The following is a 72,089-nucleotide window of genomic DNA, read 5'->3' as shown; positions in this document are numbered from 1 at the left end:
CACGGGACTTCCACGCAACTAGGCTTGAGGGCTTTAGTCAACATGGGTGTAGGCCAGGGATTGGGAAGCACTAGACACCCTTCCTACAAGGTGTATTATTGTAGACATCCCATTTTTGCATCCGCCTGATTAATCAACTCGTCAACCCGATCGCAGCGATTCCCAATGATGGATGTGTATTCCATTGCTTTATTTTGTTACCAGATGTGTTTCAGAAATCCGGATAAGGTATCTCAAACTGACAAAACCTTAGAAACCACGCTACGTTAGGAAAATATGACTCGAGAAACATAGAAATCATCATCTTGCAGACCCAAAAAGAAGCTTCACGCTAAAAATCACTAAAAATTGACCAAATTACCAAAATACCCCTAACCTCAAAACAACCCTAGAGCCTACGTTACGCTTAGGAAAACTCTCTCAAACACATAAAACAACAAATCGAAACCAAATAAATCATTTCACCAATTTTAACAGAATTGACAAAATTACGAAAATGCCCCTCATAAAGTTCATGATCATTTCACACAAAAAATTTCATAAATGACACAAACCAATATTTCCATTGAATTCTTACGAAAAATCGATTCTTAAACATTCTAGAACATTAAAACTGACTTAAAACGTGAAAAGACATCTCCGGGGGCAAAACGATAATTTCACAATTTTCATAATTAAAATTTTTGAAATTAATAAATAAAATACTAAATAATTAAAGTGAAACATTGATAAAATTAATTTAAAATTTTGAATTAAAAAAATCGATCAATCGGGCTTTCAAGTAAAATTGTTGAGGGTTCGTGAGATATTTCTTTAAAGATCCCTCCATTTGGGGGTCCAAAGAATTAAAGATATAATAGAGAGGGGTTATCCAAAAAATCAAAGTCAACCAACCAAGACTAAAATTAGAATCTTAAAGTCAATCTAGTGAGACTAAAGTCAAAATTAAAGTCAATTAAGCAAGACTGAAGTCAAAGATATTAAAAGTCAATCAATTTAGACTAAAGTCAAAATATTAAAAGTCAATCAAATAAGACCAAAAGTCAAAATCATAATAGAATTCTAATTAAATAATAACTCTATATAATAGAGTTCTAACTAAAAAATAATTCTACCTAAAACAATTCTAATTAAAACACAATTCTACCTAAAACAAGTCTAATTAAAACACAACTCTAACTAAAAGAATTACAATCAAACACTAATTCTATCTAAATCAACCCTTAAAAAAAATCTATAAATAGAGGTCCTCACACCCTATTTTCGTATCAAATCATAAACCCTAAGAAAAGTAGGTCTAGAAGCCCCCCTAACCGCCCATAAACCCTAGTTTTGGATCCCCAACTCCTTACCTAACATCCCTCCTTCGATTTTAGCCTAAAGAACGCCTAAAAGCCTTCCAAAAATATCCCAAAATCCGCAACAAACTTGAAGAGTTCAGATCCAAAAATAAGGAGATACCTTGCCTTGGAGATCCGAAATCAAATCCGGAGACAGAACGAAGCAAGGGAGTACGGTACAAGGAGCTATTTTTGTCAGATCTGAGGGAACAAAATCCTTGTTATCGGAAAGGTATAAAATTTTTTATTTTTATTTTTATATAGGTTTTTAGCAATGTGATTTATTTGGGACGTTAGTAGAGACCGACTTTGGCCGGGCGGGGTTGGTGCCTAGCACCTTCCAACCCCGTAACGTGATCCCCGGACTCTTTTTCTCTTTCGTAGATTAGTTTGCCTTTTTTAGAATCAGTTTGGTTCCTAGACCTTAACAACTAGGTGGCGACTCCCAAACTTCAAGGGTCAAAAGCGGATCCGCGCATCCCACAAATCGAGGGCGTTTTCAGTGGCGACTCCACTGGGGACTATTGAGGATCAAACTTGAAAAACCCCAAGTATGGGAGCATTGCCAAGATGATCTAGTTTTTTTTATTATTTAGTACAATTTATTTTATTTATTTTTTTCTGTTTATTTATTTTTGTGACTTGATTGTGGATGATTTTGAGTATTGCATTTTTTTCCCAATTAAGTATCACTTTTGATGACCCCTAAATAATGAAAGATTCAAATTGACCTATGAAAATGATGGAATGATGAAGGTTGGACAGAAATATTAAAACGTTTTTACAGAATATTTTAGTAAGAATTAAGTCTGGGAACCTCTTAATAAAACTTAGATCTTCTCGAGTAGATTAATTTAGAAGCTGAGTTCACTCAATTTCTTTATCGGAAGCCTTAGATATCATCGATGCAAGTTCAATCTGTAAATCTGGAATTGTTTCTAAATGAAGGTTGGGACAGCAATGTTAAAACGTTTTTATAGAACATTCTAGTGAGAATTAAGTCTGGGAATCTGTTAATAAAATGTAGATCTCATCGAGTAGATTAATTTAGAATCTGAGTTCACTCCATTTCGTTATCAAAAGCCTTAGATATCATCGATGATAGTTCAATCTGTAAATCTGAAATTATTTCTGAATGAAGGTTGGGACAGCAATGTTAAAACGTTTTTACAGAATATTTTAGTAAGAATTAAGTCTGGGAACCTCTTAATAAAACTTAGATCTTCTCGAGTAGATTAATTTAGAAGCTGAGTTCACTCAATTTCTTTATCGGAAGCCTTAGATATCATCGATGCAAGTTCAATCTGTAAATCTGGAATTGTTTCTAAATGAAGGTTGGGACAGCAATGTTAAAACGTTTTTATAGAACATTCTAGTGAGAATTAAGTCTGGGAATCTGTTAATAAAATGTAGATCTCATCGAGTAGATTAATTTAGAATCTGAGTTCACTCCATTTCGTTATCAAAAGCCTTAGATATCATCGATGATAGTTCAATCTGTAAATCTGGAATTGTTTCTGAATGAAGGTTGGGACAGCAATGTTAAAACGTTTTTACAGAATATTTTAGTAAGAATTAAGTCTGGGAACCTCTTAATAAAACTTAGATCTTCTCGAGTAGATTAATTTAGAAGCTGAGTTCACTCAATTTCTTTATCGGAAGCCTTAGATATCATCGATGCAAGTTCAATCTGTAAATCTGGAATTGTTTCTGAATGAAGGTTGGGACAGCAATGTTAAAACGTTTTTACAGAATATTCTAGTGAGAACTAAGTCTGGGCACTTATTAATAAAATGTAGATCTCATCGAGTAGATTAATTTAGAACTTGAGTTCACTCGATTTCGTCATCGGGAGCCTTAGATATCATCGATACAAGTTCAGATTGTATTTTCCTAATTCACAGAAAATCCGAATTTATCTAATGTTGGCACAATTAATGTTCCTGAGAGTGAGCTCATCTCAACCATTGTCATTATATCATCAATGTAACATCTATTGGAATCTCGATTTATTTTGGATCACCCAAAAGTGATGATTGATTGGACCTTAAAAATTATAAAAATTATGCCTATTGCAATGTTTGTTTGATCAATTATTATATGCCATGCTCATTAATTGATTTGCCATGATCTTGACAGATATATTTGTGATGTGTTTGCTTTCATCTTAATTTCAATGTGATGGGTTTTGTATTATTTTCTTGATCAATATTCATTTGATATCCATATGTGATGACATAATCTAGCCCATGGGTCCATGTGTTTGAAAAAGGCCCCGGGCACACCCCACCCTGGTTTGCACACACCACATGCACGTTTACTGTTTTGCACACTTACACATCCTATATAGCCAACGTGGCACTAGTGCGTGGCCCGATCTTTCGGAGATGCGACATCATTCATGAAAACCACAACTTTAGTTATGTACCGTAGGGTATATCAAACTGGGGCATCAATACCGTCTGATCAGGTGATTCTGAGAGATGTATTGATGCACACAGTCACATGTCCCGATTGCCAACGTAGTACTAATACGTGGTCGGTCCCCTCGTGGGATGCCAAACCATTTATGAAAGCTACAACTCTTGACTCGTACCCATAGGTATGTAAAAGATAATCTAAGTATATCAATTGCACTTCTTGGTCAAAACCGGTGCCTAAGCAAGATCTTGCCCAGCTGTACCCTACTGTACGAGGGGGATAGACTACGTCTATTCTAGACGAGAGGTATTTAAGTGGGCCCTTGCTCAGCATTGTGCGCCACCTCTCAACTGGAGATCAAACTAGCTGTTTTTTACTTCAGAGAAGTGAGTTGAGATTTTAGATTATCACCTATACGGTATATCAAACCAAGTCACCACGTATCGAGAGGTATATAGGTGTGCTTGGGCAAGGGTGGCTAGATAAAAATGCATTGCACGTAGTAAACCTAGAGTCTAGAAGCCTTCCTATAGGTCACGACCCGAACTGACTATGGGTGTTCCCGGGTTGCTTTATTCAATCCAACCAACAGGTAGGTGGGCAGACCGATCCAGAATAATCAAACAAAACCCGTAATATCGGTCCGACCCAATCTGTGAAATGTACCGATTAATTTGAACCATTTAAACTGGTTGGCCCAATTGACAAATGGATCAAACTGATTAATATCAAATCAGTTGGACTAATTGGTTTCACTTTTAAAGATCCAGACCACTTTGTATAGAAAGATTCGATCTTAGGATCAAATTAGTTTGTCTGATAAAAGGTTCAATCCCAATTAGGGGTAGACCCGTGTTTAATCTTTCTCACTTTCTTGGTCACTATAAACTTATAGTGTATTTCGATTCAATATTTTCCACCGGACTTGGGCTATTCTATATCGAAACTTTAATCATGTGGTTAAGAGTCAAACTTTTAGAGTCAATGGTTAACCCTGATTTACTTCCAATCAGGTGATAATTGGTCCATAAACGTTCTAAACCCTCATCTGTGTCATTTTGGGTCCTTTAAAAGAGTCATTTAGTCAAAGTACCAATGTTAAGTTCAAGTAGTCCATCCACCCAGAAGAACCTTCTCTCTTTGTAGATAATTGTCCCTGAGTTTTCTTTGAGTTTCAATCCAATTTTTGTCAATCTTTAAATCCAGTTAGTTGTTTCAATTACGTTAGTCTTTATTCAACTTTCAAGTTTTAGTTGAGTTTGTCAGTCTATGTTTTTCAATTCCAATAAAATATATAAGCTTTTGATTATCATGTGTGTAATAATGATTTGAGCATAATATCTAACATGAGGATTGACTTAAAGCTCACTAATCAAGCTCGATAAATATTTGAATTAAAGAGTACACTCAAGAAGTGCAAATTGGCGATACATTATCCTCAGGAGAACATGAGAGAATAGTAAAATTACTTGAGAAATTCAACAACGTTCTTACATGGTCTCAGGATAGATTGTACCAAAATAGATCAAGGCATAAAGTCGAGAGTGATTTCAAAGTAAAAACTTATTGGTGAAAAATGATATAGCTGAAAGCATCGACAAAGACGCTAAGACCTACAAGTGGATCTACCATGTTTTTCACTCAAAAGAGGAGAGTTTTCATTCATAAGAGAATAAAAGATTATCTCGAAGTATTAGCAGAGTTGAATAGTTAGAAAACTCGATCATACTCGATTTCACAAAAGAAGACTGAAGAATATTCATTCTCAAAAGAAGACTTAAGAATATTCATTCTAAAAGAAGATCTTACTCGACAGAGCAATCCAGATATCGAATTCCTGAAACTTTGACCAAGTTAAGCTGCATTCATCAAAGGAGGCCTTCTTTGGTTGAACAATTATCCTATCTTACCAAAAAAGAAAAAAAAATAACCTTCTTTAACCCCTTGAAGCCTTTAAAAAAATAAAAGCAATAGCCTCTTCTTTCTAAACCATACCGACCAACCTTGGGAGGGAATCTTAGTATGAACTACGTTTTGACCTGATCCCAAAAGGAAAAAAAGAAATATTTGAGGTACGTAGGCAACCTGAGAAGTTACTTCAAGCCCGGTCATTAAAAGAAAAATATATTCTCTTAAGGAAAGTGTCATCCAAAAGAAAAATCTCCTATTGAAATGTTCAAAAGAAAAGAATGCCAAACTAGGGGCATTAAAAAAAATCAAAAGAATTGATAAAAAAAATGTCAAACTAGGGGCATTTAGAAAAAATCAAAATAATTGACAGAAAAGAAAGAATATCAAACTAGGGGCATTTTGGGAAGTTGAGCCTTATATATTTTCTTTCTAAACCATATCCTAAGCCCACCTATTAAGTCCTCCTGAATGCTAATTGACTCGATTAAGGTGCAGGGAACCAAGAAGTTGTCGAGTGGTTATTCAAGATCATCAAGAAAAAAAAGAGAAGCCCGCTAAGTCGAAAACCTAAAAAGGCGACTTAGGCAAAATTTAGGGCATAACCATAAAAAAGAAAGCCTACTAGGTTGAAAACCTGAAAAGGCGACCTATACAAAAATCAAGGCATCATCAAAAAAAGAAAAACAAAGTCCACTAGATTGAAAACCTGAAGAGACGATCTAGGCAAAAATTAGGAAATCATCAAATGGGAGGAAAGGTCCCATCAAGAAGAAAAATTCAAAAGGAAGCTTGTGCAGAAACTAGAATCATTCAAGCTACAATATTCGTTTTTCAATCAAGAGCTCATATCCGACGAAGACAATATTAAAGTCAAAAAAATCAGAAGTCATCTTTAACATTGTAGGATTTTCAAAAGTATGTTTACTTGTTCAAGTGTTCGTTAATGGAAGATGTAGAATCATCAACCGCTTTGAAGAGAAAGATCTTCTATTCTAATATTTATCAAGATTTTTTAAGTCCAGCTCAAGCATTTCTCAAAAATAATGATCAATCCCTTATTGCACATATGATAATCTTAAGAGTCTTAAATTTAAGAGAATGTCAGTTCTTCTATCTGTCATACATCAGAGTCCATATTTTTCAAGCGTAATCCATTCCATTAGTCTCGTAGTCAAGTCCTAGTTAAAGCCAACCTTGAAACTAGGGGCATTTTTTATGGTCATTTAATTCCAAAGTTTTTGTTCTTAATCACATGATAAAAAGAAAATCATACAAAAGCTTAAAAGTCCGGCGAAATCCAATGATAATTACGAATCCAGATGCATGATAAGCCAATAAAGGCCTGATCTTTCAAACTTTGAACTCGATTTTGAATCATAGAATGAATAGACTTTTTGAAGTGCCTACAAACCTAAGTTCGAGTCCAAGAAACGAGACTCCAACTTTTTGAATCATAGAATGAATAGGCTTTTTGAAGTGCCTATAAACCAAAATTCGAGTCCGAGAAACGAGACTCCAACTTTTTGAATCATAGAATGAGTGGGCCTTTTGAAGTGCCTACAAACCTAAGTTCGAGTCCGAGAAACGAGATTCCAACTTTTTGAATCATAGAATGAGTGGGCTTTTTGAAGTGCCTACAAATCTAAGTTCGAGTCCACGAAACGAGACTCCAACTTTTTGAATCATAGAATGAATAGGCTTTTTGAAGTGCCTATAAACCTAAGTTCGAATCCGAGAAACGAGACTCCAACTTTTTGAATCATATAATGAATAGGCTTTTTGAAGTGCCCATAAACCTAAGTTCGAGTCCGAGAAACGAGACTCCAACTTCTTGAATCATAGAATGAATAGGCTTTTTGAAGTGCCTACAAACTTAAGTTCGAGTCCGAGAAACGAGACTCCAACTTTTTGAATCATAGAAGGAGTAGGTTTTTTGAAGTGCCCTACAAACCTAGGTTCAGTCCGAGAAGGTAGACTCCAACTTTTTGAATCATAGAATGAATAGGCTTTTTGAAGTGCCTACAAACCTTAGCTCGAGCCCGAGAAACGAGATTCCATGTTTAATAGGATTGTTTAAGTTCCTGTAAACCTTAGTCAGAGTCCGAGAAACGAGACTCCAGCTTTGTTTGAATCATATTGAATTAACAGGGTTGTTTAAGTTCTTTAGCCCGAGAAGCTTGGCTACAATAGGCTCAAGTCTGATAAACAGACTCATACTTTTTCGAACTCTAAAAAAGAATTTCAAATAGGATTTAACGAAGTTCCTACATTGTTATGACTCCAATTACTTTATTGTTCAACCTTGCCATGATTGCTTTCGTTGCATAAGCACATTTCAATTTTGAATCATTATTGTCAGTGAGAGATGATCTCTGGGACCTGACACATTTTTACTCAGTTTCACATAGTACACACACTCACACTTACACTTTTTAGTCAAGGAGAATTCTTTAAAATTCAAGGATCTGACACTGTCAGTGAAAGCTCGCGCTTGAGGACCTGATAACATTTTTGTTCGGGGAGAGTTTTACGCTCAAGGATCCGAACACCCCGACGAATTGCTAAATCAGGCTGCAAAATGAACTGTCACTAGCTTTGGCATTCGGATATCGCACTATCTACCGAAATAGATTTGCTATCTAGTTTGCTTCAACCCTCTGCCAAAGAGAGGGATCTGTAGACACCCCATTTTTGCATCCGCCTGATTAATCAACTAGTCAACCCGATCGCAGCGATTCCCAATGATGGATATGTATTCCATTGCTTTATTTTGTTACCAGATGTGTTTTAGAAATCCGGATAAGGTATCTCAAACTGACAAAACCTTAGAAACCACGCTACGCTAGGAAAATACGACTCGAGAAACATAGAAATCATCATCTTGCAGACCCAAAAAAAAGCTTCACGATAAAAATCACTAAAATTTGACCAAATTACCAAAATACCCCTAACCTCAAAACAACCCTAGAGCCTACGTTACGCTTAGGAAAACTCTCTCAAACACATAAAACAACAAATCGAAACCAAATAAATCATTTCACCAATTTTAACAGAATTTGACAAAATTACGAAAATGCCCCTCATAAAGTTCATGATCATTTCACACAAAAAATTTCATAAATGACACAAACCAATATTTCCATTGAATTCTTTACGAAAAATCGATTCTAAAACATTCTAGAACATTAAAAACTGACTTAAAACGTGAAAAGTCCTCTCCGGGGGGCAAAACGGTAATTTCACAATTTTTATAATTAAAATTTTCGAAATTAATACATAAAATATTAAATAATTAAAGTGAAACATTGATAAAATTAATTTAAAATTTTGAATTAAAAAAATCGATCAATCGGGCTTTCAAGTAAAATTGTTGAGGGTTCGTGAGATATTTCTTCAAGAATCCTTCCATTTGGGGGTCCAAAGAATTAAAGATATAATAGAGAGGGGTTATCCAAAAAATCAAAGTCAACCAAGCAAGACTAAATTCAGAATCTTAAAGTCAATCTAGTGAGACTAAAGTCAAAATTAAAGTCAATTAAGCAAGACTGAAGTCAAAGATATTAAAAGTCAACAATTAAGACTAAAGTCAAAATATTAAAAGTCAATCAAATAAGACCAAAAGTCAAAATCATAATAGAATTTTAATTAAATAATAACTCTATATAATAGAGTTCTAACTAAAAAATAATTCTACCTGAAACAATTCTAATTAAAACACAATTCTACCTAAAACAAGTCTAACTAAAACACAACTCTAACTAAAAGAATTACAATCAAACACTAATTCTATCTAAATCAACCCTTAAAAAAAATCTATAAATAGAGGTCCTCACACCCTATTTTCGTATCAAATCATAAACCCTAAGAGAAGTAGGTCTAGAAGCCCCCTAGCCTCCCATAAACCCTAGTTTTGGAGCCCCAACTCCTTACCTAACATCCCTCCTTCGATTTTAACCTAAAGAACGCCTAAAAGCCTTCCAAAAACATCCCAAAATTCGCAACAAACTTGAAGAGTTCAGATCCAAAAATAAGGAGATACCTTGCCTTGGAGATCCGAAATCAAATCCGGAGACAGAACGAAGCAATGGAGTACGGTACAAGGAGCTATTTTTGTCAGATCTGAGGGAACAAAATCCTTGCTATCGGAAAGGTATAAAATTTTTTATTTTTATTTTTATCTAGGTTTTTAGCAATGTGATTTATTTGGGACGTCAGTAGAGACCGACTTTGACCGGGCGGGGTTGGTGTCTAACACCTTCCAACCCCGTAACGTGATCCCCGGACTCTTTTTCTCTTTCGTAGATTAGTTTGTTTTTTTTAGAGTCAGTTTGGTTCCTAGACCTTAACAACTAGGTGGCGACTCCCATACCTCAAGGTCAAAAGCGGATCCGCGCACCCCACGGATCAAGGGCGCTTTCAATAATATTCATTTCCTAGGTTTTCAGAAGGAAACATCAAAAGTGGAGGTCGGTCATACTTCTTTATTACAGAAATGCCACTAAGCTAATAGATATGCCCTGGCACGAAGCTGACATGGCTTCATATTGAGCCTTACATACTATTACATGGGTGCTCCCGGGTAGCTCTAGGGTGAGCTTACACTTAATTCTAGGTGACAGAAGTTATAACCGTCACAGACTCCTCCACCTATTCTGCAAACGTCATTGTAGCATTGACCTAGCAAACTCTTCAATCTTCTGCTTGAAAGGTTATAGGTACTCTACACTCTCCTGTGTAGCTTCAAATTCTGGCATGTTCTTCTGTGTGACGGAGTACTCCATGTGCTACTACTACTGTTGCTGGATTGAATTATTATTGAATTGATGTTTTCGAGAACTTTGTCGACAATACGTTCTGGCTGAATAGTTGAATGAGAAGATGTACGTGTTGGAATGCTGTGCGCGGGATTTTCTAGATCTGCATGGTATGGCTTGAGACTTCTTGCATGGATGACAGGGTAAATACTACATAACCTGTAAAGTAACCAAAATTTAACAAACATGTACGTCTTTGGACTGTGTCTCCTGTAGCCTGAAACAATAGTATGAGAAGTTAAACACTATCGGCCTATGATAAGTTCAAAAGGACTTTTGTTGAAGGAAGAGTTCTTCTAAAAATTGGAATTGAACAAATTCGCCCAATTCTCATGGTCGACATTACCAAGATGCCTAAAATATTCCAACACAGTTAGAAAGTCAAGTTGTAACCCAAGTAATCTGCATGGTTCGTCCCATAACTCCCCTGTGACTCTTAAATCTCTGATGTTGACAATACTCTTGGGCACATCCCAATTCTTGTTAACACTCTGGCGAAGTAACTGAAAGGCTTCATCTACAACTTGAATCTGACAGTAACATGATCTCAAATCCAACTTTAAAGAGTACTTGGCTGTCCCAAGTTTATCAAACAAGTCGGAAACCGATTGGATAGGATACCTGTTCTTAATGGTGATCTTCTTCGATGTTCGATAATCGACACAACGTCGCAAAGACCCATATTTTTGCTTGCTCAACTCAGCTAGTCTTGGAGGATTTAGAAAGGCCTCTCTATAAGAGGTGTGGTATCAGGTAGCAATTCATTCTGATGATCTATCGACCTATGTGGCTATAGTGTCTTCGGAAGCTCATTCGTTATCACGCCATCAACTTCTGCTAAAACCTACGTAATTGGTGAGGGAGTTGAACTATGGTCTTGTTCTTCGGATTCAACTCTTAAGGAAGCAACTTACGGTTGCTTTCATTTCTTCAACTGAATGGCTGAAATCAACTTTCCCTCTTCCTTACCTATGGAGATGGGAACGAGGCTTGGACATTTACCTAACATACCCAATGTGTTGGCGAATGGCATCGGTACAACCTTGTTCTGTCGCATGAAATCCATCCTAATGACAACTCTGAACTCATCGAGTGGAACTGCGAGTAAATCAAGTTTATCCTTCCATGTACCTATCTTGATGGACATTGACTTGGCCGAAACTTGGATAGGAGTGGCTTGGGAGTTTATAGCTTTTATGCAGCTTGAACCCTTATCTAGCTAGATATTGAGACGTTTCGCCTCTATAGGGGTAATGAAGCTATGCGTTGCTCCTGTATCAATCATTGCCTGGGTGGTCTTGCCACCAACTTCAATATCAACATACATAAGACCCTTCCGTTGCCAGCTATTCTAAATCTCAGATGTCTGCTTCATTGCATTCAATAGATGCAAGATTCCCATGTGAGGAGAATTTTCATCATCTCGCCCACTCGTACTCTCGTGACTAGGGTCACTCTGGGATGCTAGTAGTGCAGTCAGTTTGGCTCGTTGTGGGCACTTAAATGTCTTGTGAGGTCCATCACACAAAATGCATACATGTTTGTGACGACGCTTAACTGGCGAGGTATTTCTACTTTATGACAGGGAGGAATTCTGTGAGGATCCTTGACTAGAACTATATATGTGCCCTCCATTCTTATCATTCGAGAACTTCTTTGTATGCTCATGTTGCTGCGAGTAACCCTTCGATTGAAGGTGTACATCCTGTTGGCTCCCTCCCACGGGAGTATAATCAGCCAATCACTCGACTGCTGCAATTGTAGACACGAGATCTTGCACACGTTGCCGTTGGAACTCTGTCTGAACCCAAGGCTTAAGTCCTTCTTAAAATGAGAATAGCTTGTCTTTCTCTAACATGTCACGGATATCAAGTATTAAGGCGAAAAACTACTTGACGTAATCGTGAACTATACCTATTTGGTGAAGTTGCCTCAACTTTCTACGGGCAATGAACTCCACGTTCTCTGGTAAGAACTGGTGCTTCAACTCTCTTTTGAGGTCCTCCCATGTATCGATGGAACATTGGCCACATTCCATCTCGGTGTACTTTGTTCGCCACCATAGTTTAAAGTCACTTGCAAGATACATAGAAGTAGTTGTTACTTTTACCTCTTCTGAATCCAGATGAGCTGCACGAAAGTATTGCTCCATATCGAACAGAAAATTTTCAAGCTCTTTCGTATCGCAAATACCATCGAAGGTGCATGGCCCTGGGACTCGCAACCACGAGGGAAAAGCATCACAACTAGTAGGCCGATCATTAGCGACGGCTCAAACCAGGAGACCTACCTTCGTAGTGAGCTCCGTAATCTGTTCCTGTAAGGTGGCTAGGGATCCTCGGGTATCTTCCTCGAGGTCATTTACTATAGCTCTGAAAGTCATGGATTCTTCTTCCAAGGTGTTCTGGCGATCATCTAATTGCGCAATACCATCAACAAGACCAGATAGCATGGCCATCTTATCTTCTAATACCTCAATACATTCCTTGTTTGTACGTGGTGGTGGTGTGTTTGGAGCGGGTTGGTTTGCGGTACTTGTAGCTCCTCTTGCCATTGTTCGCATGAACTAAATGGAAATTAGAGGAAGAGCTTGGGGATAAAACAAACGTGGTTGAAATACCAATTGTGCTCAAACAATTGTAGCTCTGATACCAACTATCACGGCCGTGTTCTTTCGAAGCGAGGTCGTGCAACGTAAGGGTGTCAATCCACTTGCATACCTGTAAAAATGATCGTACACCACAAATGTAGCTAGCAAACAAGTAAACGAGCCAACACGAGGTAAATCCCGAAGGCAACTTTGTTGATATAATATTAATTACACGGGGTAACGCGTTACAAAAGCATAAAGATACGTTACAAAGCAATAGATGATCCTGTGATACGCGAGATTTCCATGTAGTTAGGCTTGAAGACTTTAGTCAACGTGGGTCTAGGCCGAGGATTGGGAAGCACTAGACACCCTTCCTACAAGGTGTATAATATTTTTTTCCTAGATTTCCAGAAGGAAACATTAAAAGTGGAGGCCAGTCATACTCCTTTATTACATAAATGTCACTAAGCTAATATATATGTCTTGGCACGAGGCTGACATGGCTTCATATTGAGCCTTACATACTGTTACTTGGGTGCTCACGGATAACTCCAGGGCGAGTTTACACCTAATTCTATGTGACAGGAGTTATGGCTGTCACACTAAAGCATCCAATAAAGTTGGCCGATTCAAATATATAAATAGATCCAGTGTTTCAAATAACGTATCAAGAGAACCATTGAGCTTTGTAAATCGTTCTAAATACACAATTTTAAATGTTGTATTTTCAAGATAATATTTTTTGGAAACAAACTTTTTAAACTGATTTAAAGGGTTTGACTTAAATGAGAAGATACAATTAAATTATGGAATTTGAATCCTTGTTAGCAATCTCCCGTTTAATTTTTGAAAAATTCACGAATTTTTCATTTTTTTTTTTAAATGAAAGTATTATTCTCCGGATTATTGAACTATTTTGAATAATTCATGGATTTTAAGTTTGAAAATAATAAGACCCATTTTTTTTTACGACTTTTACGAATTTTTATAAAATTCAGTGAAAAAAAAATGCTACTATGACTTGTTGTATGTTGCAAAGTGTAAACTTGTAAGTTGTGACGTGTAACACAAGTCGACTTTGAAGCGGCCATGCTTCAAAATTTTGGAGGAATCCACTTTTTTACATGAAAAATGTCCCTTTTATTTTTAAAAAAGTAATGACATAACTCTTTACATTTATTTGAGATTGCTGTTTAATTTTTCAAATTGATGATTTGTCCCTTGACTTTGTTCTTCTTTTAAAAATCAATGGAATAATAACTTCAATGTCCTCATTATCACCACCATCATTATTACCATCACCATCACTATCATATGTCCGAATTTTGGTTTTCAAATTTTTTAAATGAAATAGATAATACACATATGAAGCATATACCGCATATTTTTCATTTATTGAATTATTGGCCGAAATTTAGACCAAATTTTTGTAATCCAAAATCAAGTAGAACTCGAATTTTTCACGAATTGAATTTTTGTTCGAATTGCTAACCAAAGATCTTGGGTGAGGGACTACTGTCTATTGCACACAGGTACCCAACATTTCAGATTTTCAAACAAATTATTTCTAAACTAACCGTTTACTTGTGTTCAATTGTACATGGAACATTACATGAAAAATCACTTTTAGCCATGGTTTTAAATCTTGACCGAGACTAAGATGACTCACCCCAGTCATCTCGGTCTTGTTAAATGACAATATGGATTTGCACGGTGTCTCAACATTCACATCATCTCCTGAGATAAACGAGATATCTCGTACAATATTTTGAAAATCTCAACCGAGTCAACTGGAATTTCGTAGATTTTGATTTAGATAATTTTTTTTTAGATAATAAATATTTATTATGTAAATAAGCACATGATTTTATGACTAAGCATTTCATAATTTATGTTTTTTATTGCAAAATTATAATCATTTTATTTTAAATATATGTAAATCAATTAATGTAAACCACCCATAAAAAAAAATTAACATAAATTGAGTTTAATGGATTGTCTTGTCTGAGATGAGATGTCAAACCAAGTTTTGAAACCATTTTCTACTATTTTTTGTAAATTTAGTTGTTTAATCATCTTAAGAAAATCATTTTCTACTGTTTGATTTTTTTTTTTTTTTTTTTGTAAATTCATATCTCACACCGTAGGACCCAAAAATTCAAGTGAGCTATGAGTTCATTGAAAAGTATGGTATTTGTGGAGGGATAAAATCATCCTCATTCGTGCCATGTGGATTATTAGGATTGAATATATATATATATATATATATATATATATATATATATATAGTAAGGGAAATAATCAGGATTCCTTCTCAGGAAAATAGATTTGTTGTTTTGAAAATTACATGCTAAGCTGATGAACCAATGGCACGATGTCATGTGTATTAAAAAAATAAAGCACTTAAACTGCTCCCATATTGTCTTCCAAAATTTTCTCTCAACGACCAAATTATTCAATTCTTGTGCTTGTATATATAATATTGGTTGGTTCTAAAACTATTGTTTTTTTTGCATTTTCTTTGTTAAACAAGCACTCGCAAAACTTTATACGCATTTTCTGAAAATATTACCAAGCACCCGACTCACAAAAAGTTATAGAATATTTAATTGCAGAATAGCGTAAATACAAAATATTGCATTTTATGACTTACCAAACAGGGCCTTTGTTTTGTTCGGCACAAGAAAAACTTAGGTTTGGAGGTGTGAGCAGAGCTGAAAATTGTATCTTTTGAGGCTCCAAATAATCATGTATCTGAAAATTTTCCCAGTTAAATCCTAAGAATTACATCAATTAATGTATAAACATCATCTCGTGCGTATTTATTATAAATATTATTAAATTATTGATTTTATGATATATTTTGAATATGTTCATTAATGTTGTCAGAACTGTACTTGGAACAAGAAGAGATGGTACAAAAAGACAGAAGGAATTCATGGATTTTACTGATGAAAATCTATGGTCAAAGTGAGAAGACCGAAGTGAAAGTGCCTTCTACAACCCAAATTTAGACCTTTGGGCTTCTTCTACAAATCAATTTATAAATCCTTGGGCTTCATCTCAAATGGATCCTTAAACCCAACCCAATACTTAAGGCCAAGTCCATTTAACTCAAGTCTTACCTAACTTTCAAGTCTATTGACCCAAGTCATACCTAATTTTCCCCATAATTCTCCACTTTACCTAATTTTTAATCCATTACCTTCCACCTAATGAACCTGACAATCATGTACAAGTAAGCTTATATTGAATTTAAAGTATTTTAAACCAAGTATTCCCAATGTGACTAAATCACAAGATGGATTATAGATGAAATCTTACGTCTAATGAATACCAATCTTCGGCCGAAAAAGAAAAAGAAATCAAGACTACCATGACTAATCATTAAATTATTATCTTGGTAAGAAATTATCTACATATATATTATAGAACAAGCACAATGATTATAGCTTGTTTAGATAGAGCACCTCATTAACACACACGCCCGTAGTTGTTGACCAACTTTTCTTCCCATTTAGGCAAAAATATATATGGGTATTGTGAATATGCATCTAAGTTTTTTAAACGTCAATGGGCATTTAATTGAAAAAAACTTTACTAGCCGTATTATTAAGTTAATGTCCAAAAATTGCACCTGCCAAGCCATTATCACTTTTCCAATAAAAATATTGAAATAGCGAACTCTATATTGATTCCTTTAAAAAGCATATTGACTATTATAATGATGGAAGGTGGAGTAGAAGCGGTTAGAACTCAAAATTTGGATCTCACAAACGTCCTCACCTTTGTTTTTAAATTTTATAATTATTTTCATTTTGATTAAAACCAAAAAAAAAAAATTGTAATCCACATCCCAATAATCACGTTGATTAGTCTTTAAAATTATAAAAATATCTTTTTTTATTATGTAATCTTCAAAAATCTTTTACTCAATATTTTATAATGAGAGAAGGTGGAGTAGAAGTACTTTGCAACCAAAATTTTGGAATCTCATAAATGCCCCTACCTTTACATCTAAACTTTATATTTATTAGGGTTATTTTCATAAAGATAAGTAAAATTATAATCTCACGATCTCTCTAATCACTTTAGTTAGATTTTAATTTAAAATTATTTAAGTATCCTTTATTTTTTGCGAAATAGAAAATCACCTTAGATAATATTTTGAATTACAAAAAAAAAAGAAGGCCATTATATAATACATGTGCGCTTGTACATGCCACTTACTAGTTGAACAGTGCAACAAGAGTAGGCGATTAAAGAAGAGAGTTTATCTTGTCACACCAACTTTTGTAACACCACCCCAAGATGTGTGCTAATTCTTTGGTGGATGGCGTAAGCACAAATTGGTGTGGCAATAGAATCTCTCTTGAAAAATAAAACTTAGAGATTACCCAAAAAAAAAAAAAAACTAGTTTATTATTTAAAACTAAATAAATAAGTCTCCTACTTTTAAAATTACATATTAGGACAGAAAAAGAAGATGATTTTACCATGCCCCCTTAAAAAATTGAAAAATGAAATGGAACACTTTTAATTGGAGGCGTTCCTTCCTAAGCTCTTGAGGAAAGAACCAGTCTTAGTGATCTCACGCACTGGCTTGTCTGTGAAACGAATGACATTGTAGGCCCATGCACCAGATATGGCCCCACAGATGGGCCCCACTATATAAACCCATATTCCATTGTAACGGTTCGATACAATTGCTGGACCCAAACTCCGAGCTGGGTTCATTGATGCACCCGAAATTGGCCTGTCACGATCATATAAAAATCACCTCATATATTTATAACTTTTTGAACTAATAATACTAAATGCATTAAATCTCATCCATTCATTGTGTTAGTGATTGGTCCGATTGTGATGTAAATGAAAGTTTATTGATTGGACTGAGTTGGTTTCGATTCAACAAGATTTAATTTGACCTTAAAAGCCAGTTTGATTCAAATAGAATTAAGGCATTTTTAAATACAAAACCTTTTTTGTTTAATTTTTTTTTCTAATATAAGATTTATGGCAAATTTAACACTATACAGTTTCTTAAGCTATAATCTTTTAGAAAAATTATACACCAACTTTTCATTGTAACATGCTGACAAATGAAATTAGTATATATGCCACCCCAGAGCTTTCTTTGATAAAAAAAGAGAGAGAGAGAGAGCAAATAAATCACACATAATTTTAAAATTATTAATAAATATAAATCAATCCAATCAAATTGGAGCAGAGTTCAATAAATTTAGAAGAAAAAATATTTGATCCATTCATCTGTATTATTTCAAAGAAATTGAAAAGCACTTTCCTTACTAACTTAATATAAGATTTTAACTCTTACTAATCAAGGGTCCTTGAGCTCAAATGGATAACTATGTTGGCAAGCCAACGCCACCACCCTCTAGATTTAATGGAAACATTCAGATAAAAAAAAAAAAAAAACATTTTTTTGTATTTGACCCTAGATTTTGAAAAAGAACGGCTACCAAACTTTCACGGAACTCTCAAATTTAAAATAAAAATTCAACTGTGAAACATAATTGTTTGTTTTAAATCATTTTCAAATATCACATAATTCTATTATATACAAGTCTGTGGCATCGGATCATGTTTTTGAATGCCTCAAGGTGACCTCAACAATCTTAGTAAGAGTTGAAATCTTACAAATTTAGCTTAAAAAATTAAGAAATGAAGGCATATTAGTCAAGATTGAATTGAACGTGAAAATATAATAATGTTGCCGACTTGTAAACTATTTTTTTGAAATAAATAAATATATACCCAGCAAAAAGCACGTTTAGGAGGACAGTTGCACCCACAGCGAGACCCGCAAGCTCTCCAATCTGCAATAATTTAAAATAATTATGATAATGTTAGTCTCCATAAGTCCATATATTATAAATATTAAGAGATTTAATTTTATAATTTGTCTTATGGTAGTTAGTTAGGACATCAACTCTCTAACTAAACCAAAATCCATTGCTTTAACTTTTCTCGGTTGGATATTTTGAAATACCCCTTAGGTTTTTTTTTTTTTTTTTGAAATATATATTGAGGTAGACCCTAGACTTCCAAACTGATGATGCAAGTTTGATTCCATCTTTGTTTTCACCCTCTTAATTTCCAAAAACCTATATTTCTTTTCTCTCTCTTTTTTCCTCAAAATTTAGTCTTCAACCTTTAGAATGATTTTTTTTTTTTTTTATTAGACCAACCTTGCTTTTTTTTTTTTTTATCCCCTAAAAAATTATTGTTTTTAAAAAAAAGAAAAAATTCATGGTCTTCGACTCATGATTTATGTGATTGAGATAATCATGACTCATGAGAGAACAACAGAAAAATATGGGAACATTAGATTGGGTTAGAAAATATTTTCCCACCAATAGGAGGAAATTTTTTCTCACACAAAATGATTTTCCCATGAACATACAAAATCATAGTCTTGCAAATCACATTTTTTCATAAAGATCATTTCCTCAATCATATGGACCGTCATTGATTTAAAGGAGTGGCCTCTTCTTCAATATCTCAGATGAAGAGATCGAAAATGACGAGTTTTTGGAGAAACAATCAAGGATTTTTGGAAGAGGTTGAAGATGAGGGAATTTAAATGATTTTCACTAGTCTCTCAAGGAAGACCACAGTCAATATGTATGTTAGAATTCCTCTGAAATGCAGTGTTTAAAAATTGGACCACACTAATGGTCCTACCATATTAATTTTATCCTATTTTATGATTAAAAAAATCAATTTGATCAGTGAACCCTCAAGTTTTTGGTCCAATCATCGATTTGGTTTTTCAAAAAATTGTGAAATTGTACATAAGTATATTAAGTGGTATAGAAGAACTAACTGCGCGATTATCAGTGGCGACACCCGAGATAACGAACATGAGATAGAAGGAGATGATGAACTCTAACACCAGAGATTGTATGTCCGAACCAGTCGGTATTGTTCCTGGGAAGTGCTCGTGCTTTCCACCAAATAATAATCTTAGGGTTCCACTCGCCAATGTCGATCCAAGTACTTGAGCTGAGATATACGCCGGCACCTTTTATGCAACAAAATTGAAATAAATAAGTAAATAAGAGGTATTAAGAAGAAGAAGAATATTTGAGTGAAAAATTAGTCACAATTTATACATTTTAAGGACAATATTATACACTTTTGGAGAAAATTAGATCATCGGCTTAGCAATATTTTAATAGATTTGTTTTGTAGGTAGAACCCATAAAAATAATGGGGTCCCAACAATATTTTGAGAACATTGGACCCAAAACTGGTCAAATTTAAGGCATGTAAAATTTGGTCCAACAGATTTTCATTTATTAAATTCTTTAAATATAGTTAATTAATTTATCTGTGGAACAGTCGAACTGCGATTCATATAATTAATCTTTTATTTTCAAGAGGACTAACATTACTCCTACTATTAAGGTTTGAATATTAAAAAATCCCCTATATGAAACTCATACTAATTATATTTATCATAAAGTTTATCTTGAAATATTTTCCCTATGTTGTATTTCAAATCAAATTAACAGTACATAATGCAGGTTTGATTATCAAAATAATCTTTTCATATAGAAATTATAGTCTTTCCAAAAAAATCTTAAATTGAAAAAGAAATACTTCAAAATACTATATTTTAAAATTTTCACAAACAAAGAATTTAATAGATTCGATGATAAGCAACAGTTCGTTGAAATATCTCAATTATTCTTGATCCAAATCAATTACGATTGATTGGGAGATGTTAATAGTATTAGCTTAATTACATTGTCCAACATGATCCCTTTTCATTTTTGAAGAAATGAATTTAAATCATCATACCTGTTTCCATGAAAATCTTTGACAAGTGGCAAAGGCAATGGTGACGGCGGGATTGAAGTGAGCACCTGATACGTGACCGACGGAGTAAACCATGACCATCACCACTAGTCCCCACACTATGGAAATCCCAGGGGATGTCACCACTTTGTCTTTGCTAAGATTCACCACAACCGACGCACACCCCGCGAATATTACAAAATATGTCCCTACCACCTCCGCGATCAACTGTATCCAATTTAATAAAACCATTTTATTTTATTATCTTCTAATTTTAATACAACAACAAATCCTAATCTTTCATTCCATAATTGATGCTTAGGTGAACGTTGGTAATAAGAAATATATGAAGACTAGTGCCTTTATTGATGAAAATATATTTGAGATAGAGTGGAACAAGTTTGAATTCCCACCCCACTATTGGTATATACAAGGGATAGAAGATGATGATGATGTTGTAGATGAGACAGAAGTATAAATATTTGGAGGGATGTCTAAATATTGTGAATTAGAAAGAAAAAAAAAATTATATTTGTGACTTTAAATACCCAAAAAAATGAGGAATATTACCTTTTGCAAGAAAGGCAAAGAGAAACAAAAGCCGAATCCTTCATGGGTGTTCGATGCGCGGGAATTCTGATTCTCTTCCTTATGAACTTCCTCACTACCATTTAAATTTACAAAAACTCCATCTTCCATAGACTTTGTATGGTTTCCATTAGCACAAGAGATTTCAGCCATCAAAGAAAAAAAGAAATGAAACGCAAAGAAGACAGGAATCTTAAATCTCAAGTTTTATTGAGGAAGTGAACAAAAGCATAGAACAAGTACATTATATTGCGACCTAAGGTACCATAAATTAAGGAGAGGAAGAAAAGTGGGTCAAAAGGAGAGAGAAAGTTTGATTTGATATTTTCATTTTATTTTGATTTTTCTTATAGTGGATTCATGATAAGGGTTTGAGTAAATATGGTTGAAAAGTGTGAAAGTCTTTGTTTGAGAAAAGAAACATTCAAAGCTGCTCCTACAACCCACCGAAAATATAGAAAATTATTTTGGTTTCATTAAGTTAGAAACATTGATAATAAATAAGAGAGAGAGAGAGAGATTTATCATCTTTTTATTCCTAGAATTATTTTTATTTAAATTTGATGTTTTGCTTATTTGGTAATCCTATTTTTTAACTTATTGGGAATGAAATTACTAATACCCCCTCTTACATTGAAATTGCTTGTCTTAGAATTGGAAAGAGTCAATAAGAATTTGAATCAAGTTGTTTTGTACATAATCAATTTCAGACTTGAATTAATACATAGATAGCTAACTAGATTGTAATCAATATGACTTAAAGCAGATGTGAACACTATTTCACTAAGAGAAGATGTGACCCTGAACAAAATGAAATAGAAGTGAATATATATGATTCATCTAGCCGACCCATATCTTTGGAATTAGACTTTAAAGATGAATGACTAAAACCCTTGTTTTCATAGTTTAAGCACGAACCCATCCATGAAGCAGATATTAATATTCTTTCACTAATAGAAGATGTGACCTTAAACAAAATGGAATAGAAGCAAATATGATTCATATAGCCAACCCAAAATCTTTGGAATAAAAGACTTTAAAGATGAATGAGTGAAACCCTTGTTTTCTTAGATTAAGCACGTACCCGTCCATTAAAGGAGTCAAAACATACAAAATTTTCAAATTTTGTTCCTCGAGATGGATGTATTATGAGTTTAGGAATAGGTGTGGGTTAGAATCAAAAGCAAACCACCATATCAGTAAATAGTTTGGTAAAGGCAAATCAAATATTTTAGTGCATGTCTGTTTTTAGACAGAATTGATGGAGTTGGAGTTGGAATATTGAGAGTTGGTTGTTACTCTTAAAATGAACGTTAACTTTTGATTGTTAACTGGAAATTAAAGCATAATAAGACAAAATGCCAAATCAATGATTGTAGTGTGGCCTAGGTGGCACGTTCGACACAGGTTAACTGATTGGTCTCGTGTTGGACATCATGGAAAACAGCCTTGACACAAGGGTGGCATGGGATCGATTGAGCTATAGGATTGGTAACTCTTAGAAGTTCATGATCTAAATAAGGGAATCCCCCAATTCATATCATCTATTGTGTGCCTAAGGTGGTTATTGGTTTAAATTTGATGTGTTTCAACAGGTCTAAGCCTTTTGGACCACTGGTGTAGGTTCTTAACAAGTGGTATCAGAGTTAGGCACACGTTTCGAGTTCAAGTCATGAAAAAGACTACTTGAGAGGGGTATGAGATATGGAAGAACACTTAGAAAAAGTCTTGAGAAGTGTTTGAGGGCTACGGGCTATCGAAGAAAAAAAAATTGAGAAAAGCCCTCCATCCATGAGTGAAAGCCATCGCGGACTTCGACTATGGAGCATGGTGGTGGTGGCCTGTTACGTGCCTAAAGTGGTTAAGGGTTTAAATTTGATGCGTTCCTACAAGTCGAGGCCTTGTGGACCATTGGTTTAGGTTCTTAACATCGTCATTGTCAAAGCCTTAAACTAAACATTAGTATTGGCAAAGTCCACCAACTCAATCTTCCAAACTGGCCCTTAGATATATTGTAATGGTGTTACAAGTTTGCTCTCAACTCATTTTCAGCCCTAATTAAGAGCAGGAGTCCCATGGATTAATATTCAGGATTTACATGTTAGATCCAATGTGTAACATCTGGCTCATTAATGTTATCAAACCCTTTTCTCTCAAGCATTTATATATAAAAAGAAAAATGTGGCCAAGTAGTTATTTGATGAAACTTTACCAAAATGCCCATGAGGCTATTTTCGTTATTGAAAATGATCACAAGATTCCAAATATTGGATATTTTGGGGTAAAAATATGGTATTATGTCCTTGTTAAACTTAAGAGGCATTTGTCCTATTGGATGGATTTAAGTCCAAAGTCTTGTAAGTTTCATAAATGATTGAAGAAACAGTCTTTCCAAGGAATTTCGATTTAGACTGTTATCTTGAATCTTGATTAATGTCTGTCTAGGCCAAGTCAACTCAATGAATTGCTAGATGAGTGTATATATATGTGAAATTATTTTAAAATTTAAATCTCTATTGTTAGTTATAATTAAGAGAATGTGGAGGAGATTTTGTCAATTTTTCAAAAATATTTCAAAATTTAAAGAGTCGTGATAATTTGACTACCCATTGTGGCAAACTCAATTGACTACTTGACGTGACAAGTTCAAAAATCGTAGATTTGTGCTCCTAGGTATATTTGATTTCCTCGGGATATATTTTTTATGGGAACGTGCAATTGTGTATAACAAGGAGCACAGATCTATGGTTCTGAACTTGTCATGTCAAGGTAGTTGATTGAGTTTGCCACGCGGGGTAGTTCACACGATTCAAATCTAAATCTCTACTGCTAAAATTTAGCATATATTTCAAAATTACAAAAATATCTTTAATTACATTAATTAGTACATAAAAAATAGAGGGATACTCATGCACAAGTTACTTATGCCAAAGACATCAGGAAATCACACAATCCAAAGTATTCACCAAGTTAGTTTTTTTTTTTTGTTTTTTTTTCATGATTTGGTAAATATTTGGTTTTGTAAATCGATAAGTTTTAAAATTTAAATGCCCTAAATACCTCTATCCCTCTCTTCTACCCAAAAGATTGAGTCAAGGACAATTGACTTGAGTAATTTAGTTGTCTTGACTTGGTCCAACTTAAAAGACCAGTCAAGTTCATTTGGTTGGGTCAAGTCAACCAACTCAACCCTGACCACCCATAACAAATCCATTTGGATTAGACTCGAACCACTTATCCTAATCCATTCCATTTGACCCAATCCGATCAATTTGAGTCGTTCCATTCTGTAAATACCGATTTTGCCTTTTATAAATTGGTATTACATCAAACTAATACCAAGGGCATTTACGATGCTTACAATAGATTTTGATCGTTTAAGAAAATAACTTATTCAACAAAATCACATTTTTATCCATTTCTGTAAAAGGTTTGGACTGTGTGCAATCTCCCTAAATAAGATCATATTGTTGCATGATTTTATATTTACACATTATCCCAACTCTGTAAACATAAAAATTAAAATCCAACAATTGAGATTTAATCCTTAAAACAGGTATCCTCAAGATTTGTGTTATTTGAGATTATGTGTTATCTCAGGAGTCATTTGAATCTAACCCTTTTTATTTTAAGGCTATTGATTTTCGGATTTGTGTTTTTTGTTTTTTGTTTTTTTTTCTTACTCAATCTATAATTGGCTGACATGGCAAGGGCACAGAATCATATATTTGTTTCCTTGTGTATCTCGAAGAATACGATCTATGGTCTTGTGCCTTTGCCACATCAGCCGAGTATAGATTGAGTGAAAAAAAATAAATCACAACTCTTATTTTAACAACTCTCTTAGAATAATGATAAAAATATGCAACAGCCCTCAAATTTGAAGAGTCTTAACCCTAACAACACGTTTATATTTAGAAAGAAAATTAGACACAACAAGTAATTTTAATATATTCATTAAATAAATAATTTAGTGTCATTATGGCTACGGTTTAACCTTCATGAGACACGTGGTGATCTCATCTAATGCCAACTGTTGCCAAGTGGACCCTTTGATTCTGAAACTTGATAGAGGAGACAAATCATGCTGAGTAAGGCTTCTTATATAATACGTATGCCAAAGCATAGGTCAGCAAAATTTAATAGTCAAACCTCATGTTTAATAGTCCAAATATCGTGGATAGAACAATTAATTTAGAGAGCTGCTATTGCCACACCAATTCCATCAAAGAATTGCACACAGTTGGTGCACGTTAGTAAAAATTGGTGTGCCAATAGCAACTCTCTTAATTTAATCACTTTCATTCCTTTAATTATCGAATACAATTATGTGTCAAATATAATTAATATTGATTAAAATTAATTAATTAATATGATAAAATATTTTGGTATAGTGTGTAAATATCTGGTACATGATGTGTTAACATGTCAATGTGCAAAAGATCATTTGGATTGACTCGTGATGTTGATTGTTGATGACATGAAAGGTGCAATGCTTGCTTTTCAGTTTTCACATGCACTAGAAAAGTAGTTTTTGATGGATTTTCTTTGAATGAAATTTGACTTGTCAACTAAGTTTTCTAAGAAAAATGGATTTTAATTTGAAAAATCCTGATTGAACTTTGTTTTTCATTGTGATTCATATGTTATCAACTCACTACTAATTTCTTATGGATAGAGAGAGAAGAAATTCAAAAAATTCTATATTTAAAATTGAATGTAATAGAAGATATATTACGTAAATAATGGTTGAGACGTGAACAAAGTACTGTCCTAAAATGAAATTCGCCCTTGCTACGTACGGTATCAAAAAGGTATCCTGCAGGATTCAACAACCCACGTATCTAAAAGAGTACTCTAAATTAGAATGTAACTTCGAACTTAACGATGTTGTGTGCTCTCACAATGAATAATAAAGAGAAAGTGGCTGTTTAGAAGTGAGCCTTGAAAATTAAAGCAAAAAAAATGGGCCTTTGCGCACACCCCGTGAGGTGTAAATCCGAGATTTTGCACCTCCCCCCTACGCGTAGGGTTTTCGAACCAGTGGATCCAAATTTCAATTAGAACCATAGGTTTTCCTCTTGGACCCTCGTGTGTGTGCGTGAGCCCGTCCACTACTTCTATATGCTTTTAAAGCTATTAGAAGTATAACTATTTAAGAATTGCAAATCAATTCTTCTCCTAATTGATGTGAGATTAAAATTATTCAAAGCAAAAAGAAAACTATCAACTAAACTTAAAGCAATAAAATATAAAGCATAAAGCAAACATGGGATTGAATTACCCTATGATTAATAGATTGACTTACCACATGGTTGAAACTAAATGAATATTAAAGGATTTTCAAATTCAACCCTCTAAATTCCAACATTATACTGTGTTAATGTTATAGTCATAGATATATTTCCTTGAGATACAAGTAAAAAACATCTATGATTATATGTGCACCTCCATGTCAGAAAGATGAGAATCGCAACAAATCCCAATGTCACCCTGGCATTACTCTTTAAATTTTATTTTCATTTCTCTCATCTAGTCTATTTTTTAGAGTTCTTTACGATTATCGGGTGAAATAATAAATAAATAAAAATATTTATACACATATATATGTTGAAAATATTACAAAGAGCTGTTATCAACACCCTAATTAAAATATTAATAAAAAAAAAGGGTTGTATATTAGAGAACTTCTATGACAAGCTCTTTTCAAAGATGGTGTAAACTTTGAGTGGGCATACATTTTTGGACAAACTGGATTCATTAGAAATCCATTAATATTATTTGTACAGTTGGTGTCTAAGTGACCTCAAGATTGACGTCGATTTACACTTTGTTGATGTGGAACTGCACAAAGAACCATAAATGCTTTTTACTCATATCTCCTTGACAAGCATCTATGTTAGCAAAGTGAGAATCGATGTAAACGTTGAGGTCACTTAATCATTGTTCCTTATTTGTATTGTTTAACGAAGTAAGAGTGTTTGAATCTCATAATTTGGATTCACTGTTTGTTGATAATGATAGGCCACTGATCTTAACACATGGCATGCAAAGGAGTCTGGTTGTAACCTAACTCCCTTGATAACATAACATGCAATCGCTTCATGATTCATTCTCCCTTTACAAACCCTGCTCTCACGTGTGTACACGGATATTACACAATTAGGTTAAAGTTCAAATGGTACGCACGTGACACTCGTGAATCTTTTTTTTTATTAGATAACTTCATTAATTATTATTATAAAATCCTGAAAATATTGATAGTTTATAGTTAAAAAATATTTAAAAATAATATTAACTTTGTCCAGCAATAGTATAAGTTTCCTCATCTTAGCTGCCAAGTCCGGTCCGAGATAGAAATAATAGACTGGGTATATATTAATAGGGTCCAGAAAAATCCAATCTAGTTGGCCTCCAAAAATAAATCCCAAGCCCAGCCCATTTAACGTCATTAAAAACTTTATCCTATTGAATTCAGGCCTAAATTTTAAACCCTAAATCCCAGACTCCTAAAGAAACATGCATTCCTCCAAATTCTTCAAAGAAACATGTGTAATCATCTTGATTTTGATCATGTGAACGTTGTATCATAGATTATCCTTCAACTAGAAGGTGGCATTTGCAAAGGCATTGTATATGAAGGGCTCATTAGTAATTTAAAATATTAATTAAAGGGTGGTTTGAAGATTATATAGTTACATGGATATATTTGTACTCACAAACGAAATTTTTTGTGACATATGATTGCAATTTTCTTTGTTTCTACCAGAATGACCCTGATCATATTAAGTTTAAATGTTAGGGTGGGGACTTTTTTGAAATCCAAATTTTGGTGTCGAACTACTTCTACTCCACCTTCTCTCATTATAGTAATAAATATAAGTGAATAATTTAAGGGTGATTTAGACATGCTCTTCAATGTCTTGGGGAATATTTCACACACCCCATGTTTTCAAATTGATGAGATCAAAGGTAGGAGCATAAGTTTTCTTTTGGGTGGGGATGGGGGAGGAGCCAGCTATGGTCAACTATGTAAGGAATTGAGGATGAAGTGCTTCAAGATGACTAATTTTGGAGAGAAATTCAAGAGTTTTTTTTTTGTTAGAGATTTAAAAAAGGGCATTTAGGTCATTTTCATTAATAAACAATAAAAGACCTAAGTCAAAAGGGCATTGAGATAGGTTTTTATTGGTCCATAAAGCAAAGTTAGACTAAAAACGAGTATACATTTTACATTCTTAGTCGTTAGTCCTCTAGAGCTATGTTACCTAGTTCTTTGGTTTGCTTAATTCAAATTTGGATTTGCGGTTCGCCACCTATGAATGAACTAGTTTGTAGGGGTAGACAGAGGTGAGGGTATTTGAAGATTGAAGTGATGAGTAAGATGAAAAAGAAATTGAAGATGACAAATTTTGGGAAGAAAATATTTTTTAAAAAAATCATTTATATGTTGAAAATGAGGGTATTTGGTCAATTTTCATTGGTCTATTAATAAAGACCAAGGTTAAAGCGGCTTGCTACCAATTTGAAATTTTTGGGGATATCTCAAATATAATCTAACTTGAGGAGGGGGATGTAAAAAAATTTAAAATAAAAGGGAGTTCATGTGTTTCATTGCAATTCACAAACTTAGAGCGAACCATACCACGAACTGTATGGTAACCCTACTGTAGAGTAAAACAAGTACAATGGGGTATGCCAAAATTTCAAAAATTATACCCTAGAGATTGCAGAGAAAAATAAAAGTTTTTTTGACTAGAAGTTGAAGGCAAGGACATTTAAGTTCTTTGTCGATAGTGTTCTCTGGAGTAGAACAAGTACAAGAGGGCATATCAAAAGCTTGAAAACACAAAAGGAACCCCAATTATTCGTAAAAAAGTAGACAGATACGTCTAAGTCACGTAATAGAAGTTATTAACAACTCCAAGGAGGTCATTTTCACACTTATCAAATCTATAAATGTAAGTTTTCTACCAGTTGTTGTTCTCAAAGTAAATAACTATTAACCTCTAGTCCTTTATGTTGAAATAAAATTAATAGAAAGGGATGAAGATTGCATTGAGGCACGTAGTAATCTATGTTGTTTTAGAGACAATAGACGCCCTCACTCCAGTTGAACACGAAAATACAGATGGATTGCTGGCGAACTTGTCTTTAAGATACAACAGAGCCCAGTTTTTACCATAACTGTAGATTTCCTCAAAATTTGCACTAATTTTTAGATAATTTGTCACACAACCTTTTTTTAGAAAATAGAAAAAAATAAGTTTATTAATAAGAAAGTTAAAAATATAGATGATTAAATTTTCTTGATAAAATGGATTTCTATATATAGAAAATAATTTTAAAAGTCACATTCATTCGAAAATAGACAAAGGAACTCAATAAGTACGAAACCCATTAGAACCACTCAACACCTATTCAAATTTGAAAACTCGTTAGGCACCTCATGGGCCCATTTCGCACCCTTTGGACCAATTTGGAGCTACCCAAAGTCTCTTAGTTAAAAGTCATTTGGAGCTCTCAAGGAGAAAGTCATTGAAATGAAGAAAGGTCAACAAGAAGTTTTTATATATAGGTTTCAAATATCCTTCCAAAATTTTCAAAAAGCAATGTGGGATTTACAAATTATTTAAAAAAAAGAGCCAAAATCACTTTTTACAAACTTTGATCCATGTGAAAAGATGTCATCCAATAGGATTATTCCATATCAAAATTTTTTACAATAAAAGTCTAGATGCAAGAAAAATAATCTAAACTACTTGAAAGGTTTAGAGAATTCTTATAGTTTCAAGTCAATCAATCCCTAAGAAAAGCAGAACTCGACTTGGTTCGAATCCTACACTCTGCAATGCAAAAAAAGTCCTAACTTTACATACCCGTTCGTAGCTCTTAATGCGACAGACAATTTCTTATCTTATTATAGATCTTAACGAGGTCTCTAAGTCGACAGAAATCAATCGAAAAGTGGAAGGAAACTAAGGTTTTCTCTAAGATTTTATTAAGAAGGAGAAAACGTCCTAAACGTGCAGAAAATTCAATAAAATTTTTGTGGGTTAAGTATTTATAATGTTAAAAAGATGTAACGATCATTAATAATTTATGTTAAGAGCTAAAATGTCTTGTGCTCCTATTTTTTCAAACTTGCAGTCGATTCTAATTAATTTTTCAATGTGATTCTAATGGTCTGATTGTTTTTATCAAATTCCAAATCGAAATAAATTTTCCTATAGATCAGTTTGTGAAGTTCCTTGAGATATGTGTTAACAAATATGGGGTATTACATTCTTCCTCCTTAATAAAAATTTATTCCTCGAAATTTATAGTCATACATGAAATCGCCTTGACCCGTCTTCCACTAAATAGAGAGTAAGGGTTTGATTGGTAAATTGGGGATTTTTAGGGAATAAGGAGTCGCCACCTAGTTTAGGTCTAGGAACCATAGATAACTCCAAAATGGAATAGGTCGGTCCACGAGTAAGAGAAATGGGTAAGGGGTTAGATTACGAATTTCAAAAGGTGTTAGGCACCAAACCCGCCCGATCGAGATGATTGGTCTTTACTACGATCCAAATTATCCTACGGTCAATAGGTAAAGATTAAAGTCTAACTAGGGTCTCATTATCATCAAACTATATTGAATGTGCTAAACAAATCTTATGACAAATATTACATGATTTCTCAAATTTCGCACAAAAATAAAAATATTTGAAAAAACCTTAATTCTAACTCATACGTCAAAGCTCACGTAACAAGATATTTCAATCACAAATCCGTATCTGTAAATATTTTTCCAATTAATTAAAATAGAAATTTATGAAAATTTTCTAAATTAGAAAATTATGAATTGGAACTTCTAAATTGGCACTTTATGAGATTTCTAAATCAGGACTACGAAATTATCCAAATTAGAAAATCATGAACATGGTGAATTTTCAAATTAGAAATTGGCATATATGAATTTTCCGAAGTAGAAAATTATGATTATAAAATTTTCCAAATTAAAAAATTATAAAGTTCCAAAATTAGAACGTACCAAAAGTAAATCTCACAAAAATGGGAATTGTGAATATGAAAATTTTCCAATCATGAACACATGATAGATCAATAAGTTGACGCATCAACAGCCCACATGTGTAAGATTTCACATTAAAACAATAGGGACATGGGGCCAATGAGTAAATCAACCATTCACACATATATGCAAAATTTTTTAAAAAAGGGAGACGTTGCAAACGTTAATAAATTGATTGATGAGTTAATTTCCATATATACATAAATCAGTGAGTCAACTCGTACTTATTTTATTGAGAAAATGGATTTTAAATTTCTTATGTACACAAAAATTAGTGAGTCGACTCGCGTGTCCATTTTATTAAAAAATCCAATTTTGAATTTTCATGTACAAAAAAATCAGTGAGTCGACTTGCGTATGCAATTTATTAAAAAAGTTCGATTTTAAACCCCCATGCGCACAAAACTCAGTGAGTTGACTCATACCCACATTATTAAAAAAATCGATTTTATGCTTCCTATGACCACAAAAATCAATGACTTAACTCACGGATTTCCCTTTTAAAGAATCTCAATTGCACTTAATACACACCACCATGAACCGAATCGATTCACTCATGAACCATAATCCTACAAAAGAAGTGTTAGCACATTCGATTTGGGTAAAAAAAATCTACATCATCATTACAATGATGATCTACAATGATTTGGGCAATCAACGGTCCATCTTGTGCAATGGATAGACCATTATTAACGCTTCCTCAATTAACCTTACCCACTTAGATCATCAATCTACCAATCTCTTCCTCAAAGTCATTTGTGATCCCATTACAAAATTTTAATCATCCACATAACAAATACAATATATATGTTGCTACATCAAATCACAAATTCCATTAGAGGACAGATTGGTCAATCATCGATCATAGACCCATATGAGATCGTGGTCATCAAAAGTCGAAAATCTGCATGTAAAGAAAGTTTATTAGATCTCAAAAGAATAATATTAAGGACCTTCAACTCACCTTATTTGTGGTGACCAACAATCAAGCAGTCATCATTATCACAACTTGGAAGGACGCAAGAGAAAGTATTAGAAAGATGGTTGCTGTGATGATCCCTTCAGAGTTTTCGATTGCTTTTATGGGTCTTCTAACCACTTGCTACCTTATGGGTTAAGGATGGTGAAGATGGTGAAAAATATGGACAATAGCTGTGATGAGAAAGGTAAGGGAGAAGATGAATGGATGTAATTTGGGATAGTTGTAAAAGTTGCTAAAACCAAAGGTAAGTGGAGATGTTGTAGGGGCTACTAATGAAAGGTTAGGATGGTTGTTTGTAGGTGCTGAAACAAAAGGTAAATGGGGCGTTTGGGGCTGTTAATGGGGGCTGCTATTGGAGGGTGTTTGGGGCTGTTTGTAAGTGTTGAAACTAAAGGTAAATGGGGCATTTGGGATTGTTAATGGAGGGTGTTTGGGGCTGATAGTGCTGTTAATGGAGGGTGTTTGGGGCTGGTCTTGGACTATTTTAATGGTAAAAAAAGGGGCTGGTTTTGGACTGAAATGGGGATGTTGTCAATGGTGGTACGAAGAAGAAGATGGAGGAGAATAGTGAGGTAAGAATGATTCTTTTTTCTTGATCTTTTTTGCTTGTACCCTTCTCCTTGTTGCTATCCAAAAAACGTCCGATTTTTTTCCCTTTTTAAAGAATGTCAGCCATCTCCCTCACAAGAGAACATTGGTACTCTTTATAAAGTATTTAGTTGCCACTTTTGTTTTTCTATTATTTCACTTTCTTTCTTTTGTACATCATTTTCCCTTTTTCTTTTTTCCAATTTTTTTTTTTTTAATTTATTTCTTCTTTGACCGAACCAAAAAGAGAATCTCTTTCTTTTTGAGTTTAGAAGGAAAGGGATCATGATCCCATGCTTCACAACCCGTGGCACGTTGGTGGATCATTATTGATTAATTTTTATTTTTAATTATGATTGATTGATTATTTTTTAATTTTTAATTTTGGTTTGATTTTAATTTGATAGGTTAATTGTGTTTCACTTTTTGATTTTGATTAGTTGATTAAATTAAGATTTCAATTCGATTAGTTGATTATGTTTTGATTTGAATATTGATTGGTCGATTGAATTTTAAATTCAATTTGATTGATCGATTGGATTTTAATTTCAATGTTAATTAGTCGATTGGATTTAATTTCAATTTGATTGCTTGATCAAGTTTTAATTTCAATTTGATTGGTTGATCGAAGTTTAATTTGAATGTTGATTGGTCGATTTTATTTTTGATTGGTTGATCGATTGGATTTAAATGTTGATGGGTTGATTAAATTTTGGATTGGATATTGATTTAAATTTTTTAAGTTGATCATTTGAATTTTAATTTTTATTCTAATTTAAAATTTTTTAAGTTGATTGTTTTATTTCAATTTTCCTAAGAGTCAAGGTCTCTATGTTCAAGTTGGACATCAAGGGGCGTTTGGGTCATTTTTTGATTTTTTTCATAAATCTCTCTGATTTCATTGATTTGAGGCTCGTTAGACTCGAAATCCCATTCTAAATGAAATAGAGGTACTTTTGAGACTTTTCAAAAGTCTGAAATTTATGAGGGTTATTTTCGTCATTTTATCAAATTTTGTCCAATTTGATGAATTTTGGTGTGAAATTTCTTTCGATCCCAATGTGATTATTTCTAAGTCTCTAGATTATGTTTTCCTAGCGTAACGAGGTCTCTAAGTTATTCAAATGTGTAGCAAACTTAAGCGTACGTGTTTGCTAAGTTAGGTGTATGGTGTAGCGATCCTAAGCGTGCATAATTCTATGCCACGTGACCAAGAGAAAGAAGAAAATAAAATTAGAAGATAAAGGAGATTGGAAGGAGGCTTCTCACAAGCTTTTGAATTCTTTGGCTAATCATTAGGAATCCACAACAATTGAGTGACGGATCGCCAAGTCAAGTGGATTTCGTCCGAGTGTCCAGATCTTTAAAGGTAAGTTCTCCCCAAACTAAAAATGTCAAATCATCGAATTTTGAAAAATTCTCCTTGACTCATGCAAAAGTACACGTGTGTGTAATAGTGTGATACTTACGAAGTAGTCTATCGGATCATTGAGATTAAACCCTCCTCGATTACAACAAATGTCAGGTCCTAGAGATCTTCTCTCGCTGACGATGATGATTCAAATTGAAATGCACATATGCAATGAAAACAATCATATGATATTGAATTATGGCAAGTCTGAACAAAGATATAATTAGAATCACAACATTATCAGGATCAAGTGATATAGAAACTTCATTAAATCCTATCGAAATTCTTTTTCAAAGTTCAAAAAAATTTGAGTCCCGCTTATCGACTCGAGCTTATTGGAGCCACGTTTCTCGAGCTAAGGTTCATAGGAACTTAAAAATCTTATTCAAGTTGGAGTTCTATTTCTCGGACTCGGGATAAGGTTTACAAGAATTTTAAAAAATCCTATTAAGGTTGGAGTCTCGTTTCTCAGACTCAGGATAAGGTTTACAAGAACTTAACAAATCCTGTTAAGGTTGGAGTCTTGTTTCTCGGACTCAGACTTATCAGAGCCACGCTTCTCGGGATAAAATTTGTAGGAACTTAAAATTTTTTATTCAAGTTAGAGTCTTGTTTCTCGGACTCAAACTTATTAGAGCCACGCGTCTTGGGCTGGGGTTTGCAGGAATTTAAAAAATCCTATCAAAGTTGGAGTCTCATTTCTTGGACTACGGTTGGTAGGAACTTAAAAAATCCAGTTAAAATTGGAGTCTCGTTTCTCAGACCAGAATCTATTGGGGCCACATTTCTTGGGGCTGAGATTTGTAGGAACTTAAAAAATCCTATTAATTCATTCTACGATTCAAACAAAGTTAGAGTCGCATTTCTCGGACTCGAACTCAATAGAGCCACGCTTCTTGGGCTTGGATTAATGGAGCCACACTTCTCGGGCTTGGATTAAAAACTTGATATTATCGAGTTTAAAGATTTGGTGATTGGGCCTTTATTGGCTTATCATGCATCTGGATTCATCATTGGGATTCGTCGAACTTTTAAATTTTCGAGTAAGATTTTCATTTTTATCATGTGATTAAGAACGAAATTTTGGAATCACAATGACTTTCAAAAATGCCTCTAGTTTCAAGGTTGGTTTTAATTGAAACTTTACTACGAAATTGATGGGCTAGATTGCTCTTAGAAAATATAAACGAGAAACTATGGACTTTGATAAATGATAGATTGAAGAATCGACATTCTTTTAAATTTTTAAGACTCTTAAGATTATCATATGTGCAATAAGGAATTTAATCATTTTTCTTTTGAAAAATGCTTGAGCTGGACTTAAAGAATATTGATAAATATTAGAATAGAAGATTTTTCTCTTCAAAGTTATCAATGATTCTGCATCTTCCATTAGCGGACACTCTTAAACGTCTTGCAATGTTCAAAAGGCTTATGAGTTTCTTCAACTTCAACATTGTCATTGTCAAATGTGAGCTCTCAACTGAAAAATGAATGCTTTGACTTGAACGATTTTCTATATTTTTCAATTTCTATGTAAGTTTTTCTTCTGAATTTTTCTTCCCGGTGGGATCTTTCCTTTTCCTTCTTTTGGTTCCCTAATTTTTGTCTAGATTGCTTTTTCAGGTTTTCAATCTAGCGGACTTTGTTTCTCTCTTTTTTAGGGTGCCTTTGATTTTTGGCTAGGTCGCCTTTTCAAGTTTTCAACCTAGTAGACTCTCATTTTTTTTTGTTATGCCTTAACTTTTGTCTAAGTCGTCCTTTTAGATTTTCAACTTAGTGGGTTTCTTTCTTCCTAATGTTCTCGGATACTTAACACAATAACCTCTTGGTTCTTTAGATCTTAACTGAATCAATTAGCATTCAAGAAGACTTAATGGGTGGGCTTAGGACATGGTTTACAAAGAAAATGTATAAGGCTCAACTTCCCAAAATGCCCCTAGTCTAATATTTTCTTTATTTTGTCAACTCTTTTGAGTCTCTCTCCTTTCTAATGCCCTAGTTAGGCATTTTTTTTTTGGTCAATTTTTAAGAATAATTTAAGTTTCTCCTATTTGGTTAGCATTCATAAGAGAAGAGAAGAGCAACTGTTTTTAATCAGATGATTTTATATCTTTCATAGTTCAAACAAAACAAAGTTCTACCTATACAATGATATAGAAAACATAATAAATATTCATCTTCCAACCAAATATCATACCCATATATTTGAAAATAAAATTTTAAAATTTATATATATATATATATATATATATATACCTATTTTGAATGAATTTAGCCCAATTACAAGACACCCATTGAACACATATAAGCTCTTTACTCATTGAATTGCTAACTTGTGATTGGATAAATTCAACAGCTCATCACTGAAAAAATCATAAGAAGGGGAAAATACTAGGATTCTATGCCTAATAACTAATTGATGGGAACTATGCCGATTTAAATATGAAAATTGTAGATGAGAGAAGCAAACTTTCAAACATCAACAATGTTGAATTAATTATTGAATTATGATTAGATGAATAATACCCCCTTCCCCAATTCAACAACAACTCATCATTGAGAAACATTACCAGGGAGAACCCACAAAATTTTTAATTTAATTATTAATCACTCCTTTAAATGAGCTAAATGAACCATTTTAAGTGAATCTGAGATTTGAAATGTACAAGCATTCTAGGTTTCTATGGTACAAGAACTTCAAGTATTCTAAAGGGTACAATTTTTAGGATTTTCTTTTCAATTAGAAGATTGTTTGCATTAAGAGACGACAATATTGTAGTTTGGGTGTCATTTGTATTGTATGTGGTTTGGTTTGGTTTGTTTTTCTTGTTTCCTTTTGTGTGTCGGAGGTCCTCTTTTCGACTTTTGGGTAATATATCTTATATAAAAAAAATAAAAAATAAAAAACTCAACAACAATAACAATAAGATCCACCAGAGTTCAAATGGATCGTTATGATTCAGAGAAACAAATTAAGATTTAGAGAACAAAAATTAAGCTTCAAGCAGGTTTAGTGACGATGAGATTATTTTTTTATTTAAAAAAAAAAAAAAACTCAGAGAATGAATGAAGAATTGGGGGGGAGGGGGATGAGCAATTGTTACTAATTTATAACATGGTTTTGAACAGATTTGAGATGGGTTTTTGTTTATTTATTTGATTTTCATTTTTTTTAACAAATTTGAGATGGGATGGGTCTTTGCTTGTTCATTTGATTTCACTTCCGAGTAACAAGTGTTTAGGCTTTGTTGATCATAGAAACAACACAGAACCTGAACCAGGGAAATGTAGAAGAACATATGGAAAGAAATGAAGATGTTCTAAGGAAGTTGTTCCAGATGGAGATGTGCTCATTAATAAACCAAAAGAATGAAAGAGATACTGAGAGAAATACCTCACATCTCCTATGTTCGGCTCCTTCATCCCAAACCTCTAGGGTTTTTGAAAACAAATGTACCTGTGTTTTACTTGGGTGTACGTAACAAAAGTTGGCGTGCCAATATTATCTCTCTCTCTATCGAATTTTTGAAAATGATCAAGGGAGAAGTTGGAATGTAAACTTCTCTTTCTCTTCTTTTCACTCCGAATCTTTCCACTTTTGCCATTTTATCCCTCCTTTTCAAGAAGAAGTAGAGTTTCGAGGATATGGGTTGGATTTTATCCGAAATCCGATTGGTTCTAATTCGAATTTAACAGGTTCCTTGGAATACATCTGAAAAAATCTGTCAAATATGAGTTGATGTCTCTAGACTAGAGTGGAATCTAGGTCAGATAGGGATCCATCATTGCATCTACCTAAATCCGAATGATGATTGGTTTGAAAATTATATTTTTATATTTTTCAAAATATTGTTCTCTTGCTACTTTAATATTACATGAATTCTTATAAAATAAAAGAATTACCATGGTAAAATAGACTAGTATAGCAATAAGAAAAGAATTATAGTAAAATAATATTAAACGGTCTGAAATTATCTGACTCGACAACTTGAATCAAGTAACTCGATCAATTCGGATCTAGATATGGGTTTAGCAAAAACAAAATGGCTCTAGATTCAGATATGAACATACTCATTTATGGCCCGAACCCGACCCATTTTAAATCCTAGCATAACAATAATTGGGCTAGTATTTTGATGATACTTTCTTGCTCCCCCGCAAGAGCAAATTTTAGAAGCCCAATTTAACTTATTTTGGGGGGAAGTATTTTCTAGCGAGCCTTTATATCCATTTCTAAATGTACATTGTGCCTTTATCAAGTGTATCCCAACACTGTTAGTTTGGATGAAGAAAATCAAATCTCATAAAGGAGGGGAGAGGTAAAATTATTTAAAAGACTCTAGTGGAGGGATGGACTTCTTTCTAAATAGTTCATAAGTTTTAGGCGGTATCTTAATGGTCCATTTAGTAAACTATTCTTTTCTTAATAGTCTTGAACCTCATCACACTTTGTAATATTTTTGAAATATCTAAACTACCATTTTTTTTTATCTTCTTCATATAATTCGATTTTTCAACGATGATTGAGATTATTTCTGACAAATTTTATTGTGAATGATGAATGGAGAATGATATATTATTAATTTTGAATATTTAGATGTATTTTTTTCAACAATTTATAAAAATAATAAAGAACGAATAAATTAAAATTCTAAAAATTTAGATTTAAGTGTTTGTTTTGAAACTATGATATATGTATTTTGGGTATTTTGAGAAGAATTATTCAATATTGAAATATTGAAGTTGAAGAAAATGAAAATAATTATAATAAAAAAAACTAGTTCAGATTTACAATAGAGGAGCACATTGGATCGGGCCAAACCAAACCGAACCAAGGAAATCAGTTTGGTTTGGTTCATATTTTTGCTCTTTAGTTTGGTTCTGGTTTATACAAATTCTTTTTATTCTTGTTGAACTCAACTCTTGTTATCGTTGCGAAACCTTTGGTGAAACCCTAGCCATCGATCAAGGAATAGATAGCTGTCGTCACGGGAAATCTGAAGAGGTATCTTTTCTCATTTCAATTCGAGTGTTTGGTCTGCTCAACAATGTTGGTCAATCGTATTACATTGATCTCTCGATCTAAATCAAAACTATGTTAGCAGAAGTAGGTAGAATGCGATTGAATAGGGTATTTTCAATTTGGGGGTGCTTGAATAGTTGGGTTTCCCCCATTGAGTCAAAAAGAATTGTGGAAGCCCTAGATAACTACTGAATTCAAAGGTAAATTACTAGAGTTTTTATGTTTTTATATCCATTAAGTAGACAATTCTAAATACATGAAACGCCTTGCATGATACAACGATCTCACCATGAAATGTTGATCCTGAGGAAGAAAAGGAAAAAAAGGGGTGGTTAGGGGATCTGATTTAGGATTTGAAATTTGATTAAGGATTTGGGTGACAATGGGAAAAAGGTTTCCAAAATCCCAATTGGGTATTGAAATGTAAAATGCCAATTTGTAAATTACAATATTTTGGTCGAGATTGGATAAGGGTTAAAAGAAAGGAGAAATGATTAAGGATTGAGGTTTGTGGTAGGTCAAACCCTACAAGTGTGTTTATGTGTCAGGAATGGGGGACACTGTTTTTATAAAACGTTTTTTACCACACTGTCTTGATGCCGACCATTTCTTCAATGTTTCTTACAACACTGTCAGATGCCGTTGGATTTTATAACATGCACGAATTTGTAAACCACTTTTGATGGGGTTAGAAGTTTTAGAATGGACTGATTTTTTGTGAAGACAATCTCCTTACCATAGAGAACATCCTCACAAAAAACCAGTCCATTCCGAAACTTTCAACCCATATAGAACAAATTTGGGCTCTCTAACATTGGCTGCCGAACCTGAGATATATAATTCATTTATGCAAATAATTGTTTTGATAAGAATTTTTTTATAAGAATATTTCTGCAAATGGTAAAAAATCCTAATGCATTTTGTCTTGTTCCTTCCCCTTCTTTATGAATGCACTTGTCAAAAAGGGTGCTGGCCATTACAATGTCAGTTCTGGTATTTTAGTTCTCTTGATTCAGCTTAGGGAATCACTTCTGTTTTCCCTGAAAAAAATGGAAGATACACGGTGGTTTATGCTAGTGGTAGGTTGTAATAAAAAGAGTAGAATATCCACCCCCCCTCCCCCTTCTCATTAGCATTCTCTGAGGTTGTTTGGTAAACTAGTAGGTTGTGACTTCCACATATTGATAATTGTGGTGTTTAGACACTGATCTTGGGCATTTTCTTTGTTATATATCCCCTAAACTATTTGTATTGTTTTCCTTTTCATAGATGGATGCATTTTCTTTTTGAAGATTGTTAACTGAAAGCCTGGTTTAGCTTCTTTAATCATGGTGGGCTGGCAGAGAAGTTTACAGTCCATACTTCGTCATGCTGGCAAAAGGGTGGAGAAAAATTATAGTGCATCAATCAACTTTTCCAGTGCTCATATAAATTCATCTTCTTCAATAGGTGAAAGAAGTTCCTCTCTCTCTCTCTCTCACACACACACACACACACACCCGACTGAAAATTTTGGACGGTATTGAGATTCCATTTTCTCACAAGCTACATAACAATAAAAGGACTCATGCTTCATTGTCTGACACATATACAAAGTGTTTTGACACAGAGAAGTCTGGTACAACTGCACATACCTGAAGTGTTTGACATGGCTCCTTTGAGAAGTCCAAAGCACCAATCAGTACATGTATTATAATAATTTTTTAATATTTTAAAGTCAGTATTTTAGACGATGGAAATAAGGATAAAATATGACAAGTAAAAGGAAGATTCCCTTAGTCTCACTGGACATCTGTTGTACCATTAAGGTGGTTTAACCCCTTTTTGATGAATATTGGTTCTTTTTTTTGCTTATCAGGAAAATGTGCAGAATGGAGCTATTTACAAACTTAGTAAATGTGTATAAATTTATAACATCAAACAACTATAATTGTGTCTAGCGACTTAATAAATTAATGTATTGAGGATGGAATAAACTAATTACTCCTTCAGAAGTCATATTTTTGCAGAAACTTGAAATGAAGGGTGACACCACCCTTGTCAGGATGTGGCTTAGGTTGTGTCAAGACTGAAAAATGCATTTCCGGCACATAGAAATCCTTAAAAGTGTTGTATTGTACATGGCTCACAAGCATGGACCCTTTTTTTTCATTCCATCCTGCCCCCTTTCATAACGGTTAAAGGTGAAATGAGAAGTTGTAAGGTTGTTAACTTGTTATCGAGGAATCTTTCTGTAATACCTCTGTTTCTTCACATATTTCCCATCTTCAATTTCACGCCATTGACTTGGAAAGCACTGTTGTTATTTTCTCTATTCGGTCATACATCTTTTCGTGCATCTTAAGATTCTCCAATCTGGTGGTTGTGTAACACGGATTCCTATTGCAGGTCAATCTTCTTTTCTATACAGATCACTGGATTCTCCTTGCACAAGGATTCTCCAGCCTTTTCATCAGTATTTGCAACAGTTGGTAATGCTCACTTGTCCCCTCCGTATGTTGAGTTGCTTATGAATTTGGGCATATTTATTTCTACTCTATACGTGTGTTTGGCAATAAAGTTCATTTTCCCATGCAAGTGAAATCAAATTTTTTTTCTTGTTATCACTGGCATGTTTTATTTTGCCTATAAAAAAGTGAACTTTGCTCAACATGCTTGTGGGAAGCAGGCACAAACATTTAGTATACACTACCTACCTAAAATCAAGTATATGAATTCACCAACTGATCAAAAAAAAAAGTACATGAATTCACCATACATCTTCGCTTTGCGACCAAAATCCCAAGTAGTTGTTTATCTCTTCCTTCAAGTATGTGAGATCATTTCAGTTATTGAAATTCCATTTTTGAAAATATGTTGCATTATTGTTTTTCTTAAAAAAATTATGTGATTACCTGAGGTTCATCATCCTTATTGCACCCCTTCTTTGGGATACTGAGCATGTGATCTATTTAGTCACTGTCCTATATCTCCAATCGATGGGCCACTTTTTAGTGGCTCAGGAAAATATCAAACTTGCTGCACAATGCACTATGTACACATCTGCCCACCTACACCCCCACCCCTATGCTCACCACCACGCTCACATGCAACTTGAGTCTCTCCCCCCAAGTTAACATTTGGTATGTTGAGTGTACATTTTTCTCCACTCTCGGGTGTGTCAAACCCTCAGTTAAGCCCCATTATCCTCTTATATTCATAGTTCTTCCCCTCTCCAATAGATCGGTCTTTTGGAGTAGTTGGTTGGTTAACATTGTATCAAAGCACTAGGCTCGTATAGGTCACGGGTTCGATCCTTTCCACCCTTATGGGTAAGGGGGTAGTGTTAGAGTGTACATTTTTCTCCACTCTCGGGTGTGTCATACCCAAGTTAATCCCCGTGACCCTCTTATATTCATACTTCTCCCCCTCTCCAATAGATCGGTCTTTTGGAGTAGTTGGTTGGTTAACATGGTAAAAAACGTTAAGGCTGTGTTTTTAAACTGGAGTTGCAGGTGAAACGAACTCCAACAATATTTTTAGTTCGGAATTCCTATTGGAAATTTCTCACTACTACAATTCTAGCATTTGGATGGCTAACTCCACAAAATTGGCATTATGAGATCTGCAAATTTTGATCCTATTAATCGAAGTTTACAAACTCATTACCGCTACAGAATCTTGACACAGACTAATGAACGCTACAGACCCATGACCCCAACTTGATCCAACAGCAAGCTTAGCATACCCATTCAATCCCTCTCTTAGCAGCAACTTTTATATAAACATCTACAGTCTATCATCTACCTGTAATAGCACACATGCACTTAAAAATCTCTTGAAAAATTGATCAATTAAAGAAATAGAACTTTTGAAAAAATGATTGGCTTGAAAAAATAAAAAATCTCTATGCCATAGGAGGGAGGTCATTACTCTTAGTTGCTGCCAAACAAATCCATGCTTATAAACATCAATTTGACTATCAAAGCATACATGGATCTTTGCTCTGTTAAGTTGAGCAATGATAAGCAAAGATAACGTGATCGATAATACCACAGACACGATGATTTTGTTGGCTATATCTACATACTATAATTTGACCACCTCGTAGCTAGAATATTTCTACTTTAAAATATGCACAACTAACTGTTGATTGTCAAATGATCTTATGGTTGAGGACAAATTATCAACACAGAACTCCAAAAGCAAGATATCCCTGCTTCTTTAGAGTGGTACATTAGCAATGCTATGAGATTTTACAAACCATTTCTTTTTCAAAGGTTTTGGTATCCATGGAGACTCGCTTCAGGAGAAGGCTCCCAATAAAGACCATGAGACATTCTGCAAAGGCTTACACAGTCTATCTTATAATAGAAAATTAGAAAATTGTAATTATATTATAAAGTTCTATCTCTATCTATCTATCTATCTATCTATCTATCTATCTATCTATATATATATATATATTTGGCCCTAATCTTTACAGTTTCTAATGGTTTTTTTAACTCTAGCAATCTCTGCCTCTTCTTTTACGTCTTTGATTTTTTTTTTCTTGTTTCTTCCCTACTTCTGTCTCTCTATGGTAAAATTACTCCCCCATTTCTAGTCTTAGATTGATGTTATGTTCTTTAGTTGGAGTAGTTGCTACACTTTTTCGTTTTTGTTCGAGGGATTAAAATGTGGTGGATTGGAAGTTTGATACAATGGATGTGGTTTAATTATAATCTGATTTTGATGAGTTCAGAATTTGGATTATATACTCCAAAAGTTCTTGCTCATGAGGCTTGTGCCTCACTCCTTAGCGTTTGAAAACATTAGTACTACATATTGATATAACAAAGGTGTTGTCTATCAGGGGAGGACAACCATATGAATGCTCCCAACACCCTCTGCTATAATCTCCAAAAGTTTGAGTCTTTGATGCAATTTGAAGTGCGATGGAGCAAGAGCTCTGTGAACTAGTATAAAGCAGACTTGATCATATCCCACAATTGATACCAAGTACAATAATGTCAACATGAAAAACTACCACAAAGTATTACCATGCATTGTTTGTTCCTCTAGAAATCAGAACAATACTTTGTTAAGTAACATAATAGATATTTTTTTTTTGATGGATAAGCTGGACTTGACATGACCTCAAAGTTGCTTTGCAATGTGTCAAACCAACTGAGCTATGGGTCTATGCCCCATAATATATTCTTATATACTATGAAATCAACAAAGAGAAGTTCAGCAGAAAAAGCTCCTTCTGTGATCAAATTAATACTAAAAAAAGCTACTGAGAAACTCCCTTAGAACAATAAAACAGAAGAGACCTATTTAAGATTTTCAGTTCAATGATCATTAGGGATTTCTACCAATTAAATAATCCAAACGAAAACATGTCATCATCATCCTTGGCACTGCCTTCTCCACCAGAATGGTGATTGTGAGATAACCATCATGTGTATATATACTACGAGTTTGACTGCAGGTCCTAGCTGAGGACAAAATCGCAGCTCCTTGGTCGTGGTCGAAGCGTGTTTAGGGGTGTGATGGGGGAAAATTATGGGAGTCCAACTCTTAAATTTTCTTCTTCTTTTTTTAAATTTTTTTATGAATCAACTCTTATCAGAGTTGAAAATGACTTGAGAAGGGTGGAATAGACAACTCTCATATATTCTGAGAGGAACTGCAACTATGTTAAAAATGGGAGTTTGTCACCCAAACAGGAGTGGTGTTACTTCATGTGAATTGCAATTCCCCAGTTAAGCACCCTAAGATCCTTTTGATTAGTGTATGTGGGTACTATTTCAGCTATGTTGTATCCTATTGATGGTCTTTCATAAAATAGCTTGGATCACTCTTTGGGGAGCCTATATGTACTATATCGAGGGCAGGGCCATGAGAATGATTGGCAAGAGTTCATCAAAATATGCTCTCCTAATATGAAATTTGTACTTCAAAATTCAAATTGCTTCTTCTGTACTGTCATTTTTTTTATTGTAGGGAATTTCCAATTCAAGGAAGCTGCTTGCAGATTCATCCTCCGATGTAAAGCCGATTCCTTCGCCATTGACACCAGTTTTGGCACTAAGCAGTGGAAATACTGAAAGCCAATCTGTGGTATCTAAACCTTCACAAGTGCAAGCAATTTTAAAGGGCATCAAACAGGTACTAAATCCAGTTGGGTCCACCTTTCTTTCTATCCAGACAGTAACGTGTGCTGTAAGTTCAAAGTGACTTTATCGTAAGGAATGTAAGGATGATAAAATTGCTAGAACTATTGTGTTGCTTGTACAAAAACAATCAGGTTGCTCTGGTTGTTAGTATTGAGAGATGAATCTTGCTGTGCAATATATATGTATATATATTTTGATGATTTCAGGTAATTAGATTTGATTATTTTTTTATGTTGATTACTAATTATTAATTTGATCATATATTAGTACTCAAATTTAGCGGATGTGCATATATATAACCATCATTGAGTGCCTGTTGAAATTTCTCTATGTTTATTCTTTACATGTAAACATGGTACTTATAAATGAGTATTTCATGCAAGGCCAATGAAAATTTTATTTTCCATTTTAAAAGGGAGTAGTTTTCTACACAGTTAGTGCGTAGTAGATTGGGTTGACTTACATATGGCAGTCGTGGTGATTTCCTTGATTTGCTCTACGTATTTAACCACCTCACATTCTTATTGGTTTTGTGTGTCACAATTTCAAATATTTTCGATCATTTGTTTGCCCTGTAAGTATGGCTTGTCTGGCCCGATAAACATGATCAGTTCCTATTTAAAAGCATAGAGTGCTGAGAAAGCAAACCATGTGACTTTCTAGTAGAACATAATCATCAGCTATGCAAAGACAAAGGTGAATTGATCAAAGATGTTTTATTTCTCATGAGGGATACATTTCCCATAGCTCAAGGGAATGACGGATAATTTTGGAACATCATGCATTTGGGATTTCTTTTGGCACATCACATGGGTGACTTCAGAGATCCTAGAAATGTTAGGAGTTAAATACAGTTTCCTTGATTTGTTCACCCTACAGGTATTTTATCTTCTCACGAGGGGTATACCATACCGCTAGGGAACAACACAGACTTGTGGAATATCACACATTTGGAATTTCTTTTGACAAATTGCATGGGTGACTTCAGAGATCATAGAAGTGCTCGTGTTTAAACCACCTCTTTTGAACATTGTTTGAACCAAAGCACAAGTCGCCTACAACTTGTGAAACAAGACCATATTTCTGAGTTTTTTTTAAAAAAAAAATATCATGATACCATTATTTTTGGATATTTAGAAGGTGATTGATTTTTATACAGTAAGTTGATAATAAAAAAAAAATATAGGTGAGGTAACATTTTTTTTTCAAAAAAGGGGTATTTTTTTAGTATACAAATAGGTTGCAGTCTACTGTCGAGAATTAGAAAATCTTAAAGTGCTCCCCAAATAGCGAGATCTTCTTCAATGTAGCACTGCATCCATCCACTCATGAAATTGGGTTCAATATCTCGGATGGAGAACCAATGAAATGTTAGTTCTAAATCCCTACATGCACGTTAATAGATTATATATACAAGGATAAGACTTTGATATTTGATTTCCTGTATTCATCATTCTGACTATCTATAATATGGTGGTTTTAGAGTCCCAAGAAGGTCAATCTAGTGGCTGCATTGGTTCGTGGAATGCGTGTTGAAGATGCCCTCTTGCAACTGCAAGTAACTATCAAGCGAGCTACAAAGACTGTCTATCAGGTAAACAATATGTACAAGCTTATTTGTTGATTTAGCAAAGTTTGGAAGGAAATATTCTTGTTGGCCTGCATGTATTTTCGAAATGAAAAAAAGTCAATTGTCTTATTCATTTTTTTTAACCTTGGCATTATCATGTTTTTGGTAATTTATTATTGTAATTTAACATGGTATTTAATTATATAATATGAAAACAATACCCAGTAGAAACAATTACACGGTCCTAACCCTAGCTCAATTTTTTCTGATTGTTTCCCGATTTTACCGTATTTTTCGAATTTTTTCCTTTGCCAACTTATTCCTGAACCCTGACTTGGAGATGATGATGATGAAGACAACCTAAGCTAACCCTTAGCCGTTATGATCATCTGGGCATTATTCCAATCATTGTGGTCAGTAAATGATTCCTAATCCTATTTCACCTTTTAAGTTGACCATGGATGATATCTTCATTCGACATTTTTTTTTCTACCTGAATTTCATGTCATTTTGCGCATTCCTCATGCCCATTGCCCATAGAATGCCATCCTCACCAGTAAGGTCATTGGTCTTCTTTACACATGCACAAGCATCATAAATGAATTTTCTTTTTATTTTATTTTCTATTGAAACTATTCATAAATTTCTTTGAAAATATACTCATTTCTGATTTGTCTTCCCTAGAGTTACCAATAGTTATATGAACATTTGGCTTCATCTTGACAATTGAACATTCAGCTCCATAAACCATGATGGTCTTTTTGATGTTCTGTAAAAAGTTTCCTTATAGTTGATTGTCACATGATCACATAAAACTCCATGGGCATTTCTCACCTTATCCACCCAACACTAGTTCTATGAATCACATCCTCATCCATTTCTCTTTCTCTACACACACCATGCACGCACGTTCTGAAAATAACCTCTGTTGTAATGTCATTATAACAGTTCATGACAGTTTCACATTTAATTTTATTATTTTTTATAAATATATATGGATAAAGGGGTAGTGGTTAGCTAGTGAAACTGGGTACAGGGGGGTTTGAACCTTAGGACGGGGGGAACAACACTTTACTTATCTCACCGACTTAGCTAACTTCTTTCCAATTCATTTTTTAAACATGACTTTTATAAAAAAAAAAAAAAAATTGAATATATATAGGGAGGTTGAGAGACCTGCCTACTACAAGAAAAATAGAAAACAAATGGCGAGCTACATATCCAATGCCATCTAAAAAGAAAATATTCAGAAAACACCCCCTTGAACTCTAGAAAAACTTCCTCGCAAGCAAACGTGTAACCCTTAAAACGTCTTATTACAGATTTATAGCATGAAGTTCCCATACTTTTTGCATAATGTCGTCACATTGATCATAATGGTAATTACAGCACAACATTATGCTTTTAAAATGGGTCCTTCTAAACCTTGGTGGGGGTAACCTCAATTTCATCATTAAAGTAGAATATGAAAAATTCTTGTAAAACTTGGATGGATATTTTCTGATGCAGGTTATACACTCAGCCCGTGCCAATGCGACCCATAATCATGGATTGGATCCTGACCGTCTCCTTATTGGTAATTAGCTAATTAAAAATTTTCATTTTAAATATATGGGTATCTCTTCTTTTTTCCTTCCTGTTCTTTTGATGCCAGAAATTAAAACAGAAGTTGTGTTTTTTATTTTATTTTATTCTTTCTCTGGACAGCCGAGGCATTTGTAGGTAAAGGGTACTTTAAAAAGAGAATTTCATACCATGCAAAAGGGAAATCTGGGGTAAAAGTAAGACCCGAGTGTAGGCTAACGGTGGTCGTAAGGGAAACAACTCCAGAAGAGGAGGCGAAGATAGCTAGGCTGAAAGTCAGCAATTTTCGGAAGCTCACTAAGCGCGAGAGTCGTCTTGTCCCTCATAAGCTTATTGAGACTACTCCCGTATGGAACCGCAAAGGCAAGACACAGAGTCGGGAAGCAAGACCTATGTATTGACCCTTCCTTTGGCATTGAGTAGAAAAAAAAATTGTCTTTTGCCAAATGATACTGAACTCCAAGTTGAAGTGGAAGCAAGAGATGAACATTTTCGGGCTTCAAATTAATAATGGTAACTTGTTTTCTACTTTTAGGTATAGATTCCATTTAGTTACAGCATGTTTTGAATGATCTCTCACCCAAATGGTTCTATGGTCTCATCCAAGTTGCTCAATTGAGAAACATTGGCTGTGTTATTATTACAGTTTTGAGACTTACAAATGGTAGTTTATTAAGTTGCTGCTTTTGTTGTGGGTATGTTATTCAAACTTTTTTGAACCATGGTAAACCAAGTTTGGATTTGAATTAGGATAAATCTGGGAAAGTTTTGGAAAAAATGCAGGGGAAATTTTGGGATTGTACAGATGATGTGTTCAGATTCGTTCCACAAAACCCATCAACCTCAACCTTCTAAAAACTCTGTTTTGTTCTTGAAATTTTGGGATCGGCTGGTCCTCCATTTGGAGATTTGTTTTTGGAAAAATTCGTTTGATCTTTGGGCATTGCTCTGGTCGACCACCATAGTCTAGCATTTGGGCATACTTAGTACTACATTGCTTCCATTCATAAGCCTGTTTCAGTAATATCCTCTCTCTCTCTCTCTCTCTCTCTCTCTCTCTCTCTCTATATATATATATATATATATATATATATATATATATATGGGTCCCGTTCCGCACTCAACCATTTGCCCAACCATTTTTGTCGTACATGGGTTAGAAGTTTTGGAATAGGCTGATTTTTGGTGAGGATGATCTCTAACATTTCCCATATATATATATATATATACCAAATTTATGAGACTAATGATGAACTGATTCGAAATTCACTCGTTGATGTGGCATATGCATAGAACCATAGATCTTTCTCATTGTATATCCCGAAGAAAAAGATCTATGGTTCTATGAATATGCCACCTCAAGCGAGTGAATTTTGAATCAGTTTATCGAAACTCAAATTTATAACTTAGGGTGCACACCTCGGTTGTCATCAGGAGTTTACAAATTACTGAAGAAGCCAATTTTTTTTCTTCTAATTTATGAAAATGGTAATGTACCTGATTTTGTAATTATGATAATTGTATGGACAAGTTAATGAATTTACCTTGATGGCCTTGAAAATTATTTGGTTGTGCATAGCTGGTTCAGTAATTTTTGCAAATTATTTGGCTGTTTTTCATAAAACAAGCCGTATACATATGGATACATTTTATAATGAAAATGAAGGTTTTGTAGTCTTTTTGTTTCGGTGGGAAAAAATCTAGCCATCAGTTTTTCAAAAAATGATGGGTTCGGTACATAAGAGAAAGGGAAATAAAAGCAGCCCCATTTTGTGACCATTGGAGGATGAAACAAGCCAAGATTTACCATTCTGGATTAATGGACACTGATGCTTTGCTGGTCTGGATGTTGAAGTCAAGTCTCCAGTTTGGCCATCTCTTAGGGAATTGTTCCTTCTAACAAATGAAACAATCGGCTGAGTAATTTTTTTTTTTATATATATTTTTACCAAAATGGTTATATACCCAAATTTATAATTATTTATTTTTATCAAAATGGTAATATATTGTTTGATATGTGGTTGTTTACCTTTCTTATGAACTTTCATTCATATCAAGGGCATAAAGGTAAAAATTCATCAAATTATACAACCCTACCAATATATATATGGCTGGTTCAGTAATTGTGGTAAAATATGTGAATGTGTTAGACATTTCCCCTATTGTCTATTAATGACCTTCACCTTCGGATATATATATATATATATATATATATATATATATGTGGCTGGTTCAGTAATTGTGGTAAAATATGTGAATGTGTTAGACATTTCCCCTATTGTCTATTACTGACCTTCACCTTCGGAGTATCATGCAAATCATATATGGGGTGTATACACCATATATCATACTCAGTTTTTTTGGGGTGTTTTTACCAAAACAGACGAGTGTTTTACGGAAATTACAGGGCAAAACATTTTTAAAATATTTATCAGAAATGACAATCATTTTGGTATTTATTTATTTTTACCAAAAAGGATACCTACCTACTGTACAGCTACTTGTGATGTAAAATGGCACCCATTTTGATAAAAATAAATAATACTAAGTTATAACCAAAATGAATTATATAAAGTTATTTTAACAATATGTCCCGGCTTGTAATTTTAGTTTTGGAATCATATGTAACCATTTTTGTAATTTTCTTCCCTTTCTTAATCAAATGATTTCTTCTACAAGATGCGAGTCAGCTGATCAAATAATCAAAGTTAGGTTCAAAACTCCATTATTGTACTCTAAAAACCTGATCGGTCAGATCAATAGTCATGGATAACCAGATTAATCTCCACAATGGATGAAAATTTTCACCCCACAAGGGTATCATAGGTCTTTGCTATCAAATAAAATACCTACATAATATGTATTTGGCAAAATTACCAATTTTTTAATATTCACAGAACTACCATAAACCCAATTTCGTAATTATTTATGAAAAACATTTGTCTGAAGTAGTAATTATACAAGAAGTCTGATGAATTTACTTTTAAGCCTTTTGAGTTGAATGTCCAATCAATAGAAAAGTAAAAAAGTAAACAACATATAAAGTTCTGGTAAAAATAATAATTACAAAATCAGGTATATGGCTGTTTTCATAAATATTAAAAAAAAAAGGGGGGGCTGATTCAGTAGCTTTTGCAAAATATTCGACCGTTTTCCTAGAACACCCTAAAAGGGAAAATTACAAGTTGTGCATGCAATCATGTACAAAGTATATTTATACTATATGTATAACATATATACACTGCTTCTTAATTGTAATCAAATTCATGTTTCAAATCTGAGAAATATAACCCACATTCACATCCCTTATAATAAAGCCTCTGTTTGGTGCATAACATGTAGTTTTCTGGTTTTTTTTTTTTTCTTTGGTAACAAATGACGATTGTTTTAATGTGATTTCCAGTAAAATATTTTTCAAGAAAACTACATGTTGCAAACAAAACAAAGGCTTAAGTAGAAAAATAGTGTCAACCCATTACAAAATACAAACTAAACTTACATCAAGAACCATTCCCAAGTTCCAGGGAAGAAATGATAATTTCTTCATAAGAGATCATATTGTTGGGTCTCTCCGAAGAGTGGTTTGGTCATTGGTTCTTTGACTTCCACTCCATAATTGCAGAAAGAATAGTATAATTTGGTATGAGATTCTTATCAGGCAATGGAAAATTTGTCATGGGTGATTTATCATTCTTCTGGAGCCAGATCTCAATTGCTTTGCGATCATATGTATATCCATCTGAAGCAACACAAGGGTCTTCCATTATGTCCTGCATTGATAGAAACAACTTCCATGTAAAAAAATCAAAAGGAGGCTGAAGAACAAAAACAATTGAGAAGATACTTGAGCAGATTCAAAGAGAATCTCAAGCATATTCTTGTTTTACTAGATTTTGCAACAGATGAATCTGATCTATTGGAAAAACAAAAAATATGTGAATTTGAAATGATGCAAAGGACATATGTTCTATAATTCTACTGAAGAAAGATTTATTTATTTTTAATGACGATTACTTGGGCCAGGATATAAATCTGTGAAGCATGGCATACATGCAAAAGAGTTAAAACCCATCATTATAGAATCCAAAGATCTACGAAGCGAAAAGCGTTACCCAACTCAAGATCGTAACCATTTGATCTCTACATTCTTTTTTGCCACATTACCTTATATTTTAATGCCGGGAAGCATGATCAAACGATTGGGATCACTCTACAAGCTAAAACGAGAGCTTCTATGTGTGCTAATTCTTTGGTGATTTACATATGAATTGGGGTAGCATTAGCAAAAGTTGGTGTGGCTATAGAATCTCTCACTAAGACTAAATAAGACCTATCAAATGGGGGATGACCACATAATTATGTTACATGTTACATTAACGTATCCTGACTCCTGAGCAAAGTCTGTTGTTTTTCGCTTTTTTCTTTTCTTTTTCAAAGCAAAAGGACAGTCGAAAGTCTGTGATCTCAGCTCAATGAATGTTAAGAGTAGATACAGAAGCTGCAAGAGACTGACCTTAAGAATTGGGCAGATGAAGAGGCTTGGAGGTGCAAATACGACAGTGGGAACCAAATCCCGGGCCTTATCAGCAATCCCTTTTAGTTTCTCCAAAATTGGAAGAACTTCAACCTTTAAATCAGGCCTATCAATGCGCCTTAGCTCCACACAACTCAACCCTAAAACAGCCAGATCATGTGTCTCCTTAGTCGGCCAAATTCCAGCCTCGGAATCCAAAATTTCCTCCAAGGTTCCATTTTCCAATGCAGTTTCAACTTTGTGGGCCAATGCTAAGGCTGGTTGTGCAGTCAACAATTGCAAGATAACCATCCCAAATGCATAAACATCAGATGTTGGTGAAACTAGCCCACTCCTTTGATACTCGGGGTCTATGTAGCATAGTGTCCCTACAGGGCCACTATCCTTGTAGAGTGTCGACATGGAAGAATCGATTGAAGGAAGTAAAGTTGAAAGACCTATATCACCTATCTTGCTCACAAAGTTATGATCAAGCAAGATGTTTGCAGGTTTCAGATCACGATGAATTATTGGCTTTGGCTTTGAATTATGTAGGAAAAATAGGGCAGAGGCTACTTCCCAAGCTATTCGGAACCGATCAAACCATGGGATTGGGGGCGTATTATTTTTCCGAAGTAACCTGTCTTCTAGACTACCATTCTCCATGTACTCGTAAATTAGGCAACCTTGATCGATACAGGCACCAAGAAGAAGAAGCAAATGGGGATGACGAACGTTGCTCAAGATTTCCAGCTGAAAGTCAATGAAGAAATATAGGTGAGGCTACATATATTTGAAAATGAAAAATATTAAGTTTGAAGGAAATATTTGATCATCTCAGCTTTAGGCATAGACATGACATCCGAAAGAACAAAAAACCTCACAAAACCCCAAAATAACAAGTCTGTTTTCTTACATGGATTGTTAGAATACCAAAAATTTATATTACTTTACATTTAATAATCTCTGGAAATTTATCAAAATAGGAGAAACAACCGCCATGTTGTTGTAGGTCATATTTCCTGGTAAGTTTTCACAAAATATACAACATGGCAAATATAACATAGGGAACTAAAACAAGTTTTAAATAGAAATATGAACATATATTTTAGTATGAAACTCCACACACTAATGCCCTGTTTGGATACAAAGTAGAAAGTAACATGGAAGAAAGTAGCTTTTTGAAGATAGAAAGTAATTTACTTTTGCCTTTTAAAAGGTTAAGATTTTTATTTTTTTAAAGTAGTTTTGTAAAATGAATCCAAACAAACTTTTTTATTTTTCAACTTTCAAAAGTAAAAAAAAGGTTACTTTTTCATGTGTATCCAAATGGCCTCTTGAGTACTGCAATACTAATTTGAATCACTTGAGATGTGCAAGACCCATCCCTGAAAGTTGATGTCTATAGTAACATGTGATCATATGGCTAAGGGGGATCATCCACACCAAAATGATCAGCCCTTAACTCATCTCCATGTGGGTCGTATGAGCACATGCGACTTCAGACATCAACTTTCTGGACATCTATAAATCCTGATTATATACAATAGACAGTGATACTTGAACTGGTCTCTAACAAAAGTGCATATATGTTATTAGACAAATTCAATCTCTTCTATTAAAGAAAAAGAGAATTTCCATAAAAAAGCCTAGGTTATTAAAGCAAATATATAAAATTGCCAAAACACCATATGCCTTGTGTATTTTGCAACTTACAAAGTCCATTGGGACAGGTATGATTGCGAGGGAAAGTCGGTGAGAAAATGATTAATCTGAGAAAATATGATTTGCAGACGTTTGGTTGCTCATTTTCATAGATAAATCATTTTCCCTTCTTTGCGGGAAAATATTCTGTGAACAAATTTCTCGGGGGCGGGGGGGGGCATTTTTTTTTTTTCTCAATTACCCACACCCCTAAAACTATATTCAACTCACTTTTGACATTTTCCTTGGTACAATCAATCCTTGGAAAACATTTCACAAGAGATCCATTTCCTCAGGATCACTTTCCATGGAAATTGATTTTCCTTTGAGAAAATAATTTTCTTTGCAATCATACATACCATGCCAGAAATTCTTTGAAAAGAAAAAAAATAAATGATGGAGAATTCTTGTAACACAGATTAGAGGTAAATGTTTATAGTTGATCGGGAGTGAGTTATTTGGGTGTATCACTTTCCAAAAACTATCATACCTCTTGTTGAAATTGCTTAGTCCTGTGGCCTTCTTTTGAGTGAAGGACTTTCACTGCTACCGTGACATGATGTAAAGTACACTTGTAAACGGTACCATATGCTCCCAATCCAATTCTAAGATCATCAGAGAAGGATGAAGAAGCTGAAACAATCTCTTCCCATGTGAACTTCTTGTATGGAAGACCAGGACTCTCGAGTGCCTTCTCAAGGTTTTGTTTCTCTTTGGCATCACGGGCACCTTTAATTTCCGCTTCTTCCCTTTGCAAAGCTTCTCTTTCAACACATTCTCTCACGAACTCAGCTTCCATTTTCGCAGCTTCATGCTTCTCCTTTTCGTGTCTTGCTAATTCTCTTGCTCCCTCTTCCCTTAAGCTTATCTCCTTGAGTTTGGTTGCTTCCTCTATTCGGCGTTCACTCAGTTTTTTTAGCTGATCAAACCAAAGTATGGGGAAAATGATATATCCATCACTGATTTTAACGGTCATTAATTATTGGATTATTGGAATATTGGAAATCATAAAATTTACTATATAATGTTTTAGTGAAATTCATCTGATTCTTCTTCTTCATGCATAAATTTTAATTGACTTCCATCAAATTTTTTGTCAGAGAGAACCAAACTTACTTGCCGAGAAGCATCGATTGTCTCATTTTGAGCTACTGCGTACATTCCTCGGGCATGTCTCAGTTCAATTCTCAGTCTTTCTACCTCAAAATTAATATCTACCTGCACATATACCAGTATAATCTTTGATATAGACTACACCCTTTAACACAGATTAAAACCTTAAGCAATAATGTGCATTGGTATTTCAGAATGCCCATATATAAATACATATATATGCATAACATGAAATCTAACTTGCAATTTTTGCTAAAGATCATCCAGTGGTGCTATGTCCCCTTGCATGTGCACGACATGTACAGAATGCCACTAATAACCATTCTAGCAGATAGCTAGCTTAGATTTTCTCTGTTTTCTTTTCGGTCATTTTATATGAACAAAGTGATAAGTAACTATTCTAATTTTTTAATTCACAGGGAACTTCATGTCTAAAGCTTATCCGAGAAGCATCATGGTGGGAGAGACTATACTTCCATATACTGTTTTGAACTTCGTAGATTCTTTTTTCCTGAGTAACTTCTTTTGTGTCCTTGAACATACGCTCAGACAAGATGAGGCATAACTTCACATTTTCAAGCATGACAGATGACAATCACTATATCTAGGTTTTAAAAGGAAATTATGGAGCATTACTTCTATTGCTATTTGTTTGGGGATTTGGAAGGAGAGGAACCTAAGGACCTTTGAGGGGAGAAACCTCGGTGGAAGAAATCATCCTTTCTATTTTGGGTTTTTAATTTCTCTGGAGCAAAGTTTTGCAGTAATCAAAAAGGCTTTTTTTTTTCAAGATTGGGTAAATTACACCCATGGTTTGGTATAATTTTATGTCAACCCCCTACTGTTTCGACAATTGCACTTACCTCCCCTATAGTTATCTAATGGGTTCACTTACCCCCTTCTGTCTACTTGCCATCAATCAAATAGTTAAAAAATGTTTTTCTACTTTTACGAAGACATTTTAAAATGTTATTCTTTTAATAACCAAAATTTCCAAATGAAAAAAGGGTTTCCTTGTGAATGTTTAGACAGGGACATTTTTATAGTTTCAAAAATTTTTTGCACAAAAAAAATAAAATGAGAGGGTAAAATAGTAAAATAGCATCTGAACTTTTATCACCATGTGTGAAAGGGGAAGTAAGTATAATTGTCAAAATGTTAGGGGGACAATATGGAATTATGCCAAACCTCAGAGGGCTAAAGTGTAATTTACCCTTCAAGATTTTGCAGATAAGTGGGATTGAGTTTGTAATATTGCTGTGTAATCGGGTCTCTCTTCTGTTTTCTCCGTTTTTTTGTCTTGTATCTTTGCTTTGGTGTGGTCATCTCGACCATGCCTTTCTCTTAATAAAGATCTTTCACTTACCAAGAAAAATAATCAAAAAGAGGTTACCTGATTCTCTGATGAAGAAGTTTCTGTTGGAATATCTGACATGGATGCTTGACTATGATTCCATGAGAGGTGATCTCTATGCAAGCTTCTGAAATTAGAAACCTGACTTCCAACAAGTTGAGCATCTGAATTACTAGAGCAAGTAGAACTCATAGCATCATCCTCCGTATCTTCGGTATCCACAGATTGACTTCTAGAATGGGAAGTATCAGTTGAGTTGGATCTTGTTTTAAGAAGGGTCTGGTTTATAGTTGAAAGAGCCTGAAACCGCTGAATTCTTAGTGAAGGACCATGGAAATGATTGTGTGAAGCAACTGAGGCTGTGTCTGTGCAACCAAAAAATCAGAAGAGAAGATGCATTAAAAGGAAGTTTGTAGAAATATGCTGAATCAGTTTCTAAAATTGTTTCGTTCAACGACCTACAACTATGCTCAACGTCAAAGTGCCATATCTTACATAACTATTAACTATGTTTTTTGAAAAGGATGACTGTCAACCTTAAGAGGCCACAAGGGAAAATGTTCCTAACAGAAGAAAGACTTGGCAGCTCCAACAACATAATATAGTCGTCTTACTAAAGTTGCCACCATTGGCAAAGTAGTGGAATCACCTATCAGTGGCTAGGAGAGGACAGGGAAAAGGGGGGGGGGGGGGGGGATACCGAAGGGTAAAATGACTGTAATGATCATAAAAGTATCCTAAATAGCCGACATAAAAATGAAATAATTCCAAAAATTCAACATCCTTACTATGAGATGAAGGTAATCATCTCTACCGAAACAAATCAAGGAGAGAAGCATGTCATGGTCCAAAATGCAGGTTTATGTTATGCAAGTTAAACCCTAAAAGAAATTCAAGTGTGAAAGATGTCAGGCTAGAATAATTCTTTTTTTGTGTTCTATTCTATTATTTTCTTTTCTTTTCTTTTTTTCCCTATAGGCAACTGGGTAAGGGTGAACCATCATCATTGAAGCCTTATCTGAAAGATTTGGGGTTGGTTAAACTAATGTTATTCGACCATTCAATTCTGTCCAAAGCAACAATTTTTTTTTCCTTTTGATTGGTAAGCATGTTTTTAATGAGGGCAGTAAGTCGGTGATGGGGAATCTTGTCAAGAGTGGGTTTTGAACCCAATCTGTGGAACTTGCATATACAACTTTAGGTTGATTTTCAATACCTTCAAGATAGGAATATGAGCGTACACAAATTTCAGCTAACAAACATCTCGGGTTCTTCAATAGGTAGCTCAAACCTTAAGTGGAAGAGTGCAATACCTGTCTGTGAGCTAAAGTTATAACTTGAGCAACTGATGGTAGAGAAACTTGTATCGCTACTTTCTCCTTTGATGCTTCCATTTGTTTCGGAGGTGGATGGACGCACAGATGATAATTTTCCTTTTGAAACGACATAAACGGTACAAAAACTTGGACTGCATTCTGAGATTCTTGAGGATATATTGTCGCCCTTAAATTTTCTATAAACAATTTAATTATTAATAAATATAACCACCGAAAAAATAAAAACTAAAGAGATTGAGATGACACAAGATAATAAATAACCAAAGATACAGTGATAAACGTGAAATTTCCCACGACACTTATAATACAACCAATATATGTGCAAGTGGGTTCTTAATTTTGGGTGAGATATGGTTCTCTAAGAGGCTAGTTGCCTCACCACTGCTAGTCGGGCCTACGGGTCCTATTTTGTTGTCCAACAAAACACGGTATCGGAAATGAGAATTCCTAAGAAAGAATCATAATTAAAAAACAAGTAACTCGATGTGTTGGTGAGCCCTTACGTTGTTGGTTGTTCTTAATGATTCTATATGGAAGCACATCTGTAGGAAGGCTATTAGGTCTGAAGCTAACATAAAAAGTGAGGTCATCCATCAATTAAGGATTATATTTAGTTAACCAAAAGAAGAAGAATCTGCATTGTCACGGAATGTGCAAATCCTAAATTAATATATGGACGGTTAGCAAGTGTTTTATGTGGAGGTCATATTAGTCACGCCTTATGATGGGGACACGTGTCATAAAGATAGAAACCAAGAGCCCACTTAGAAAGACTTTTCTTTTCGAGCCCACGGTCAGAAAGTAAGTTATCGAAATCCAAATTTCGAACCCAAATTGAAAAAAACCATCGTACATAAACACATAAACCGAGCTCAGGTCACAAGCCCCGAGTATATCTAAGATAAGTTCAAAAAAGATTTGAATCCAACTAACGAGACGCTATGAGTCAGAGATATTTTGCTTCGCATTTAATAAGCCTACAACACTTACAAATCAAGATCACATCCTATTGGCGAGTGATGGGCTCATCTCCTAAAGCACTCAAGTCTTCCCTAAATAGAGTAACTCATCTAACATTTGGAATAGTCATGTGAGTATTCGTCTATATAAACCAAGTCAACAAACAAAGAAGTGGTTGGGTGGGGAAAAGTTGGGGAAGTGAAAATAGAAAAAAGAGAAAGGAAAGAAAAGAAACCTATAAGAAATAATACTCTATAAATCGACAATTCATCATCAAAGAATATTCTATAACTCAACAATTCATCATCTTCTTCTTCATTTCCTATTAGCTGAGTACTAACAAGATCATCGAAGGAACGTTGGCAGGCACCACACTGGGAACCCATCCTTCAACCTTCTCACTTTCTACCATCCTAGAGGCTATGAAGCAGCAAAGAGATCCCAAACCAGCATTTCAAAGGAGAGAAGCTGAAAGAATGAGGTAGAGTCCACTAGAAGATTGAGCCAATTAAATTGCCATCAACAATAGAAGGAGATCGGTCCAGGGAGCAAGGGAGAATGTCAAGTCAAGTCACCAAGGAACGAAAGGGAATCAACAAACCAAAGAAGGAGGCAGAGGAAAGTAGTTTAAAACTAAGTCCTCCTGACAACTCCAACAGCAAGCTGGAAGTGAATGAAGACACAACCTAGGGAGACATCTGACCTAGAGCCAACAAGATGGAGAACCGAGCTGAACTACAGAAAAGAACCCCTGACAACTCCAACAGCAAGCTGGAAGTGAATGAAGACACAACCTAGGAAAAAAGCCGAAGACCAAAAGCGGAAATCAAAGCAATCAGCTAGGGAGATCGGTCATAACGCCAAACATAAAAGAAAAGATATCTCGAGTTATTGGTCAAAGTGAACGACGATCCATCACCTAAGGTGTGGAAGGCCAAAAAGCTTTCGGGTAGATCTAGAGGTGAAAAGTCTCAGATTGAGGAAGTCAAACGGTCTCCACTAACTGAAATGGTTAAGGACCGAGGTTGACCACCTTTCCCACTTCCGTACTCCCCACTGACCAAGACGAGATCAAAGGAGTAGGAGAGAAGTGAAGTTCATCCACGTGAAGAATAAAACAAAATGATCTAGACCGAACTCAAACATCAAAGAGTGACACACATCTCGAGGAGTGGTCAGGCATATAAAACCTCTTCGCATTTTACAACTATCATATGCTAAGGAAAAGTATCGTTGAATCCTCACATGGTATAACAGTACAAAGTCGATTGAGATGGTTGAAGAGAAAGTTGAGATGGTTGAAGATAAAGTTGAGTAAATGTGCTTAAACCAACTCAATCGACTTCTTCTTAGTTTATCGCCAATAGAGCTACTCCAACATTTACTCGAAAGTGTTCATTTCAAATTTTATCTTTTATAGTATTTCCAATCATCCACCTCAACATCCTTGTATCTATTATGCTCAATCTGTTTACATAATGCTACTTGATCACCAAATCATCATCTATCAATGTACCATTCCAAATGAATAATAAAAATAAAAATGTATAAATAATAGGATAAATTCAATAAAAAGAAATCTAAGAAAACTCATGAATAAATATATTGATCTATATCAAACACATCAGACGGGGATATGTTAGTGCTACTACTTAAACTAGAATATGTTATTATAATTTAACTATAGATTAGAAAGAATATTTTTATTAAATAAATTGAACTCTTAACCAAAGGTGGGGGGCCTAAACCTTTTTAAAGCACCAGTGGACACTCGAGATTTTAAACTTTTACAGTAAGATTCAAGGCATAAGTGAATGGATTATGGACTAGGTCTATCCCATGACCTAGATCATCTAGAGTCCAAATCAAATTTACTCACATGATCACAACAAACCAAACCATAACCACAGTAAGAAAAATTGACACGGTGCTTGGCAACACAAAGTTGTCTTATGCTAATCAGCTTGGTCTCACCAGCGGCCTAAAACCATTAGTAAACCTCACATGCCTTTTAAAACACTATTCCAAAGAGCAAGGCAATCCAAAAGCCACCACTAAAAGAAATAAATGTACTCATCTCACCTTGAGATAAGATATGGTTGATAATTCCAGATATCCAAGATGAATTGTGAAATTTATACATCATAGCCCTGTTGTAGAAGGCGTGTACATCTTGAAAGATTGTAAACAGATACTTTATACAATTTGAGATGACAAATTAGTTAGAAAATAATCGAAACAAACTACTAAAGACCCCAAAACAATCTTAATACAAAAAAGACCGACATAGGCACCAAAGTTCATGGAGACAAAAGAAATTGAGGCTTATTGATAGGAATACCCCCCACCCACCCAAAATGAGGAACTTGGTCAAGACAGAGAGTAGAGAAATGTTTATATAGATGTTAAACAAGCTGCCTAACTTGAATGTCGGAGTATCTTTAGTAGGTAACCCTCTAGAGAGAAGAACGAGGTGGAGAAGATAAACGAGATATGAACGGTTCATGGCAAGGGTATCAGAACATGCAGCTTTCCAAAATGATCCCCACAACGCTTAACCAATAATGTGCATATTCCGAATCGGTAAAATTAATTTCTAATGTTATTACCTTGTAAACCTACTATGAGATGAAGCTCCTATCACAAGCTTGCTTATCTCAAACTTTGAAACCTCTCCTGATATTGCTAGTGGTACATCATCCTCTTCAATCATCACAACCTCTACTTCCACCTGAATGAACAATCAAGCAGAGTAAGTCTTTTTATTTTTTATTTTTTGATTCCTTTGGATACATTTCTCAATGAACAAGAAACTTTTACCTTTTTATCAGTACACATTTTCTTGTATGGGAGAAGCATTCTACTTGTTTGCCATTCCATTTCCTTCCTGTATGCATCAGCTACATCATCTCGTACTTGTGAAATTTGAACATAGTTCCCCACTGCAAAACCAAAAATACCAAATGGACACATAAAAAGATTAATAGCATAAATTCTGTCTACTTTGTTTGACGTTTTTTTTCTTTTTCTAAAATTAGTTTGATGAATAATATGAGGCCTCAAATGATAATCAGAAGAAATTGGAGCTCCTAAAGGGAGAAATTTTAAAATCAGTAATGAGGAAACTAGGAGTCTTTTTATTGTGCATGGAAAATGGGTGGGAAAATTATTTTCTTCAGAAAATCAAATTTAGGAGATTACAATCTATCAGTCTCACTTCCTCTCAGAAAAACTGAAATGTCCCTCATAGAAATCCTACAAACGAGTTGGCTACAAAATACTAAATTCCCTAGAAAAAAGTTATGAAACTGAGGAAAACATTACCCAAAAATTAGCGGTATCGAATATCGATCAGTGTACAGTCTGTTCTGACAATATAATACTACCAACGTAATACAAGACACACACACATAACATGATTATTCTTATTTCTGTTACAGAATGGGATTATAATATCTTGGAAGGGTTGGCTAACCACTTAAAGTTAATTAATACAGTAAGCTTGGACCTGGAAGCGCCAAATTCCCTGAAATTTATTTTGTACTATCCCTCTTTCTTCATTTTTTTTTTTATCATTTTCACATTTTTCAGCTAAGTTCTATTGGTTCTTCCTCTCACTCTTTTACGACCTTCAACTTAAATATTTCTTCTAATTGGGGCTATAATAAACCTTCGTTGAACATTCCCAAGCCATCTCAGCAGACTTTCTCTTAGTTTATCGCCTATTGGAGTTACTAATAATTTTTTTTTCCATCTTTCCACTCATCCATCTCAACAGCTTCATCCAGATTGCTCTCTCACACCCCCCCCCCCCCTCCCTCTCCCATGCTGCGATTATACCCACTACGCCCTTTGATGGTGGTTGGGCATATCTGTAAGGACTAGTCCTACTTCCCAGGGGGTACCCTATGCCATATTTAAGAAAAAAACACCTTCATCTCTGCCATGCTCAATTTATCAACATGAATATTCTTAATTGCCCCACATTCAACTCATAAAAGCATAACTGGTCTTACTACCATCATATAAAAAATTTGTAAGAGACACAATAATGCAAAATCTTCCTTCTTTCTGGTAGATAGGGAAAAAAAAAAGAACATTAGGGGCACCACTTACTAGGTGTAGGGACCTTTGTTATCCGTGGTCGGACATGTAACAACTTGATTAGAATTCTTCCCTCAGGAACAAATTTCTCCAATGCCCACTTAACTGCATATTTGCTTTTACTACCTCCACTGACAGCCACAGCGACAATTAAAGATGGAGGTGGCAATGCAAGTTCTTCTTCTACTTCAAGAGTTTTCATTCCCTCCATTACTCCCTCTGTTCTCTTTCAAAAAAAAAAAAAATAAAAAAAAAGACATGAGACTAGTTTTATGAAATTAACAAACCACAATATTTTTATTTCTTAATGGGATTTGAGATCATAACAGTAAGCAGGCATACCCTACTACCAAATAGAACGAGGTTTCAAACAAAATCATGTAAATTGGAAATCACACAAAACTGTACAAAAAATCTTCAAAAAAAAAAAAAAAATAGAATACCTAAGTCTAGTAAAAATTCGCTGATAGCTTAAATCAGAACGACAAGAGAAACCTGAAAATCAATTATCTCAAACCCAAGAAAGATGTTCAATTAGAACCCCTAATAAAGAGCCAAAAAATACACAGAATTGCAAATTATAGTCAGAGCCCACCAAGTAAAAGACTCTCAAAAGTGTTTAGAAGCAGTTTTCTATATTACAAACTAGAATCATGACCAAAACAGGGGAAAAAAAAATACTCAGAACATGAAAATCATGCATGTTATTCTAAAAGTTCAAAATAACTCAATAACCCAAAAAAGGAGAAAAAACATGATTTCTTAGAAAAAAAAAAAGCCTCAAAGCACAGAGAAACCATACCTAATACATGGGTTCTCATAAAACCAACTGAAGAACAAAACCCATAGTTTCTTTTCTCCACAAATGTTATAAATAAATAAAAAAACCCAATATCTCCAAATTTAGAAAAAACAGAGGAGGTGAAAAGAACCAAAAACACAGAAATGTTTGTAAATTTAGAGGCAACGGTGCCGTGGTGACATTCCCACATTGAAAAAACACCAAGCAGAAATTTAACTTAATTTTTTATTGCTTGTTGAGGACCCATTGTTATCTTGTTGATGTTGTTTATAGTTTCCTCAGGTTCTCAGAAATTTCTCTATTAAAAATAAAATTGAAGATTTCAACGAGCAGTACCATCAATGGTTAAATGCATCCAAAATGTGATTTGGGCCTTTTGTCCTTATTGTGTGGCAACGACTGGCAACCAGTGTGAACATCTTGAGTTGACGGACTTCTCTGACGTTATGAATCACATTTTAGATTCTCCATGACACACATATTTCCTTGAGATCAGCACTGGTTTTCTAGTTATCTATTAATGAGAATCTCTAAGAGTACTCACTCATCTCAATTGTTTTGATTTAGAGTGAGATTCAAACTTCAGTTATTTGTTCCTCGACTTCAGATTTCTTTCTTTCTTCGCAACTGTTTGGTTTGCTCATCTAAACGTCGCTGATAGAAGAGAGAGACCTGGTCAAAGTAGTGGACCATGGAAGTACTTGGCGGCTTTTCGGACTTCCAAAGAACTATTTAGTGAGGCCGTATTTTGTGTTTACCGAAGAGTAAAGATATGACGGTGGCAGGTCAAATCTAGACGTTTTTTCAGTGCGTGGGTTAGAAATTTTGGAAGGAAAATGCTAGAATGACATAGGGTACGATATTACGATTCTCAGAAGTCTGACGTGGGATGTGCACATAATCACAAATGGCTTAAGACCAGGTCCAAATTGACATATTTCCTCTTTCATTAATTTGAAGCTATTTAATTTGATAATGTTAAATGTAACTCTAGTTTAATATAGCCATTTGGCTACATATTGAATGATTTTCTTTTTATTTTTAGTGATACATTCAATGATGATTTGGTATGAACTTTTATCTTTTTTTTTTTTGGTCAAACACATTTTCGAAATGTGGTATACACCACCTATATCTAGTGGATTATGGGAACGAGTTTTTTTAGTGGCTCTTCGAGGTAATGGTGGAATCGGTGGTCTACTATGTCCTTTCGTCGCAGGATGAATATCATATGTAGTGATATCATCATCATCATATCATTGTAGAAGAATTTGTTCACATCCATAATTTGTATTATTTCTTGTAAATTGATTTTTCTATAGTTCCTTTTAAATGTAATCGATCACTGTGAAAGATCATGTTAGGAAGTGTTTATCTTGATGAAAGTACATCAAAATCAAACATATTGAATATCAAACTCAAAAAAGGTGACACGAAGAATAAAGGACAAAATTGATATCAACACACGTTGAAAATTGGAATGCAAAAATTCTGTTAGTGTGTGTGAATGTCCTTGGTCGGTCGACCGAACTCGTAAAATGAGTATCTTCTTTTTCTACTCTCTCAAGTGATTGAATATATTCGATCGACTGAACCCAAAACTCAAGAACCTCATTTTTTTATCTCTCGGATGACCAAGTCGATTCGGTTGACCGAACCCAAAAGTTGAGTACCTTTTATTTGATCACTCGAGTGAACGGGACTGTTCGGTCGACCAAACTTGAAAGTCTCAAAGTTCTTGAGTTTGGTCTCTCGGTCTACCGAGCGCTAAGATTTCAATCTTGTGACCTCTTCTCATTATGTTTCTATTGACATGAGATGTAAATTTTTGAACCTTAATGCTACGTTATTTGGAGTCGTCACCATTCCTTTTTGGAAATGAGTGTGAATGGGCACCCGAATCAATTTTTTAGAAAAATCATTTTTCCTGACATTTTAATGACTCATTCGTGGAAAATGTATGGTCTACCTAAGATCTAGGTAAGGGGATTTAGTTAGAGAATGGGAAAAGTGTTAGGCACCTCATTCTCTCTACCTAGGGTGGTTATCTTTTAAACTTAGATATTTTGAAAATAATAAAAATGCATGAGATACATGAAATAGGTATGTACACATGGTGGGTATGTACCTCTGTGAAAGAGGGTTTAATGTTAATGTTGACATGTGGAATATCCTATGGAAGAGGATATCCCATGGAGTCATCACATATTACATGAGCTGAAATGTTGGTTTAAGATTTTAGAGAAATTTCATGGATGGAATCCTATAGATCCATAACCTTGATGCATGCATGTTTGACTAGAAACTAGTATTTTAACCCCATCAAGAGAGTTATACATTTCTTTATCATGGTCAAGCATGTGTGATGTGTACATAGTGTACATATGATGCATAGGAGAAAAATGGATTTAAAAGGGGCTTCAACCTCCAGCCATTCGACTAAACCGCTTTAAGCATTCCATGCCCAAGGTTGAGGTTCAATCTACTTGGGATGAATGAGGGTTCTCCATTACCTACTAAAGATTTTTTTAAAAAATAAAAGAGAGGAATAGAAGAAAAAGATGCAAGCTTAAAAGTAAACTAGATCCTAACCCACCTTGTCCCTTGATAGTTTTCAATAAGCTTGAGCCTGCGAGATGAACTTGAGGGTTGAGTGATTTAGTTGAGGGTAGATGGTTAAAGAAGATGAGAGTTATTGAGTTGAGGGTTGGGAAATGAGAGAATGTTAGAGAGTTGGAGTAAGGATTTTGGTAAAGTTTTAGGTTAAAAGATGAGGGGCTTAAGAGCATGCGTTGCTCATAGAAAATGAGGATATTTATAGAGTTTTTGGAGAACTTTTGGGGATAAAATGGTCCAACCATAAAAATAAAGAGAATGGACATAAGGTTTATGTTATTTCTTTTTAGACTTTTCATTATTATGAGGGTAAATATGAAATTTATGAGATGAAATCCTAAAAGCATTTTTGATTTTTTGGTAAATAGAAGTAAGAGAACAAAAATATTTTTAGGAGGGTGAGTAGGGGAGTGACATGTGTAAATGTGAAGTGATAGGTAAAAATTAGACCTTGGTTCATTTGTAAATAACTCATAAAGTAAGGGGTAGATATATATATTTGAAATAGACTAGTGAGAGAGCTCTATGTATGTATTTGAAGATTCCAACTTTTTGAGGGTAAGATTGAAAGTTCTTTCAATTTTATAAATTTTTAGCAAAAATCAAAGTGCCTTTTTGGTTTGACCACACTTTTTAAGGAGGGTATTTTTGAGATTTCTCAAGGGGAGTTGACCCCTCCAATTAGGTTAGAGCATTGGGTATTGGGGTCTTATAAGAAACCAACATGTGTCATTTTTAAGCGAATGGGCTTGGCATGGGCTTTGATTTGGATATTTAAGTTAGATTTGAAAATGGGCTTGGTGTTGAGTTAGGAAATGGATAATGGATTGGTTCATGGGTTAGGGGATTGGGTATGTAATTAGATGGGCTTGTATGGATGGGTTAGGGACAAGTTTTGAGTATGCAAAATGATATAAAATGATGCATGGATGCATGTATGCATGAAGAAATGTGCAAAGTGGCAATTTCTATGCAATGTGGGCCCATTGAAGGGTTTTAGACTTTTAATCGAAATCAACTTGAAATTTTTAAAAATTCTTAATGGGTTCATGCAAATTAGGGTGTCCATAGTTTCAATCGATCATTTTTTTTTTATAGAAAGATTTGGTCTTTGGATATTTTCAAAATTGTTGACTCTTTCAGAGTCTATCCTTGGTTGTTAGGATTTCTTATTCAAAAACTATGTTTCTCTTTTATAAATAGGAAAGATCTTTCAGAGAAGATCATCAAGAAAAAAAGGGAAAATATAATTAAATTTGAGAAAAAGCTCTTGCATTTTTTTATTCTTCTTTCTTCTTCTCTAATTCTTTTCTTAGTAATATTATTGAGATTTCTCATTATAAAGTCTTGGAATGGTTCGAGTGAAAGTCCCAGGCATTGTGTTACGACGGTATGCTCGCTTTTCTATATAAGTAGTTGTAATCTAAAAGCATTGAATAAAAAGACATCAGCTCAAGTTTTTGAGCTTTCTGATAGTGAAGTAGGGACCAAGGTCACCGAACCACTATAAATTTGTGTCTCTTGTGTGATTTGAATTTCTCTAAACTCTACAATTGTTTATGATTTCTGAAAATCTGATTGTCTATATATTGCAATTGCTTGGTTGAATTTTGAAGTAAACTTGATAAATTTAAATTGGCAAAAAACTTATTCACCCCCCTCTAGGTATTCTTAATAGAAATTTCAATCCTCTCGACTACCACCTTCCATATGGCTTTCTAAAAGTGCCTCGATCGATTCTTCAAAGAATCGATTGCTCTAGGTCTATTTTTTGGGCAATTGGGATTCGCTAACTAGTTTAGGTCTAAGAACCAAATTTGACTGCAAATTGGACTCGGGCCGGTCAACGGGTAAGAAAAATGGGCAAGGGGTCGAGTTATGGGTTTTTGAAGGTGTTAAACAACGAACCCACCTAATCAAGGTGATTGATCTCTACTACGATTCAAGACTATCTTAAGTTCAAGAGAATAATACTAAAGTTAAGTTAATGTCTAAGGGTCAAAATGGGAAAATCTAAGTTATGGTTAAAGTCCGAGGGTTTATATCAAATCATTATCATTTATTTATATCACGTCAATCAATCGAAATCATCATCATTTTACATCAAGTCGGCCAATCAAACCTTAAGGAGTCTTGAAAAATTCATATCCCCAATTAATTTTGGCAAGCTCCACGTGACATTCATCAATTCATTGATTTGAAATAATTCCAATGCACACAAAAATCGATGGGTCAACTCATGTACCATTTTAAGAAATTGAATTTTAATTTTACATGCCATGTGCACAAAAATTAACAAGTTAACTTGAGTGCTAATTTTATGAAATCAAGTTTTGCATTTAAGGTGCCACATGCACAAACATCAACGAGTCAACTCAATTTTCATTTTATGAAATCGAATTTCAATTTTACGTACAACATGCACAAAAATCAATGAGTTGACTCATGGCCATTCTTATGAAAAAGAATCATATTTAGCTTATTACACCCCAAAGATTGATGAATCGAATCGACCAAATTTTATTTTGATAAATGATTTTTTCCTTGATTTGATTGGTTCAATAATCTGAAAGGAAATTTAATTTGACCCAATGAATCTAGAAAGAAAAACGAATTGACCCCTCTCCCCACCAAAAATTAGTGAATCGAATTCACTTACTTAAAAAAGAACTTGATTGCTTTCTACATGCACAAAGATTAGCGAATCAACTCACGTGCATTCTCATACAAAAGAAAAAAAATATTTAAGCCCGCCCTGCACAAAACTCAAAGGGTTGACTCGGTGGCCATGTTTTAGGAAACGGAAAATCAATCTTAATGTCACGTGCATGAAAATCAGTGAGCCAACTTGGTGATCAAATTTTGAAAAATCTTTTCAAGATTAAATCGATTCAAAGTACCTCAAGAATTTGCGAGTTGACTAGGTGTAATTTTCCATGAAAATTCTCCAATTGAATTGATCCAATGTACCCAAAAATCAATTAATTGATTCGGCCATATTTTCTTGTGGAAATATTCCAAAATTTTTTAAGCAATATAAAAATGAGTAGACTCAATGTGTATTTTGATATAAATCGATTTTTCCAAATGAGTACTACAAATCGATGAGTTTCAAGAAAACAAACATGAATCCATGGCACATTTCCATGTTGGTGAAAACTTACCACGTGGGATATTAACATCCAAATAGGCAAAACATAATTCTAAATTAATATCAAGTCCACCAACACCATGCCAAATCAATTTGTACCTTACCATGTGATTAAATTTTTTAAAATGATTGCATCACCGCATATAAGAAAATTTATCTAGAAGGATATCAACTCCACCACAAAATTAAAATTTAACTATCCAAAAGTAGATCGAAAAACAAATACTACACTAGAAAAAGTCTATTCTAAAGTAAACAAATACAAAAATTAAAACAAAAAAAACTAAAAAAAAAAAGAGTTTAAAATCTAATCTAAGACATTATTAATAGAGAATAAAAGAAATCTAATTTAATGTCTGAAAACCACTAAAAAAGAAAATTAACTTAAACCATTAAAAAAATAATATAACCTAAATTGCTAAAAAAAAGTAGATCTAACCAAAAAATTTGATTTGAATTAGAAGAAAAATAAACTCTAACCTAAAAAGAGAAATTAATTTAATGACCTTTGCAGTCCTTAAAAATTAGAGTGGGAGAAAGAGATGATTTTGATGTCTTATTTGAAAGTTTTTTATCTTTTTTTTTCATAGCTCTCCCAATTGTGATGTCTCTCCAATTTTGATGATTTTTTTTTCAAAATTTTATGATCTCTTCAATTTGTTATCTTCTCCTAATATCCGACTAGAGGCGAATAAATAGGTGATGTTTTGAGAAGGTGTGAGAATTGAGGTGAATTGGAAAGATGTAGAGGTGTGAGTGAGAGTTGAAGAGGTATGTTGGAGTGATTTAGAGATGAGAATGAGAGTTGAAGAGGTGTGTTGACGGCGGTGTTGAGATGTGAGTAGTGTTGGAGAAAATTAATCAGGAGAAATTAATTGGTTGGAGAATATGAGTTGGAGAGAGTTGGTTTTTATAGAGAAAATAAATGTGTAGGGTGTAGAGTAGGGTGACGTATTTTAAAGAGTGTTTTATGGAGACATGTTGGAAAGATTTAAGGAGATTGAAGACATATTGGAGAGATTTAGGAAAAGTAGGGTGATGGGGGAATTGAATGTGAGACATAAACGTGGTTGAGCGACGCTCCGGAGGGTACTTTAGGAATTTTGAATTTTGAGGGTATTTTGGTCAATCTTTATTTTTTGAAATTTTGAGGCATATTTACAGACGTTCTTAGGATTTTAGGTTGGTCTAAGTCCAAATTTAAAGTTGGATTTAGTTAAAAGTGGTGTTTTAAGGTTGGTGGGACCACCTTCACATACATACGGGTATTTTGATAATTTGAAAACTTCAAGGGTTTTGGGATGTTCTTATAAGCCTTCGTAAGGTTTTAGGATGCTTTGGGTCTAAATTTGAAATTGGATTTGGGGAAAAGTAGTGTTTTAAGGTCAGACAAATATTTGGATTTGTGTGGGCCCGTCATCTCTCAACTTCTCCCCTCTCTTCCGAGTTACATTTAGGTTAAGTTCATTTCAGAGTTGTAGATGCGTGATTTTCAATTTTTGAAGATCACTTCTACGAGAGTTTGAAGTCGCCACCATTCTTTTTTGTAAGAGGGTGTGAAT

At 34.3% G+C, this 72,089-nt stretch overlaps 3 protein-coding genes across 9 annotated transcripts; 1 reads left to right on the top strand and 2 right to left on the bottom strand.

The window, feature by feature from the left end:
* Positions 1 to 17,530: 17,530 nt before the first annotated feature.
* LOC147391278 (aquaporin NIP1-1-like) lies at positions 17,531 to 21,707 on the bottom strand. The gene is made up of 5 exons (XM_086458857.1): positions 21,477 to 21,707; positions 20,910 to 21,134; positions 19,930 to 20,127; positions 18,858 to 18,919; positions 17,531 to 17,835 (listed from the first exon to the last, which is right to left on the bottom strand). The coding sequence occupies exons 1-5, from the start codon at positions 21,645 to 21,647 to the stop codon at positions 17,616 to 17,618; spliced, it is 876 nt and encodes a 291-aa protein (XP_086314983.1). The 5' UTR covers positions 21,648 to 21,707; the 3' UTR covers positions 17,531 to 17,615.
* Positions 21,708 to 39,407: 17,700 nt separating this feature from the next.
* LOC147391277 (uncharacterized) lies at positions 39,408 to 49,557 on the top strand. Of its 2 annotated transcripts, none has more exons than XM_086458418.1 (7): positions 39,408 to 39,558; positions 40,846 to 41,025; positions 41,965 to 42,047; positions 45,547 to 45,711; positions 47,203 to 47,313; positions 48,799 to 48,865; positions 48,997 to 49,557. In XM_086458418.1, the coding sequence occupies exons 2-7, from the start codon at positions 40,905 to 40,907 to the stop codon at positions 49,272 to 49,274; spliced, it is 825 nt and encodes a 274-aa protein (XP_086314544.1). In that variant the 5' UTR covers positions 39,408 to 39,558; positions 40,846 to 40,904; the 3' UTR covers positions 49,275 to 49,557. The 2 variants fall into 2 exon arrangements, with proteins under 2 accessions (XP_086314544.1, XP_086314545.1); XM_086458419.1 differs by lacking the exon at positions 39,408 to 39,558 and adding an exon at positions 39,625 to 39,776.
* A 2,529-nt stretch (positions 49,558 to 52,086) lies between these two features.
* On the bottom strand, positions 52,087 to 65,360 carry LOC147391276 (U-box domain-containing protein 35-like). 6 transcript variants are annotated; one of them, XM_086458395.1, is made up of 10 exons: positions 65,097 to 65,360; positions 63,971 to 64,184; positions 62,675 to 62,796; positions 62,464 to 62,585; positions 58,871 to 59,070; positions 57,597 to 57,922; positions 56,207 to 56,308; positions 55,581 to 56,009; positions 53,387 to 54,139; positions 52,087 to 52,643 (listed from the first exon to the last, which is right to left on the bottom strand). In XM_086458395.1, the coding sequence occupies exons 1-10, from the start codon at positions 65,097 to 65,099 to the stop codon at positions 52,461 to 52,463; spliced, it is 2,454 nt and encodes an 817-aa protein (XP_086314521.1). In that variant the 5' UTR covers positions 65,100 to 65,360; the 3' UTR covers positions 52,087 to 52,460. The 6 variants fall into 6 exon arrangements, with proteins under 6 accessions (XP_086314521.1, XP_086314520.1, XP_086314523.1 ...); XM_086458394.1 differs by having other exon boundaries at positions 63,971 to 64,177; positions 65,097 to 65,359; XM_086458397.1 differs by lacking the exon at positions 65,097 to 65,360 and adding an exon at positions 64,761 to 65,067.
* Between the last annotated feature and the right edge of the window lie 6,729 nt (positions 65,361 to 72,089).

The sequence above is a fragment of the Akebia trifoliata genome, chromosome 11 (assembly GCF_017979445.1).
Source record: "Akebia trifoliata isolate Shusen 1 chromosome 11, ASM1797944v1, whole genome shotgun sequence".
NCBI lineage: Eukaryota > Viridiplantae > Streptophyta > Magnoliopsida > Ranunculales > Lardizabalaceae > Akebia > Akebia trifoliata.
The sequence above is the reverse complement of the archived record's forward strand: the minus strand, read 5'-3'. Positions and strand labels throughout refer to the sequence as shown.

What these genes read in the sequence shown, in the direction of transcription:
- LOC147391278 (XM_086458857.1), bottom strand. Translation starts at nt 21,647, where the DNA reads ATGGCTGAAATCTCTTGTGCTAATGGAAACCATACAAAGTCTATGGAA. An exon ending in AAAGATTTTCATGGAAACAG is followed by an intron (nt 20,128 to 20,909) that starts GTATGATGATTT and finishes GTTGCATAAAAG; the next exon opens with GTGCCGGCGTATATCTCAGC. An exon ending in TCGCCACTGATAATCGCGCA is followed by an intron (nt 18,920 to 19,929) that starts GTTAGTTCTTCT and finishes AAATTATTGCAG; the next exon opens with ATTGGAGAGCTTGCGGGTCT.
- LOC147391277 (XM_086458418.1), top strand. Translation starts at nt 40,905, where the DNA reads ATGGTGGGCTGGCAGAGAAGTTTACAGTCCATACTTCGTCATGCTGGC. An exon ending in TTTTAAAGGGCATCAAACAG is followed by an intron (nt 45,712 to 47,202) that starts GTACTAAATCCA and finishes TGGTGGTTTTAG; the next exon opens with AGTCCCAAGAAGGTCAATCT. An exon ending in TCCTGACCGTCTCCTTATTG is followed by an intron (nt 48,866 to 48,996) that starts GTAATTAGCTAA and finishes TTCTCTGGACAG; the next exon opens with CCGAGGCATTTGTAGGTAAA.
- LOC147391276 (XM_086458393.1), bottom strand. Translation starts at nt 64,950, where the DNA reads ATGTGGGAATGTCACCACGGCACCGTTGCCTCTAAATTTACAAACATT. An exon ending in TATGAGAACCCATGTATTAG is followed by an intron (nt 64,178 to 64,760) that starts GTATGGTTTCTC and finishes GAAAGAGAACAG; the next exon opens with AGGGAGTAATGGAGGGAATG. An exon ending in AAATGTGTACTGATAAAAAG is followed by an intron (nt 62,586 to 62,674) that starts GTAAAAGTTTCT and finishes TTGTTCATTCAG; the next exon opens with GTGGAAGTAGAGGTTGTGAT.